The sequence below is a fragment of the Plectropomus leopardus genome, chromosome 11 (genome assembly GCF_008729295.1).
Source record: "Plectropomus leopardus isolate mb chromosome 11, YSFRI_Pleo_2.0, whole genome shotgun sequence".
Classification (NCBI taxonomy): Eukaryota; Metazoa; Chordata; class Actinopteri; order Perciformes; family Serranidae; genus Plectropomus; species Plectropomus leopardus.
This window is the reverse complement of record NC_056473.1, coordinates 25,079,330-25,151,418: the sequence shown is the minus strand read 5'-3', so window position 1 is coordinate 25,151,418 and position 72,089 is coordinate 25,079,330. Positions and strand designations below refer to the sequence as shown.

At 42.5% G+C, this 72,089-nt stretch overlaps 1 protein-coding gene across 1 annotated transcript; it reads right to left on the bottom strand.

The window, feature by feature from the left end:
* Nucleotides 1–31,993: 31,993 nt before the first annotated feature.
* LOC121950170 (zinc finger protein 469) lies at nucleotides 31,994–45,011 on the bottom strand. The gene has a single exon (XM_042496092.1). The coding sequence runs from the start codon at nucleotides 45,009–45,011 to the stop codon at nucleotides 33,108–33,110; it is 11,904 nt and encodes a 3,967-aa protein (XP_042352026.1). The 3' UTR covers nucleotides 31,994–33,107.
* Nucleotides 45,012–72,089: the final 27,078 nt, after the last annotated feature.

Here is a 72,089-nt window from a genome sequence, read left to right as displayed (position 1 = left end):
GTAGAGGCAATCTGTATAGCTGAATCCTATTTTTGGTTTAGCTAAGTTGTTTATGTACATTGCAGTTTCGATGATCATTACTGCATTTTTTTTGGGCTGTTAGCCAATTATAAATTAAAAGTGGCAAGTGTTGTTAGCTGTTTCATCCTAATAGCCCACCTGAATCTTCTGTTTCCTGCTTAATTATTCTACACAGGATGCAGAATAGTCTGTTTCAAAGGAAGTTAAGTTGTTTCCAAGCTGTTGCTGTGAACAATAAACTATGTTAACATATTGTGACAAGCTCTATTACTCTTTCTTCTTAAACAATGGCGCTACGGTGCCTGCCACATAGCAGCCAAGAGTGAAAAAGAGAGGAGATCTAATGAATTATGCAGAGAGAGCTTTCTCTCAGCCTGACAGTCTGAAACCAGCCTGGAGAAAATTGTAAGAGAAGTACGAGTCAGTGCAGCCATCACAAATCCCCCTCCCTTTCCCCCCAGGGACTGCCAAGGCCAAGGCCTGTCAGTCAAGCGCCCCATCCCTAAACTGTAATCTGGGGACAGTGCTGAGAAGCCTGCAGGTCTGATAAAGCGCTGAAAAGATGCCCCAGAAACCAATCCGTGGCACTCTGGGCTCCTGTCAGGGAGACAGGCGGGGGAGGAAAAGACACAGCAAATGTTCCTAAATTGCTAACAACAAGCCTCAGACTGGTTCCACGCACAACCCGAGCTGGAAAATCCATCTGACCCACTCGGCCTGTGGACACTTTATGAAGCAAGCTCAATCACAATCACCGTTCCTGACCCCCGTGAACACGTGCAGAGGAGTGAATTCACAATCATCTGACTGTCTGACCTCTGCCTTGTTAGTGCACGGAGCGAGAGAATTTCCTCTTTATTTTAATGAAGCATGGCTTTTCTCTCTGGCAGGCAGCTGAGTGTGGGGCAGCAGGAGCGTAGTGTGGTAATGAGAGGCCAGAAGGTTCAGGTGTCTTCAAACCGCAACACATAGAAGAGACTTAATACAGACGTGTTTTCACCAGCCCCAGAGGAAACAGAGAGCTGGATGAATATTCATGGAGCGGTGATGAATTGTGTTGCCTACAGCATCGTGCCACTTTGAGAGCCCTCATGCTGCTTCTTTTATCACAGGAGGTCCTTGCCACTGAACCTCACGGGCCACAACACTGCGCCCCAGCATCCAACTACCAATTATCATCTGAGATCATTAACTTGTTATGTTGACACAAACACTGCAATTTCAGATGCCCTTCTTTATTCAAATGACCCTATTCATGAGGAGTGGCTGACTGAGTTGATTGGATTTTTTCCCCGCATGCCTTGCAATCACTCAACAAGTGATGTTTGGACACAAAATTAATGAACAGCGTGCGGTGCTTTGAACTGTGCACGCGCTGTTTTTCGAGATGAATAAACAAGCTTCTTAATATCTTTCAGAGTATGCATCAGCACAAATTGATACAGTAATGGCCTGCTGTTGAATGTTTATGCTTGGTTCCATTCAGGCGGCATTCTCCTTGTAATGATGGTAAGTCAACAGACAGAGAGATAAAGGGATGGAGGGATGGAGCGGTGTGGCAGGGCGGAAGGCCTGGGGATTGAGCAGCGTCATGTTCAGCAGCCCCAGACGGGTGATTCATACCAGCCTCATCACTGGCAACAGACAGGACATCCAGGGCTTTATTACCTCCATCCATCACCATCACTTCATCAATCTGAGCTCCTGTGAGCCAGCTCTCCAACCAGTCCCCAAACACCCATCCCAACGTGCTGCCGGACAGAGATTTACACCCACGCACCAACACCGTCTCCCTCTCTTGCTTTACCACACGCACACACACACATAAAACAAGAGAGATGAGCTTCTATGTCAACTTCACACACACACACACACACACACACTCAAACTGGGGGAAGGACGTAGAAAGGGAGGGTGTGTAAAAGCCATTCAGCAACCAGACATGGTGTGAAGCTGTTCCCCTAAGGGCCTCTGGCTGACAGGCTATCCTGCATTCTGAAAGCCACTTACACTTCAGCCACATCATACCACCTGCTGCTGCTGACCAATGTGTCAGGGGGGCATATCATGATGGATACACTAAGTTGTGGGAGAAATCTTTAAAGCATTGCTATTGCCCACTTCATTAACACTGCAAACTCTAACATACATACATAACACAGGTCTTGTTTTTTCACCTGGACAGAAAAATCATTTTAATGCAAAATATAATAGTCATGAAATAAATTATATGTTATTATAAAAAAAAAATAGAATAGCATTTAGTTGAAGATATAAGGCAAAAACATCCAGCATATTATCCAAAATGTCATGAAAGCTTACACTATAGCATGTTGTCATAAAAAGTCATGGCATAGCGTGATATCCCAAAAATGATAAGAGGAGTAATGTTTTAGCATCTCTGCCAAAATATTATTAAAAACTCATACTGTAGTGTGTAATCTTTTCACGAAATTTCACGAAAAAGTTACGATAAAGCAAATCGTCCAAAATACTGAAAAAAGTCATAGTATAGAATGTTGTCCAAAACGGAATAAAGATGTCATAAAAACGCGATAGTATAGTATCTCATCCAAAACTGCATAAAAACATCATACTGTAGTATGTCGTCTTAAATTGCATAAAAACATCATTCTATGCTATGTCATCTGAAACGGAATAAAAAAGTCAAAGAATAGTCTGTGGTCCAAAACAGATAAAAATGTCATGACACAGAATGTCGTCGAAAATGGCTTAAAGAAGTAATAGTTTAGTATAAAACGTCATTAAAATGTCAGTATAACATGTCCTCCAAAACAACATGAAAAGTCATAGTATGCTGTAGTATGTTGTCCTAAATGACATAAAAAGGTCATAATATAGTGCATCATCCATATGGCCTAAAAAAAAGTCATAATACAGGATGTCATCGGAGATGACATAAAAACGTTGTTGACATTTTTTCCATACTATAGCATTGGTGTTTTCTGTTGTTTTGGACATGCTATATTATTGTGTTTTTGGCAGTTTTGCAACTCACTTTGCTATGAAGTGTCTGCACGATATTTTAAGTGATTTTCAGCTGTTTTTTGGACATTTCATATTATGACATTTTCTCAACTTTCGCCATACTATAGCATTGGTGTTTTTCTGTGTTTTTTTTAAGATATGCTATATCATGGTGTTTTGTGCAGTTTTCACAACTCTCTTTGCTATGATCTGTCTCTGCATGCTATTTTAACTGGTTTTCAACAATTTTTTGGACATGTCATATTTTGGCATTTTTTGCCATACTGTAGCACTGGTGTTTTCGGTGGTTTTCACACATGCTATATCATGGTGTTTTTGGCAGTTTTTGCAACTCTCTTTGCTATGATGTATCTCTGCATGCTTTTTTAACAGGTTTTCAACAATTTTTTGGACATGTCATATTTTGACATTTTTCGCCATGGTGTTTTCTGTGGTTTTCGGACATGCTATATCATGGTGTTTTGGGCCGTTTTTGCAGCTCTCTTTGCTATGACGTGTGTCTGGATGCTCTTTTAGGTGGTTTTAAGCTTTTTTTTTAATGTAATATTTTGACATTTTTCGCCATACTATTGCACTGGTGTTTTTTTCAATATGCTATATTATGGTGCTTTTGGCAGTTGGTACAACTATCTTTGCTATGATGTGTCTCTGCACCCTCTTTTAAGTGGTTTTTTGGACATGTCATATTTTGACAGTTGTCGCCATACTGTAGCATTTGTGTTTTTGGTGCTTTTTTGGACATGCTTAAATATGGTGTTTGACAGTTTTTGCAACTGTCTTTGCTGTCTTTGCCGACGTGCCTCCGCATGCTATTTTAATGTGTTTGCAGCTGTTTTTTAGACGTCATATTTAGAATTTTTTTGCAGTACTATAGCATTGGTGTTTTTGGTGGTTTTTCAAAATGCTATATTATGGTGTTTTTAACAGTTTTAGCAGATCTCCTTGCCATGATGTGTTTCTGCACACTATTTTAAGTGGTTTTCAGCTGTTTGTTGGACATATCATATTTTGATATTTTTAGCCTTACTATAGCATTGGTGTTTTCTGTATGTTTTTTCAACATGCTATACTATGATGTTTTTGGCCTTTGTTGCAACTCCCTTTGCTATGAAAGAACTCCGCAAAATCTATTGAGTGGTTTTCAGCTGTTTTTTGGACCTGTCATATTTTGACAATTTTGGTCATACTATAGCATTGGTGTTTTTTGTGATTTTTAGACATGCTATACTTTTGGTACTTTTGCAACATTCTTTGCTATGGCCTGTCTCGGCATGCAATTTTGACATTTTTAGACATACTATACTATACTTTTCGGTCACTTTTTCAACGTTCTTTATCATGGCGTTTTTGCCCATTGTTACATCATAGCTTGCTATGGCGTCTCGGCACAGTATTTAATGCTGTTTTCAGGTGTTTTTACCTGTTTTTCGCAAGTCCCATATTTTGACACTTTTACCCATACTATAGCCTTGCCTTCGTTCATTTTTTCAACATGCTAAAAAATGTTGTTTTGGGCTGTTTTTGCAGCATTCTTTGCTATGGCGTATATTAGCACGCTATTTTATGCTGTTTTGAGGTGTTTTCAGCTGTTTTTGGGACGAGTCATATTTTGACATTTTAGCCATAGTATAGCTTTGCCCTTTTGGTCATTTTTTCAACGCGTGATAAAATAGTGTTTTGGGCTGTTTTTGCAACATTCTTTGCTATGGCATATATTAGTACGCTATTTTATGCTGTTTTGAGGTGCTTTCAGGTGTTTTTGGGACGGGTCATATATTGACATTTTAGCTATAGTATAGCCTTGCCGTTTTGGTCATTTTTTCAACATGCGATAAAATGCTGTTTTAGACTGTTTTTGCAACATTCTTTGCTATGGTGTATATTAGCACGCTATTTTATGCTGTTTTGAGGTGTTTTCAGCTGTTTTTGGGACGGGTCATATTTTGACATTTTAGCCATAGTATAGCCTTGCCGTTTTGGTCATTTTTTTCAACATGCTAAAAAATGTTGTTTTGGGCTGTATTTGCAACATTCTTTGCTATGGCGTATATTAGCACGCTATTTTATGCTGTTTTGAGGTGTTTTCAGCTGTTTTTGGGACGGGTCATATTTTGACATTTTAGCCATAGTATAGCCTTGCCGTTTTGGTCATTTTTTTCAACATGCTAAAAAATGTTGTTTTGGGCTGTATTTGCAACATTCTTTGCTATGGCGTATATTAGCACGCTATTTTATGCTGTTTTGAGGTGTTTTCAGCTGTTTTTGGGACGGGTCATATTTTGACATTTTAGCCATAGTATAGCCTTGCCGTTTTGGTCATTTTTTTCAACATGCTAAAAAATGTTGTTTTGGGCTGTATTTGCAACATTCTTTGCTATGGCGTATATTAGCACGCTATTTTATGCTGTTTTGAGGTGTTTTCAGCTGTTTTTGGGACGGGTCATATTTTGACATTTTAGCCATAGTATAGCCTTGCCGTTTTGGTCATTTTTTTCAACATGCTAAAAAATGTTGTTTTGGGCTGTATTTGCAACATTCTTTGCTATGGCGTATATTAGCACGCTATTTTATGCTGTTTTGAGGTGTTTTCAGCTGTTTTTGGGACGGGTCATATTTTGACATTTTAGCCATAGTATAGCCTTGCCGTTTTGGTCATTTTTTTCAACATGCTAAAAAATGTTGTTTTGGGCTGTATTTGCAACATTCTTTGCTATGGCGTATATTAGCACGCTATTTTATGCTGTTTTGAGGTGTTTTCAGCTGTTTTTGGGACGGGTCATATTTTGACATTTTAGCCATAGTATAGCCTTGCCGTTTTGGTCATTTTTTTCAACATGCTAAAAAATGTTGTTTTGGGCTGTATTTGCAACATTCTTTGCTATGGCGTATATTAGCACGCTATTTTATGCTGTTTTGAGGTGTTTTCAGCTGTTTTTGGGACGGGTCATATTTTGACATTTTAGCCATAGTATAGCCTTGCCGTTTTGGTCATTTTTTTCAACATGCTAAAAAATGTTGTTTTGGGCTGTATTTGCAACATTCTTTGCTATGGCGTATATTAGCACGCTATTTTATGCTGTTTTGAGGTGTTTTCAGCTGTTTTTGGGACGGGTCATATTTTGACATTTTAGCCATAGTATAGCCTTGCCGTTTTGGTCATTTTTTTCAACATGCTAAAAAATGTTGTTTTGGGCTGTATTTGCAACATTCTTTGCTATGGCGTATATTAGCACGCTATTTTATGCTGTTTTGAGGTGTTTTCAGCTGTTTTTGGGACGGGTCATATTTTGACATTTTAGCCATAGTATAGCCTTGCCGTTTTGGTCATTTTTTTCAACATGCTAAAAAATGTTGTTTTGGGCTGTATTTGCAACATTCTTTGCTATGGCGTATATTAGCACGCTATTTTATGCTGTTTTGAGGTGTTTTCAGCTGTTTTTGGGACGGGTCATATTTTGACATTTTAGCCATAGTATAGCCTTGCCGTTTTGGTCATTTTTTTCAACATGCTAAAAAATGTTGTTTTGGGCTGTATTTGCAACATTCTTTGCTATGGCGTATATTAGCACGCTATTTTATGCTGTTTTGAGGTGTTTTCAGCTGTTTTTGGGACGGGTCATATTTTGACATTTTAGCCATAGTATAGCCTTGCCGTTTTGGTCATTTTTTCAACATGCTAAAAAACGTTGTTTTTGGCTGTTTTTGCAACATTCTTTGCTATGGCGTATATTAGCACGCTATTTTATGCTGTTTTGAGGTGTTTTCAGCTGTTTTTGGGACGGGTCATATTTTGACATTTTTTGCTATACTATAGCATTGGTGTTTTCGAAAACAACATTGGTATAGTATGGCGAAATGTGAAAAAATGTATGACATGTCCGACACCAGCTGAAAAGCACTAAGAAGAGCATGCAGAGTTGTCAAAGCAAAGGGAGGGTTGCAAAACTAGCCCCAAAAAACCCATAATATAGCATGTTAAAAAAGGATGTATGGGGATAGTCGAAAAATGTCTAGACTCGTCCCATACCCCAAAGCAGCATACAATAGCTAGTGAGACACTCCATAGCAAAGAATGTTGCAAAAGCGGCCACAAAAACAATGATATAGCATGTTGAAACCGAAAATGCAAGGATGTAGTATGGTTGCAAAAATACCATATTACAGCATGTTGAACAAAAAACAGAAGGACGCCAATATTATAGCATGGTGAAAAATCCGAAATATTAATTGTCCAAAAAACAGCTAAAAATCTCTTAAAATTGTGTACAGAGACACTTCATAGTTAGGAGAGTTGCAAAAACAGCCAATAACACCGTCATATAGCATGTTGAAAAAACGCTGAATACACCAATACTATTTAGTATGATAAAAAAATGGCAAAATATGACATGTCCAAAAAACAGCTGAAAACCACACAAGTGAGCATGCTGAGCCATGTCATAGCAAAGAGAGTTGCAAAAACGACCAAAAACACCACAGTATACAATGTTTAAAAAACAGTGTAAGCACCAATGCTATAGTACGGCGAAAAATGTCAAAATATGCATGTCCAAAAAGCATCTGAAAACCACTTGAGAGATTGTGCCGAGTTATGTTATAGCAAAGAGAGTTTCAAAACCAACCAAAAACTCCATAACATAGCATGTTGAAAAAAAATCACCGAAAACAGCAACACTATAGTATGGCGAAAAATGTCACAATATGACATGTTCAAAAAACAGCTGAAAACCACTCAAGTGAGCATGCCGATACATGTCATAGCAAAGAGAGTTGCAAAAACAACCAAAAACACCACAGTATACTATGTTAAAAAAAACACCAAAAACACCAACACTATAGTATGGCGAAAAATGTCAAAACATGATGTCCAAAAAACAGCAATGCTATGGTATGGCATTCTCAGCCGTTTTTTTCCCTGACATGCTAAATTATGGTGTTTTTTGGCCATTTGTGCAACGTTCCATGCTATGCCGTGTCTTGGCACGCTATTTTAGTCATGGTCATTGTTTATGACGTCGTCGAAAATGGCTGAAGAATGTCATACCATATAATGCCGTCCTGAATGGCATATAAAGTCATACTATAGTATGTCATCAGAAATGGCATAAACTTTCAAGATTTTTCTCTATGACTTGCTGGAATGCATCTCCAGTGATGTTCCTGGAGTCATCAGGGATTTTTGGTCATTCAACATCAGATCCCCTCACCAAGGTGACCCAGCTAGGGTTGATCATATCCAGGCTTGTATCCCTGCAGGAACAAGCCATGGATCTCCCCTATTGATCCAAATTGGCTAAGAAACCACTGTGTGGCTTTTTCGGTGGCTTTGGTGATGGAATGTATGGCTCTCCTCTTTTCTGCTCTAGTCACTCCCAGTATCGTCAGAACTCTGCAGAGTGAGTGATCTAAGAAACCCCGGCAGCCCACTCCAATGGCCTCACAGCAAGCTCGCCAGGCCTGGTTTTGGAGGAATTATGGAGTTCCTGGCACTTGCTCGGCATCCCCGCATTGGCCTCCTCAATATGTTCTTCCCAAGGCACCTTGAGTTCCCACATCATGACTCGTTTGATGGAGTCTGAGGAGATGAACATATTGGGGTGGTATGGGTTATGCACTGTGGGAACTTAAGCTGTTTGCTAAGATCCACTCTCAGCTGCCAGTCTGGGGCTGTGGTGAGCAGGCATGTCCTTGAACATAGCATTGGGGGATTCTCTCTAGCTTTGTGGAAGGAGATGGACATCTTCCCAGGATGGAATTTGCTGGACCACTTCTGCAGCTGCCTTAAGCACCTGATCGTGGCACCAGCGCTAGCAACCATCAGCCAGGGCCACTTGTAACAGTACCCGCAAGAGCCTTCTGTCTCATCTGAGACAGATGTTCTGCCACCTGATGTTCTCTGGCAGCATTTTCTGCCAGTATGGACTTTGATTCCAGCTGCTGCTATATTTGGGTCCCTGGAGTCTCTATACTGCATTGCCTCTCTTGTCTGTGTTACAACAAACTCTTCTGCAAGGCCCCTGAAAAGGAGATGTAAGGGTGTTGGTTGTTCCATACAGTGCAGCACTACTTAAGCTTCTTAGCAAACCAAGCCACTTTCGCAGTTAGCTGCTCATCTTCTCCAGGGATCCCAGGGTTGACAGTCAGATGTCATACGCCAGTAAGGGCCACCACACCCTAGGAAGAATGGCATGCTGGTACACCCAAGCCTTGAAATGGCCAGGTAGCCCAGATTTGTCAACTTTGGTTAGCCTGGTCTCGACAAGTCTTCTGGATGGCAGCTGTGTCTCTTAGGCTGTAGTTAAAGACTTTCCCAAGACTTCTGACTGGTTGTTCTGATAGTGTTGGGATGGTTTTCCCAGAGATGGTGAAGAGTAATTCATCCACTGGTCTTCCTTTCTTAATTACCAGGGATCTCAACTTTGATGGTTTGAAACTCATCCTTGGCCATATGATGAGCCCCTCAAACCCTTGTAATATTCACCTGCTGCCAGGGACTGATGTTGTGGTGACTGTCAGGTCATCCAAGAAGGCTCTGACTGGGGACAACCTCACACCAGTTTTATTCAGGGGACCTTGGCACCCGCCTCTGGTGATTTAACAACCATGTTCATGGCAAGGGTGAAAAGGATGACTGAGATGGTGCAGCCGGTTATAATTCCCTTCTCAAGCCTGTGCCAGTCCGATGTTGTACCAAGAAGTGAATCTCATCTGGAAGTTGTTGTAATAATCCAGGATGATGTTGAAGATCTTGCTGGGCACATGGTGTCTTCGAAGAGCCTCTTTGACCAGCTTGTGCGGTATCGAGCCGTAAGCATTTGCAAGGTCCAACCATAGTCCCAACCAAGTCATCCTTTCCCTCCTTTGCCTCTCTCAGAAGCTGTATGTTCTTGAGGAGAAACTGATAGCCGTCGGGACAAGATGCTGAAAAATATCTTGCCTTCTGTGCTGTGAGCAGTGAGATGGTTCTAAACTGCCCAGTGGTTCTAGAGTACTTCTTTTTGGGTATCTCTTTGGGGACACCCTCGGTGCATCTCCAGTGACTGGCCACTCTTCCTCTCCTCCAAATCACCTTTAGTTTCTTCCATAGCTGGTGAAGCAGCCTTGGGTAGCGATTGTCCACGCTGATCTTGCTGCTTTAACAACTTCTTGTATTGCTTTCCAGCTTGGTTCTTTCAGGTTGAACTCAGCTGATGGAGGAGCTGGGCTAATCAGGGCTTTGTTGTGGCTGAGCTCCTGCTCCTTTGCTGGATTACTGAAGGTGTAATGAAGGTTGGCACTGACTTCATCGAGTAGGCACTCAAGTTTGCCACTCCCTTTGTTACCCAGAAGTTTCTTGGTAAAACCAAAGGGGTTTGTAATGAATGATGCCTGCTTCCTGGCTCGTTCCTTTCTCCGCCATTCTGCTCTGCAGAAGACCATTAGCTTTTTCCTCAGGATGTCACGCAACTCAGAAAGTGGCTGTTGTTCAGGTAATTACAGGGTAGTTAACTCGATAAGTGTTAAAAAAGATACTCTTAGTGTTGATAATTTACTCTTCTGTTGTAACAAACTAATTCTATTTGAGTAAAATTCAAAAGCTCAATAACACTAAATTGAGTTAAACTTTTACACTGAAGGTCCAGTAACTCTAAAGAGTGTTGATTTTACACACGATTGTGTTGATAACTGACTCTTACAGTGAAAAGACGGCTCTGATAGAGTTAAATTCGAGGATCCATTAACACTGCAGTGTCTCTGATTCTTGACACTTTGTCAAAAATAAATCTCAGTGGTGTTTAATTTTACACCTAATTTACTCTTCTGTAGTGTCAAAGTACATCTGACCAAATTTATCTTCAGCACTGCTTTTTAAAATATACTATTGATTATAAACACAACTTGCCAGAAAACAATGCATTTAACAAATTTATTTTTTGCTCCAAACTACATGTCAGGACAAAATATAAAATCATCTCATGGAGATACTAAATCTTTAAAGCACTGACCTTAGGTCTGCATAAAATGACAATATGGAACATACAAGAAGGAATCTATAGTTCCATATTTCATTTGAACATCAAATGGTTTGAAGTAACACAGCTCATTTATGTGCACCTTAAGAAGTCTGTCTGGATGCAGCCTGACCTTAAAGGCATGGTAATGGTGATCACAACACATGGTTTCCTTCAGTTTTCCACAAAGCAATACACAGTCATCTTTCACAGCTATAGTCTTGATCTTACAGAATACAGGCATCTCAAATGCTACCTCAGTACAGATAACAAAGTCACACCAGTACTATGTACCATGATGTTTTATCCAAATGGCAGGAACACACTGCTTCCAGATTTGGGACTGCATTGTCAACCAATCACCTTCCCTGAGCTCAGTTAGTGTCACCATATTTCCTGGGCCTATGGTTAATCTTTCCATGCTAAAGGATTCCCTATGCAATGCCATACAGTTTTGATGCTTTCTCGCCAGCATCTCTGTAATATTTTTGAAGCATTTTAATTGTTTTTTTTTAAGAAATTATATTTGCTTTCATAACGCATGCACCAGATGTGAAGGATTGGACCAATTTTCCGAGTACTGTGAGGATAATGTATCATGAGGTGATGCTTTGATAAAAGATTGGTTGTAATGTAATGTCATTTTTCTAACTATATAATAAAACATTAACCTTATATAAAACAAGGAGAGATGCACTGTACCAGGTTGTAGCAGAGCTGCTATTTTCCACCTAGAGTCCCTAGGAAGGTTGGTGGAATAAATACATAAATATATTTATAAATTTATATAACATAAATTCATAAAATTTAACAAACATTATTATCCCCATATAAAACCTTACCTAATCAAGAAAAATCTTAAATTTGTGCAAAAGTACAGCTCTGTGGGAAGAGTATTCCACTGATTTATGGCTACAAAAGAAAACGATGATTGCAGGAAACAAGTGCTTGAAGAATTGATGATGATCAATGACTAAATGTTTGAGGTAAAATGTCATACCTTCTGACAGGACTGGGGAAAATACAATGTTTACAATCTGTAGAAGCAAAGGTAGAAGATGCCAATTCTTACATTGCACAGTAAGCACCATGACTGTATTGCCTTCAACCCAATCACATGTTCCATCAAACAACTTCACAATTGGAGGACGATTTCGCTGCTGATTGTAACTGTAGTCAAAAGAATGTATTATACTAGCCAGCTGTTCAGCATTTAAGAAGTTTTCCTCTAAAATGCATCCCCCTCTAAAATGTTGTGCATTATATCTACTGAAAAATTGTTGGCTGCATTGAAATACAGAAGAGAATTCAAAAGACAAATGCCTTTCACACCATATGCGTGAGGCAGCATAGGACTGGTCTGTGCACTTTGACAATGTTGGGCATGCATCTCAGTGGTTCTGAGTACAACTTCTGGATCATCTTCACAGAGCACAATTAAAAAAAAAAATCTGTCTAAAAGGAGACAGAAATGACAGCAATATTGAGCCCCAAATGACTCCACAAAGCCAATAAGACTATGCAAACCCAGATTATCCCCAGTGACCTCAACAACAGTGCCATAAACTACATGTGTAAACACTGGAATTTTGAGACCCCGGGGAGTTTGCGATTTCAGAGTTGCCATAAAACAGCTGGATCTGCATGGCATTTTCTTCTATAGAAAATAAGGTGACAGCTCTAAAGTCTGCATACACTGTAAAGCCGCATTTTCAGCCTGACTATGAATCTAAAAAAAAAAAAACTTCTTCCATGTGCAAGACAAAACTATTTACAGAAGACTGACTTAATCCAGCTGCCTTAAACTGTGCAACAGCAGTGGCACACTTATCAAAAGAGCTCCTTCTAGAGTTTCTTGCCATTTCAGACTTTGTTGCTCTATCCTCTCCTCTACATCAGCTGTCAAAGCCTCTCCAGCAGCGCTTAAATCAAAATCATTCTCAACCTGTTGGGGAATATACTCAGTGTGTTTGGTGTTCACATGCTTCCTTAAACCAGAAAATTACAAAACATAGAGCCACATCTGGCCTAGTACATTTAAGGTGGAGATTTTTTTCCAGGCAAGTCACCATGAACTAATCCTGTGTGCCCAACAAGCATATTTGAACTAATTAACTTGGCTTGACAAACAAAACATCTCATGTTGGATGTGAAGTTTTAACTAATGAAGCAACCTTGCCCTAGATTCAGCGATGCAAAGACTCTCTTTGACTTTGCCAACATCAGTGTTGTACACTGTGGTCTGAATGAACATGTATATGTTGTGCAGCATGGTATTGTCTGATGTTCCAAACACAAAATGTGCCTTAAACAGTTCATCAAAAGCACTGAGGGAAGAGCATGACCTTCAAGGTAAAGCAGTCTTGTCCAGGATGATGATAAACTGGTGGACTGCATTCTTCCTTTTGCCGACAGCCAGAAGTTGGGTTGAGTGCTGGTAGTGATGGTATCGAGATGCTCTTGGATGCTTGTTCCAGTCTGTGAAGACAAACATATATGGAGAGACAATTAGAACAACATGGCAGTAAAATTATAACCTTTGCCACTGGAATGCATAAAAGACAAGGATTTGACTGTTATTTTTTAAGTCTGTGTCTTTAAGTCCGTTAGTGAGGTCGCAGTGGCCCTTGACCTTTGGCCTAAACACAAAACAGTCAACCGGGTACTAAGAGGTAATAAAAGGTGACGTGAAACACTGCAGACCAACGACTGTTTAGAGAGATGTCACTGCGTCATCAATGCGTGGCACGCACGGACTACCCTGAACAGCACAAACAGCTAAGCTTATAGCAGCTGCAGTTTTGTATCTTTTTTTTTTCTTTTCCAAAATGGCAACCAGAGAGATCACACTGTGGTCTCTCTAGAAGGTGCAAACATTCCTCACCTTGCTGGCTGACAAGTGTATCCAGCGAGTGTGAGTCTGTGTGTATGCATGGTTTGAATTGGGGGGAGCTAAGGAGAGCTCGGCTCCCCTGAGATATTCAAGGGGAGCTGAATGGTTAACTTTTGTGTTACAGAATATATATTTTCTGCACATGCTGGTTCCTGAAATAATAAAAAAATATAATAGTAATATGTCATTGTGTGTTTATTCGCTCATAACATTCGATTTCCAAACACCTGTCTCCACTATTTAACTTCCGTGTTTATTCCTGCTGCGGCCATCTGTGTTTGAAGCGGCGCTGCGCTCAACTTCCAACATTTACGTAGTCACCTGAACTCCTCATCATCCGACAGAAGTGAGAGAGAGTGAGCAAACGTTACTGGCAGGTATTAGTAAAATCTTTTTGGCAGTAACCCTGTCATTGCGTGCTGCTGCACACTTGGGGGGAAAATGGGGCTCCCCAGAAGTAGGAGTGTCCCATGGCATCACTATGACGACCAGCTACACTGAAGCAGCACCATCTTTTAATGGAAAAAGATCCCCAGAAAACTACCCGATACCCAAGGTGAGTAAAAAAAGGTGGTGTTAAAAAAATGGATCAGATTGACACATGTACAACCCAAAAACATTATGCTTCTTGCCACAGCTGCTGCTGGCACAGAAACATAAACTTTTAAATCATAAATTAGAAAAAAAAATACTAACCTTCCACAAGATGCTTTTTGGCTTGGGACGCTGAAACCTTTCCTGGTCTCTTCTGGCCCTGAGCAGAGGGTGGAATCAGGTGAAACAGCAGTAAACCGATGACAGGTCACTGTGCCAAACCGTAACACAATTTTGATGCTACAACACCAGAATTATGTAGACAAAATTTAATGCACCTGCAATATCAGCAACACTTCACAAAATACAGAAAAGATGGCAGTTAAATGCTGATTTAGTGCGACATCTGATGGCACATTGCAGTCAGTGTTGTATTTATCACCTTCATGGACAACTGCTGTGCTGCTATTTAAGCTATATTTACATGTAAAATGATTCTCAAAAAGTTAGAAGCTCATTTATTTTGGTGTCAGTTGCTATGGTCAGCTAAATGCTTGATTTGATGATAAATGTTTGTTAACAAGGAGCTTACCAAAGTCACTGTCCACTTCGGTGCCATCCTCAGGAGGATCAGCTGCCAGCAGGAGATCTTCAAGCTCACTGATTGAGGGAAGCGTTTTGCATTGCTGGATTATTTTTTTTCTTGAATGTGGTAGGACACCTCTCCAGAGGCTCTCCTGATATATCCTCTCCAAACATCAGAGCGAAATCCTGTTCAACCTGGGGTGAGGGTATTGGGTTCAACAGCCAACCAAAGTGAAAATGAAAATCATGAAAATAACATTTTAAAAATAATTTGCACTGATAACAGGGAAAATGGCACATTTTGCTTCCAAAAGAATTAAATTGTCCAGTGTCCTGTAAGATGCCAGTGGTGCCACTGCTCAATAAAAGTTACACGGAACTAGAGCTGAGCGATTAATCAGATTTTAATTTCGATTGCGATTTTGGCTTTTGGCTTTGGCTTTGTTTTGTTTTGTTTTCAAAACAAGATAATCGAGATAAAAAGATTATGTGCAGCATAATGAGTCAAACAATGCTACTCCCATTTCATCTTTTATTCTGTAAATAAAATACAAGCTTTCCTCGTGCTCTGCCCGTCCCACCAAAGTCCAAACAGAAGTTTCAGCACAGGTTGAAAACAGAGAGCCACAGCAAACTGCCTCTCTGGTTGTTTTGAGACTTCGCGGTCTCATTTTATTTCCAGACAGTGTGTGCAACAAGAGAGAGAGCAATTCAAGTTCAAGAACGTTTCACCAGAGAGATGGCTTCTTTGCACAAACTGGGACTCTCGTCTGACAGTCGGTCCTTCGCCTGATTCTACACAATATAGGTGAGTGCCACTAACATTCAAGGCTGGAGAAGAATTATGTGCAACAAAGGGAATAAATTATCGTGACTTAACATATATTTTTCCCTTGACATTACAATGTTACCTCCAATGATGATCGTCTTTGCTTAGCAGTGCATCCCTGAATGGTTTCATTCCTCCAGGCCAAGTATCCAGTGCCACACTCGCTGAAGGGTTAAAGGATACCAAAAACAGACAATGAATGACTTTTGAAGAAAAAAACAAAAGGCAGAAGGCAAAGCTCTCGATTTACTGGTCCATCTACAACCCAACCCTCACCTATGGTCATGAGCTCTTGGTACTGACCGAAAGGATGAGATCACAGATACAAGCGGCTGAAATGTGTTTCCTCCGCAGGGTGGCTGGGCTCAGCCGTAGAGACAGAGTGAGGAGCTCGGAGTAGAGTCGCTGCTCCTTTGCATCGAAAGGGGCCAGTTGAGGGGGCTCGAGCATCTGATCACCCACAGGAGGTGATAAAGGCACATCTGACCGGTAGAAGGCGCAGACCAAGAACGCGCTGGAGGGATTATGTATCTCGGCTGGCCTTGGAACAACTTGGGGTCCCTCCGGAGGAGCTGGAAAGCGTTGCTGTGGAGAGGGACGTCTGGAGTGCTCTGCTCCGCCTGTTACCCCCGCGACCTGACCACAGATAAGCGGACGACAATGGATGGATTTTTCCATCACATCACCTGGAACTAAAACAATTAACAAATTACCCATTCTCCTAAATTATGTCAGCTGTCAGTATGTTCACCACTTTCCTTCTAATTTCATCCACCAAAGACTTGGTTTGATTGTATTCATTTATTATACGTTCTCCACGAGGCTTCTTGCTAAGAATGGATTCCACCAACTTAAAAGACAAAAGCATTTCAAAACACTGTAAGGAATATAATCACTGCAATTCTGAATGACTTTTTTTCCTCATTAAAAAAAAAAATTATTAAAAAAAACAAGGCAGATTAAAGAACAGATTTCAAAGTCTTAAAAGAAAGCATTGGTGTCTGCATCAAACTCTTACTTGCTTAGCTTCTGTGTCCAGCCTCTGCTGTTTTCTGGAAGGGCTTTCTTCTGAAATGAGGACTGTATCCTGTGAGTCTGAGGAATCATGGGATGATGTTTGGTACTGCTCAGGAGAGGCCGCCACAGAGACAAACTCTGACCATGATTAGAGAAGCAGTAGGAAGAAAAACACTTATTAATACTAATAAAAGTAAACTTATAAAAAAACAACTTTTCCATTTAATAATACAGATTACAATTTTAATTGAGACAAACCTGTAGCATATTTAATGATCAGTACCCCAGTTAAGGGATCCCTAACTATATCCTATAAACATTTTCAAACCAACTCAGTGCCTCAACTGTCAACAACTGTAACACGCTCTCTTACAGCTGGGACACCGAACTTGTCAAAGGTTTGGAAACAGGTACAAAAGCTTTTGTTAACATTAAAGGTCAATAAACATTTAATGACTCCATATTTGTCTGCCAGTCTTTTTTTTTTTAAATCTGGAAAAAATACTTTAAAGGGGCTCAAGTAACAATTAAATGTAATATAAAACATTTTTACAGTATATAACTGAAGTTTAAGCAAGTTGTGTCCGTAAACTGAAGGTTACTGTTTAAAGGGTAACATAGAGGATGTGTTGATGTAAAATAATGATAATAATAATAAATGCTAAAGACTTGAACTTGTGCCAAAAATTCCCATGTATTCCTGTGTATGAAATTTCAATAGACAAATTGCTTTTGGAATTTAAAGCTCCTCATGCACGGAAAGTTATTTCCACAATGTGAATTTCTTACCTGCATTCAAAAATTCAGTCAGACTTGGCTCAGCTATTCTCACAAATTTTTGGGCATTGCCAAGTTTTGCATTAAGCAGCATACTTTCTGCAGAGATTACAGCACATTCAAGGAACACGGTAAGTTTTTTTTGTCATTTTTCTTCAGCATAGTTGAAAAGATATTTAAAGTTGATCCTAAATCCTGCTAAATACTTCTATGAATATATACATATGTATAATATTTAAAACACAAATCCTTTGCCTACTTTGATTTTTTTCACAAATAGTTTTTTTTTATTTTATCCTGTGTGTGTGTGTGTCTGTGTCCATGTTTTGTCAATTTGAAATCTCTGTCAAGTGTTTATTTGCCATATTTTCACATCAATGAAATATATTCATGTGACTACTTATACAAACATGTGGACTTTAATTATTCTTATGTTTCTGCTGTATTTTAGCCCTGCAGAGTTTCATAAGCTGGGGCAGTATAGGAGTAGACTATGTTTAGTAAACATATAGTTTAGTCTAACATTACTTGATTTACTTTAATTTTGTTTATGCTCTTGTAAAAGTGGAAAACAATACAAATTTATTCACGAAACAAAATGTGATTATTTTCTGTGACATATGGTAATTCAGTGAAAAACAGACTTTAACACGTACTGTAATCTTGATTGGGGACAAAGTTTAGACAAACACAAACCGACTGGTAACCATGGTAACTCGCTCACACCTGCCTGCGTGCTAATAGCATAACTTCGGTATAAAGGTATAAAGGACATTATACTGTTAAACTATGTTGATTATTTGATAATAATAAACGAGGTCCGCATGTCGGTGCTTCATCGCCTCTCTCCGTTTCTCTGCACCTGCTTGTGCGTCGCGAGTCTGAAGTTACATCAAGAGTGTCTGCCTGCAGGCCTCCACTGTGAAGACAGTCCCGGAGTCACCTCCACTGTCAGAACAGGAAATAACACATAAAGTACAAAGTAAATGCATGGGGGAAAAATCAATATAAAATCGTATAGACACTTAGGGTGGAAGCAATGTTTTCTTTGATTAATCTTTGTTTAATTAGTCAACAATGTAACCATTGTAAAACCATTATTCCTCAAGTGTAGATATTGATTTTACATTTTGTTTTTGCCTTTTCTGTTTGCATAGAACCTAACCTGGTTAGATTCAATAATTTTTAAAGTGAGTTATCTTATTTACATGCGCTATTGATTTATTCGGTCAAGTTGGGACATAAACTCCAAGCGAAAACAACAACATTGACAATAATTGAACAATAATTGAACAATCTCTCTCTCACACACTACCCATTCATAATTTCTCTTTGATGAATAGGCTATAGACAACATTTTACTGCAATCAGCTTAATTTAATATGAATTCACAACGGTGGGTATTTTATTTGACACAAGAAGCCGATGTGTCTGTTATACAATGTGATACACCTTGATCAAGCACTCGGTGCTCTGTATACTAGCAGGGTTGCGATCTTGTGATCAGGGCTCGATTGCTCTTATCTGTTGTCGTTGCTATGGCGCCACTAAAAGTTGTGTCAACAGTCTTGTCTCCGTGTATTATGATTGTCCATGGATGTTATAGAGGACATTCACGCTACAATCGGGAGTTGGACAGCACTACAACATTCATTGTACAAAAAGACACATCGGCTTCTTGTATAAAAAAAACCAAACACATTTGTCAATTCATATCAAATTAAACTGATTGTCGTAAAATGCGGTCGTATAGCCTGAAGGGGAATTATGAATGGGTAGATGCCGATAGGCCATATGGACGGAGTTTGTGTCCTATTTTGAACGCATAAATCAATAGCGTATGTAAATAAGATATTTATACTTTATGTTGCTACACTGGCATAGATACCAACGTTACGTTTTTCGCAAACAGAATAGGCAAAATCCAAATGTAAAATGAATATCTGCACTTGAGGAATAATGGTTTTTATGTTACATTTAATGAAAACATCGCCTCCACCGGAAGTGTCTACGCGATTTTATTTTGAATTTTTCCCGTGCTTTGATTTTGTACTCTTAGTGTTATTTCCTGTTCTATTCTCACTTAACATCTGCAACAGCAGCGATTGTATACAAATAAAAAAAAACATTTAAAACATAGTTGGCAAAAATATTGAGAAGCCGTTAATATATTTGAGCGGGCAGCCCAAATAAAGCACAACAGTGTTTAACGCCGCCATTAATCTAAACAAAACAGATTTACAACCAAGCATATTTAATACAGTGAATCATCTTTACGATTTAATTTGTTTTGCGACTGTAGTGTATTATGAGTTTTTAAATGTATAATACATTAAGTTAGCATGCAGTGCTAGCTCTTTTAGTGTAGGACTGCACACGAACGCAGATGTAACACAAGCTGGCTAACGCTAAGCTAGTTAACCCAACTCCCCCAACATGCAGAAGCTGCTATTTTACTGGTATATCAAAACGTTACGGGAAACAAACGACAACAACTACTGCTCCATGCTGTATTAGCAATGTTAGCGCTATCTATTTCATGCTATCAGTTACAGGGTGTTCGTACATGTAAGCTAGCTTTCAGCTCGGTCACATTTGTTTATGTGGGATTCGGAATTTGAAGATGCAAAAACAGCTGTGGGGTGTTTTGGTGAACAATATAAAGGTATATTTAAATGCTGCATCAGTTTAAATGCCAAATACCTTGTTTAATATATGATTAAGAGACATTTACCGCAGTCTGTGGACACGAAGAAATTGGCGCGGTGGACGCGGAAAACTCAGGTCGAAACATTGACGTGTTTTCAGGAAGTAGGTTTAACGCAAGGCTGAGGTGGGCGGAGCTTTTCGGAGTCCTTTTTTTAACGCCAGTCATTTTCACCAACACTGGGAGGCATCTTACTCCAGCTGCTGCTGCAGTGACTTTAAAAGAGTCAATACACTGCAGATTTAACACTAGGGAATTTACTGTGTACACTTTGGGTTGAGAAATATGTACTCCATAAGGCCATGTTCAGGTTTTGAAGGGGGTGTAAAGGACGAAAAGAAAAACCAATCACTTTTAAACATGGTGTCATATTGATTTATGGCTGCTGTTATGGCTCCTCTACCTATTCTGTGCATCCAGATCTTTGTCATAGTACATGATATGACACAGAGGGTGTCATTAGAGAGTATGAATACAGCCAACTTGAGGGAGATAAATCAATGTTCTGTTCAGAGAAACATTTCACTCTCTGCCTTGTAACATTATTGATTTATTCACCACATAGTGCTCTTGTAGGTTTAATTCATTGGAAAAATTTTGAATACACTCAGTTTTTGGTTTTCTTTACTTTGGTTTTAGTTTTTTTCATAAAGACCCAGTTCTAAGAACAACAAAAAAAAAACATTGATTGTGAGAGAAGCACAGTTTCTTAGAGATGTTTACTTGCTTGACCACATGATGTAAGTGATGACAGGACAGAGAGATGGAAGTGAGGGGTTTATCAGAGGGAGAGAGGGGAAGACACTTTTAATGTAAGTGTCCATCAGTGTGGGGATGTTTGGGTAATGGTGGTTTCCGTGGCGACAAAGCGAACAGCAAATACACTAAGAGAGAGACATTTTGTGCTTTTTCGGGGCACAAGTTGGGAATCTGGTTCAACAAATACCTCCTTGAGTGCTTTATTGAGATGTTTTCACCGTGTTTTGTTCACAGCCTGTTTGCATGTTTGTGTGTCTGTGTGTGGGTTTCTATGCATCAGGATGTAGGACTTAACATTCACACCCTCATACGCAGATATAAATAGGCGAGCCAGAGTACAGGGGAAACTGAATAATAATTTGTTTCACTGGCAGCTATTCAAACTTACAGTCTGTCACACTGGCGTTAAGCAGAGCAAGCAGAATGCAGAATTTGATAGCAAATATTTGGTGTGCGCTGCAATAAATTCAATCTGCAAGTTTTCTCTGACTACACAGATGAGATTCATTGTAGGGCAGATTTGAGATCATTGTACAAATTAGATCATTTCACCTATTCTGCCTTGTCTTTGTGCTCACTGGCTGTTCTGATTTGCGTGACAAATAAGTGAGTAAGTAAATGTGTAGGTGTTAAGCCTTTCTGCTTATCTATGTCTTAGGCTTCTACTGTGTATATATATATATATATATATATATATATGTGTGTGTGCGTGTGTGTGTGTGTGTGGGTGTGTGTGTGCGCGCGTGTGTGGCAGCGTTATCTCTTCCTCATTCAAGTCATGTCACAGGCCAGACACCATTGTCAGGAGAGGCTTTCATCCGCTGACTTCAGATGTGCCCGTCATCCAGTCCAATTATACAGAGAGAAATAGGTATTGTTACACTCTGGGGATTGATTCAAGACAAAATAGAAAAGTGAGGATAAGACTACACAGTCATCTATGGCGACGCGCCACTTGCTCGAAGTCACACACACACTCTTGCCTCCACATACAGATGTGAAATCACATGGACGAGCAACTTCAATATCTCCCTGATAACAAATCCTTACAAGGTAACGCACCCCCACTAAAGTGTGCAGCAGGTAGGTTACAGTAATTTGAAATGGTGAGGGATGGAGTGCTACACCTCCACCTCAGCCTCACTGGCAGGCTGATAGACTGGCTTTTTATGGAGATAACTCTGGCCTGATGGAGCAGCTGAGCAATACCGGGCCTAAGATGACTCCAACCTGCTGCTGAGAGCAGTTCAGAGCCACTCAAGCATCAGTCAGCATCGCTGACATGAACAGTCTCGTTTCACCACTTCTGCATTTTCCTCCCTGCTCTTTTGGCTCTTCTCACTTTCTTACAACACCAGAAAAAAAACGTCAAAAACCACCACTTACCTCCAAGCGCTCATGGGGAACAGCTCCAATTTATTTAATACCACCCTGCCAATGCACTCAGATCATGTTTTGCTCCCATGTGAGTCATTGTTAGGCATTCAGAAACTGTCAAGAGCAGCTACTGTACTTAGAGATATTGTGTGAGCACAACAAAAGTTTGCAGGTGCTCTTTCAGGCCTTGTTTTAAATGTGCAGCATCATGCGGACAGCTGATGATTAAGAAGGGGAAACAAAAGTTCAGCCTTTTCTAAGAGGCTCCATTTACTCCCATCCGTCATTTCATTAAGTTTGTCAGGTGTATCCTTGTTTATACACAAGAGTTGTGACAGCTCAAGATGGCAGACGTCTCAGTTTAGACAATCCCCTTATGTGTAGTCAACCCTTGCGTCTCAGCCGAGCCTCCAGTGTCCTTGCTCCTGATACTGATTCACTGATGTGGAACGCTGTTGGCTGAGATGCTCGAGGGCATGGGGAGAAGGGATTTGCTCCTCGGCTAAGTATTTTCTGTGTGCCGATTCCTACTGGGCCACGAGAGGAGATTTAAACTCTTATTCACTTATATATATATATACTTTCAAATGGACACACACACACACACACTCCTGTTTTCCTGCAATCAATCTCCCAAATCCACCCAGGTTGTTGTGAAAATGATAAATTCATCCATTTAATATCCATAATTAATAATTTATTACACACAGCGCACCACAATTTTAGATTAGGTAGTATTTTATCAGGGTAATAGTTGCACCCCTGAAGGTCATTCTGAATGTTTTTCATTATTGCTCCCTGAGTTTACATCCAATGTGCCACAACTTAGGGATAATAATGTGACTGAATGACACTATTGGGTAAAGTGAGAGAAAAAAAACTCTAATTAAGTAATCTGTTTGGAGTGGACATATGGTTTTAGACACCCACAGCAGCCTCAAATCTGCCCCACAATTGATGAAAATCCAAATTTCAGGAGAATAAATGTATTTTTTAAAAGGTCTGAGAGAAAATATCCTCACACAAGAGAGAAAAAAAACTGTGGACTATTTTACCAGATAGATAAGAAAGACATAGTTTTCAATTCAATAGCTATATATTACAGATTGTTTTTTTTCTCCACAGTATTTCTAAACTTGAAGTTTTTCTAAATGTGTGAGGTTTATATTCTCATATGCATTGACAGCCCCCCCAACCTGCACTCAATAATCAATTAAAAACTCTCACAAACACAACATTCTGACAAACGAACACAAAATTAGCACACACTATTGTTGCTACCACAGTTTAAGCAACAACAGTTTTATTTTTGGCGAGCTGCTGCAGAGCCATTAGTCAAAGAGTCAAACAGCTTCCTGCTGACGGCCAATGAAAAGTGAACAGAGAAGGCTTTCCCTGATGCAGAAAACTCTCTGCTTTTCTCTTTTTGTAGTGAATAAATGTAAGTGAACCAAGTTATCTCGCTGTCATCCCCCTCCTCTCTCCCTCCCTACGCCTGTCTTTCTCCTCTCTGTGTGTCTCTGAAATACACACATACTCTCTCGCACAAAGGAGGGAAAGTGTCACTATGGAAACAAGGAGGCGAGATTCTAAAAGCTACCTCTTGAGACGAGAGTTAAGACAACAAAAAGGAGTCCACAGTGTGAGTGGCAGAAAAAGCAACAATATACACAGCATCTATACTTCTCCCACTTGTTCTGCCGCTGTGAATGTCATCATCAAGCCGCCTTGTCTGCCCTTTACCTCGCTGCTTTGTGCCTTTACCACAGTGTGCACATGTGTGTCTGTGTGCAGATATGTATGTGCATTTTAATACACTCTGCTGCATTTGTGTGTAAGGACAGAGGCTGCTGTGACTTAAAATGCATGTGGCTCTCGTTGGACAACTGTGTGTGTGTGTGTGTGTGTGTGTGTGTGTGTGTGTGTGTGTATGTGGGTCTGGGTGTAATATGCACCACACATTTCTTTAATAGGGCTAATCCATTTTAATCCCACCTGCCACTGTTACCTTACAATGATGAATGTAAGCCTAAATGAGTTGAGACGCAGAGAAATGCCCGTGGGACACAGAGGAGGAGGCTGGGAGGTAGATGTAAGTCTCTATATGTTTGTGTTTGTCGGTGTGCGCACTGATGTGCTCATGTGCGTGAACGCGTGCATGTGCATTTATTAAGGTTTCTGCAGCAGCTGAAACAGGTTTTCCCTCTTCTGCTCTGTTCAAGGCTATTTTCTGTGGGTCTACAGGGTCACTGCTGTCCTTAGTGATGTCTCCTTCAGCTGTAATCAGCACCATGGACAGCAACACCGATCTCCACCACCGCAGGCACCACAGCAAGCATCCATCTCAATACACTCAAAGAGGCTCTCTCTGCTTAGCTCCTCTCCTTTTCCATTCCCGCGGATCTAAAAGAATTGGATAGGTGAACGCAGGCTGCCCATTAGGGCTTTGGTCTTGATGTACTTCTCCAATCCTTGATCTTTAACAGGGATGGAAAGGAGATGCAGGGAGAAAAAGGAAAGAGGGGGAGCTAATTGTGAAAGACTTGCAGGCAACCACATCTATTAATAAAACCTCTAATGGAAAACTCCTAGTGGATAAGTTTCTTCTGGCATGACAGATTCACATGCTTGATTATCAGGGGTAAAATACAGTGGAAGTCCAAGCTGTTCATAAAATAGTTAAGTCCTTGTTTAGCACTTGTTACTGTGCATAGAGCCACAGTTTTAGTGCCAATGTCTCTCACATGTGGTGGCTTTGAAAAATAGTAGCAATACATAGAAGCAAATGAAAAAGAGAAAAGGAGAAAAAACAGGAGCAGGGGAGGGAGAGATAGGAGGAGTATACTACTGTACAGAGTGAGTGAGTGGCTAAGTTAGGGTGAGAGAGAGAGAGGGAGAGCGAGACAGAGAGAGAGAGAGGGTGCAGATAGCGGGAGGGGAAAACCTCCTCTCTGAAAGGGATGATGTCAGTCTCTGCAGCTGAGCCCCGGTCCCCGACTCGATAGGGTGAAGACTCTCTCCTCTGGAAACAAGGCTGGCAGGCACAACCACCATCTACAAAGAGGGAGAGGCAGGGGTGTGAGACAAACAGAGGGGAGGAAGCAAGGGAGAGTCTGGGTGAATGAAATCCTGCAGGTACGTATGCCACGTTATCCATCTCTTAGTTCATTCATTAGTGCCTTTTGTCGTGTGCTGCTTGCCATTACGCTTGAAATTGCTGCCAGCATCTCATTTGTTCTAAGTAATTATTATGTTTTTAGAATGTGTCACAGCAACCCTTCGGGTGTGTGTGCGTGCATGTGTGTGTGTGTGTGTGTGTGTGTGTGTGTGTGTGTGTGTGTGTGTGCTGAGTGGTGTATACTTCTATATTCCAGCATGTCTGTGTGAATTTGTGTGGGTGTGTATATTTAAGCGGGGGTGTGGAAAGAGAGTGTAAATGAGGGGGCACACACACACACACACACACACACACACACACACACACACACACACACACACACACAGGAGCATTAGTGGAAAGTTTTTAATGAAGAGGAAACTGCTGTATCGAGTCCTCTGGGGAGGAAAACAGCTTCAATTATTCAAATCCAAATCAGATTCGGGGTCCCCGGAGCAGAGGGCATGACAAAGATTTGAGATTAGGGATTTGGTGCGAAGATAACCTATCAACATAAAAAAGGAGCTTTTTTTTTTTTTTTTTTTTTAAGTCTGTGGCGTCATTGTTCTAGAGCTCTTCCTCTGTCTGCATAAGGGATTTAAAGCAATGCCTTCTGGGATACTGGTGGTCAGACAGGTGACATAGCTGCAGTGAGTCATCCTGTTAACATCTGCACTTCACACCTCTGTTTTCCATTCTAGATTACGGGTTCGCTTATTTACAAGCTCTAATGTCAGTGTAGTAATTCATGTTCTTCATCGCACAAGTTCAGCCAGCCTATAGGATATGTTCTGTTATACAAGCAAAATTGATTTTCTGTCGCTCACATTAGTTATGAATGTCACAGGCGGTCAGACAACAACGTACGCAGGGTCACATTCAATAGGCAACAACAGGAGATGACATTGACAAAGGATAAAATGTGTCTTTGCATTGGAGAATCCTGAACAGCCAGGACTTGTGTGTGCGTGTGTGTGTGTGTGTGTGTGTGTGTGTGTGTATCCTTTTCCCCCCTCCATCTAATGAACTCACAGGCCATCAGACAAAAAAGAGCAGGTCACAGACACATTTCACCAGCAGCCATCCATTTACAGACTCAGGCTGTTGGCATGCCACTCAATTAGTCACAGTGTGGATTACACTCCACGAGATGCTCAGGGAGAGAATCACACTGGAAATCCAATTTTGTGCCACATCAAATGTCAAGGTAGATCCCTCAGATTCTCTGTGATAGCCACAGAAGCAGCGGGTGGAGAAGCTGAGGGAGCACACTGTGGGGGTGGAGGTGGAGGAGGGGAGAGGATGAATGTTAGTAGAAAGTAATAAGCAGTGGTAAAGGAGGCGGTGAGGGGGACAGAAAGAGTCTAAGAGGCATCCCTACTGGCCAGCGGGTCCTGCTTTATATGTAAAGGGTCATTCTTGCTCTTTGTTGGTCTCTGCGCCATATGGGGAACTCTCAAATGCTTGAATGCAGTTTGGGCAATTTCAAAATGTCATGCTAGGAATTTGCCATCAAGTTAAGGCTTTTTACCTGCTGATTTGCTCTGGTGTCTGATTTCACGCCAGCAGCGAAAGAGGTATAAATAGAATTTACTTTGAGTACCTCGTACATGATTTGAAATATATACCCTGCAACCAATCCCGGGATTGTGTGGCAAACTTTCCTCAAAATCAGCTGGGTGTCATCTGTGAGGCCAGCCGCTCTGAAGACACCTGCTGTTAGGTGCAGTGTTCCAGTCACTGCAGAAACACACACCAACAGGCCTCTATTTGTTTGCATAACCCCTGCAGAGCAACCCCATTTATTCCTGTAAACCTGGAACATCAAACAGGTACTTTTAGCTATTGTGTACAGCCTGTTCCCTCTCTGTGGTGCCGAGTGGAATGACAAATGGTTGAGTAGATAAAGGCTCCGTTGGCAGTAAGGGACCACAACTTCCTGCTGAGAGGCCATTAATTAGGAAACCCAAAGGGTGCTTGACTTTACTTTAATGTTTCTTCTTCCATATTATCTCCTCCTCACTATGATTTATTTTTATCTTCTGGTTTACTTAGTGATTCAGTTTGATGTTACTACTGCCCCGGCTCCTTTGACTCTTATTTCAGGTGCCAGTCTTGTGGGAGTGTGGTTTACCTATGTCATTTTCTAGCTGCCAGCGCTCCCATTTGAGGATTTTTATGGTTGTCAGGCAAAATTGGTTTGATGTCTTGATTTCAAAGATTCCTTTGTCCTCTTTGTTCACACCAGGGGAACGTGTTTATATTGAATTATTCATACACATTCTCACTGTCGAACACAAATGATTTCAGATATCATCCCAACGGAAATTCATCACGATCTCCCCCCGTGTGTGCGAAGGGATGCTCAGTCATTCCTTCCCCTTCATGCGACAAATTCATCCCCATCCATCTATCTTTTTATCTCTCTCTGCGATGGCTGGAACCTCACATTCCCAGCAGAGGTGACCTCAGTGGCCCCTCAGCCTGTGTGTCATTAACGCTGACCGGTAGCCCATCTCTATCTGCCCCTGATCTCCCGACCTCCCTGAGAGGCAGCCAACAGCACGCTCCACAGCAAGGGGGGGAGGGAGCACAGGGCGAGAGTGAGGGGAGATAGAAAAGGAGTGAAAACAACAGAGGAGGGTGGGTGGAAAGGTGATAGGGCAACAGGGAGGGATGGGAGAAGAAAAATGGAGAGTAGGGGGGAAATGGGGTGAGGTGAACAACTGGGGAAGGAGGAGAAAAAAAGCAGCAATGACTGAGATAAAAGGTGAGAGAAGCAAATGGGGAGAGGCAGAAGCAAAAATGGGAACAGGGGGTGAGTCGCTGAGTAGGAAATTGATGGAGAAGACAGAAAAAAAAGCAAGAGAGGGAAGAACAGGAGAATGAGGGTGGCAGCGGAGGAAAATAGACGGAGGCAAGAAAGTCGGAGATCAGATGAGACGGAGGGGGGAGACTGGAGTGAGAGAGAAGAGATGCTATTTCAAGACCATACTTACTGATAATGTCAATCTACTTCAAAGTGCAAAGCGTTCCTGTCATGCTCCTGTATGACTGTGCCTCTAGAGAATTTCCTCATAGATCAGATGATAAAAGGATGCCTGACAGTGGGGTGCGTGGGGCTCCTGCTCGCACTGTGTGACACATTCTGGGCTAAACTGTGACAAAACATACTGAGATCTCTGCTTTAAATTTGTCTCAATCAACACGCAGCTGCTGACCAGGAGGAGATTCACAGCTGCGGCAGGATCACGCACACCAAAGAGGATCAGGTACAAATCAATCACATTTAACGAGGAAGCATCAGTCATCATTTTTTGTAATAAACTACAGCTGCAACATGAAATCAGCACAATCAAGGAGGAAAAAAAGATCTGCACAAAAAAGATGGCAACATTTAACTGGCAAAATGTAAAATACATAAAAACACCCAAAAGTGTCACTTTTATTTTGCTTCTCTTATGATTGTTCTGTTTGACATGTTAATCACAAGTATTTCATTTACATCTCTTGATGGCTCAAATGTCCCCGAAGTCATCAATCATTCAGCTTTCAGGCATCACAATCATCAATGAATCCCTGACTGGCCAAGATTCCTGCAGTGTAACGAATTTAATCTGAGCTTGGTGCATGAACCATGCATTCTCTGTCTAATTAGATATTTAATTAAGATTTAATTTTGCAATATTGATATAGATATTCTGATAACATTGTGTAGTCTGGACTGGACTCTGGATCAACTACATAGAGCACGTATTTTAATTAAGAGATCAAGCTATTCTTTTTGATCTTTTGATTAAATTGTGTTTAAACTAAAGCACATTGTAATTCGCAGTAAGTGCTCTTTTGATGTTGATACTACTGCCAATGGATCAATGGCACCCATTTACAGTGCACAGCGCGTGCGCGCACACACACACACACACACACACACACACACACACACACACACACACACACACACACACACACACAACCACAACAACAGATGGTCATCCATCTTCCCACTCTGACTCTTTTCATTTGGTTTATGCAGTGTGAATCTACAAATGTGAGGGGATTCTTTTCATTCAACGTTTTGCATGAAAAGAAGGCATTCCACCAAAATTACAAAACATCTTATCATTTCAGTGAACCACTTTGATATTTCCCTGTTGACTCTCAACAATAACAGCAGTAGATATTTAACCGCATGGCAGCTGCCAGCAACACAGTGTGTTTCAGTGAGTATCAGTGAGGTATTTTCAAGAGATGCACCAAAGCTCAGTGAATTATTTGCAATTCATACAATGCCGATCAAAGTTTTCAGCGCCTAATTTAACACCTCTAGAAGACAAACGGTTTAAAAATGTGAACATTTTGAGCATCTAACGCTTAATTTCCTGCATTCTGGTGCATTTTAATGCACCAATTTATAGTTTAAATGTCCATTTTGTCAAAATAAAAGTCCTATCCTAAGTTTATATTTTTACTGGGGAAGACAAATACCCATGTTGTAAATATTGGAGCAAACGTGTTCCCTGACTTCCCCCTTAAGTCTACGCCTATGAATGTGTTAGCATATGCAGGATAGATATTCAAGGAATAATGTCTCAACTCTGCTAACGTTAACTGCAAGTGTTTGCAAGTGTTTACTGACAGTGTATGCCAGTCAAAACTGAGTACAACTGCTCCAGTTTTTATCAATGTACAGCTGTGCTTTTGGCAGACTCTCAGTCATTTGGGTACTATTTAGTCAAGCAAAGGATGTTTATGTCATAAATATTGTTCAGTAGATCATGGAACAATATTTCAGGCCTAATCTAAAATGTTAAAACAGATACCCAAATAGAGTATCAATTAAAGAATGCATCTTAGCGTTTTACCCGATTTATGCAAAATATTATAAATGCTCTGAACACAAAGTTGATTTCTGCAAACAAATTATAATGGATATAAAGTTACAGGTTTGGCAAAATGCCTTCATGACACTTCCTTGTCTGCTTCAAGGAAACTGAAGGTGAATTTACATCTTTAACATGCTGTTCATGGCTGTTAATGTGCTGTAACAAAGGTCAAGATGTAACTCATCAGCCAGAATACCTTCATGAATTTGAATTCTATCCTGCTGGAGAAACTTTGATACACTGAAGAGAGCAGAGTAGAGAAGCAGACAGGGATTCAGGTCTGTAAATCGCTGACAGTTATGCTATCTTCTGTTGTCATCAGTGAGTCCAAAAATATGGTCTCTGTAGCTGCTGCCAAACAAGCATTCCCACTAAATTAATTAGAGAAGTTATTTCAACACTGTGGTTGTGTTTTCACCACACTTCCTCTGAATGTCTGCCATGGTCTCTCGAGATGATGTCAGAGTCAACACATGGATAATGTTTACAGAAATCACAGATATGTTCACAACACCTTTTAAACTTGGATGAAAGCTGGGTAGATTATGACCTTGTGATATTACAGACGCACTAGATATATGACATCCTAATGCTTTTTAAAGCCTTAGAGCAACTTAAGATGCATTAGCATGTTTTAATGTATGCAGAATGCATTGCAGATATGTGATTTGGAGAGAAGATTTCCATGAATAAGAATATGTTAACAAACAACAAAGAGACTGATGTGTTTAAGGTTGCTGAGTAATGTCTGCTGGTGTTTGGTGTTCATTGTCTTTTAGCTCTTATCTCAGCAGTTGACTTTTGAGATAAAGTGTAACCTTCACTTTTATTAGCAATAGCCAAATGCTTGAGCTTCAGTTATTAACAAGTTCCTAACCTCTTCTTTCTTCCCTCTACTTTCACCTTCTTTTCCAATCTATCATCCTCTTTTCTTTTCTCACAACCCTTTTCTACAGGTTTTATCCAAATTCAGTGGATGGCGTGAGAACCTTGCTCCTCCCTGTGTGTATGCCACTGTGTACTATGGCTTTTTATTCCTATGTGATGATGAAAAAAATGTTCGTGTAGGAATAGAAGCCATTTTACACGTGGTGAGAGAGCGACGCGACAGATGCACGACAGAAGCGAGAGCTCCTCGCTGCTTGTCCGCCCAAGCCAGCGGAAACTAGCATACGGCTGGATAAATGTGACTGTCTTCTGTTGAATGTTTCCCCGTAGTAAAGATACATTTACGCTCGTCTCTCAGATGATAAGTGAGCTCACTGAAGTGCTGATCTGAAGACAAAAAAATGAAGTGAGACTTTGTTGTGTGTGCACCTGTTTTTGCCTCCAGGCACAAGCAGCTTCCACCACTTGCAGTGTTTGATGCATGTGGTGACAGCTGCAGTCCGCGGGGATGGAAGTTGGAACATTTGCAAAACATGTCATGAACAAAGGAAGAAAAGAGCAAGGAGAGACCAATACAGATCTTTAATAACCAACTATAAAAGAGGCACTTAGTGAACCACTTTACAACTTGCAAGAGGCACTGCATTTCCCTTTCTTCTCACTCTTTTGCACATTATTAAAATAAAACTTTGACATGAAGCATTACACCAAAACAACAATCTACCTACAATATTATACAATATAAGATACATACAGTATAAACAAGATAAAGCACCTTTGTTGTAGTAGTAAATACTATTCATAATTAAACAGTTGGAGTTACAGACACAGATGATTGAGTTTGTGATTTGTGTGTGGTATTATCAGTGCATGGGAAGAACTCCGAATACAGGTCTTGGGACTGTGATGTCCTTGTATGCACCTGAGTTTATACAATGGAAGCTTTCCTAATTTTGTGTTCTATCAGTCTACATATGAAGTACTTGGATGGTTTACACAGTATCTTTAATAAACTACAGAGAACCAGTAAAAACAGCCGGATGAATGTGCTGTTAACTGCTACAGATCTCATGTTCCCTTCCGAGGACATTGGCATTCACATTACAATAAAACACGATGTAGCACCAGGTAATGTTTATACAAAAGGCTAATATGATGAATGTCAATGCAGTACAGTAAAGTTAAAAAATAATACAATGTGAATATGTTGGAAGCATGTACGAAAGGTGCACAGAAAATAGTCCAGGTCAGTTATGATGTTGTTTGGTCCTTTTGCAGAAAGACTTAAAGTGATACGATCAAATGCAAAATGAACATGCATTTCTTAAAGGAAAATATTCTACTGTATTTTCAAGTATTCTTTTTTTCTTTCCTTTAGGTAAATGAAATATAATCTCTGAAACAGATAATATCCAACAAAAGGAAAAGGGCAGAAAAAAAGTTTCCCAACTAGCATATTCATTTTGACCCAAAATTCATATCTGCCATTCGTCCTCACATTTGTGTAATAAAAACACATGTACAAAGAAGACATAAAGTGACTACGTAAGTATTTAAAGATAGCATTTCACAGAAAAGAGCTGTGCAATCTCATTCACCATAATTAATTGTCTTAAACATTTTTTTTTATAACTGTGAAATTTACAGTCTCTTATTCACAGATCCCACACGCCCCACTCAGTTAATAGATTCTGATGTGTCCTTCCTTAAAGGAATCTTAAAGCTAGTGAGTTTTTGGCCAAACAGCTGGCTTAGGAGGTGGTTCTGGGACTCTGCTGTCCTGTAGGAATGGCTCTCCATTGACCGAACCCCCATCTTTGGCCTAGATTTATTCAAAGAATTGTTCATGGGAACTGAGGACACTTTAGAGATCGGGGGATGCAGCGGCCGCCCCAAAGGTCCCTTTTTGGCTTTGTAATCCCCGTTAAGAGGAGTCACAATCTCAGCTTTCTTCTGTGTGCAGTTATCCAGCAAGCTTCTTTTCGGCTGCAAGTTGGAAGTCTTGCACTTTGAAATTATTTTGTTGCTAACGACGTCGTCCCGCACCGAGGCCAGCACAGGGTAGTCGTTGGGTCCGTCTGACTTCCTTTGCAGAGAGGGGTTTGCACACTTACTGGGGCGGAATTTCTTTTTGGCCCGAGAGTCAACACCAAAGTTCTCTTGTGTGGCTGGAGAGGAAACCCTTTGCAGGCTGTGAGGGGATTTCATGTCTTTCCTCTTCTTCTGTGGTCTCACGGATTCTTTGTCCTCATTGGAGGCTGAAGCGTTGAGGGAAACCTTGGAGTGGAGGACTGGCGTGGACTCTGTAGCCTTCGTGCAGCTCGTTGCAGTGCTGTTTTTAGTGTTATCGGTTGCTTTGGTCGGGGTGACTTTTTCTTTCATGTGACTGCTACCTTCCTGCTCAGCACCTTGAGATCCAGTCAACTGTTTGCTGTCGTTATTGGAAGCTTTGGATGTGTGATGCCACTGCTCATCATCTCTCTGTTGATCCATAACTTCAGCAGCTACATCATGCTTTGACTCAGGTGTCTTTGAGATGATTGAATTTTCTCTTAAACTGACAAACGAGCCATCACTTGATGGAAGTGAATCAGTTTCTTTTTCAGCTGTGTCCCCTTCAGCAGAGCCTTCCTCGGCCTTAACAGTTTCCTCCCCCGCACTACTACTCTGTTTAGGCACTGACCATGAGGCGGTCTCCGCTCTAATGCAGACTGACTCATTCTCCTCTTTCACGTCATGCGACTCAGTAATTGATTTTCCATTACCCTCTTTATCAAGAGGAGGTGAGGTGGTTGGGTCAATTTCCTCTTTCTTGGGTGAAGCAGACTCTGAAGAGTCCATATGAATACATTTTTCCAGCTCTACGAGGAGTTCAGAGTAGTCCTCAGCAATGTCCTCAGTCTTCACATTTGTATCGTTTGTGTCACTGTGGTATTCATTTGCAATGGTCTGTGTGGAGTCGTCCGCTGTGGACACAGAGGGTTTTGAGGACTCCAAGTTCTGATTTAAGTGCAGCGAACTTACACTGGCGATGCCGCTGTCAGAGCTATTTTCTTGCAGACTGTCAGAGAGTATTCTCCTCTTCTTACTGGCAGGCGATTCACATTCATTTTCTTTGGACGCAGATGCTTTGACAGGCCTGAGAACACCTCGGAATTTGAAAATTTTGTTCCCCCCTGACAGGTGCTTTTCCATGTGACGATCAAACTGCTCCTTCTTAGAGAAGGTGTAGTTGCAGGTGCTGCAGATGAAGGATTTTTTAATCACGTGCATGACATCAGCACAGAGCTCACAGGTGTAGAGGGTGGTGTGTTTTGAATCCAGCTCGTCTACCTCCTCGTGTGCTCTCTTTAGATGGCCTTTAAGCTCCTGGGCCTCCTGATAAGAAACGGGGCATTTGTGACACAGGAAAATCTTCTCCAGATTGTGAACCACTAAGTGTCTCTGCAGTTTAAACGGTTTGGGGAATTGTTTCCCACAATGGTGGCAGTCTCTTGAGGGGTCTTTGCAGTTGGGATGCATCTCCACACTTTTAGGTGTCTCTGTTTTGTGGAGGACCTCAAGCGGGGTTAATGTGCTCTGCTTCCCACCTGCTCCGCTGTTGCTTTTAGTTTTGTGAACTTTTGGCTCAGCCCCCTCGGAGGTTTTCCCCTCTCCTGCAGTGCTTTCTGCAGCAACAGCTTTTTCTTGTTCTTTAGTGGCTTTGCTGGATTCTCTGTTGGCTTTACTCGGGCGGTGCTGCATGATTGAGGTGATAAAGTTCTTAACGGCCGTCTCCTGCATGAAGCAGCCTGGAATGCCTAACATGGAGCCTTGAGTCTGACCCCTCCGGGCAAACTGAGTGGCATGCTCTCGTAAATGTTCGTTGTACATCCACACATCAGATATCTCTTTCAGGCACATTCCACAGGTCCAGATACCTGTCTTATTCTTGGCATGTTTCTCCCTCAGATGGTCTCTCAGTTGCTCCCTGGAGCTGAACTTGCGCTGGACACACATGTAGCAGGTCGGAGGTGGCGAGGGGTTGTGGGAGAGTTTGTGAAAGTTCAGCTCGCCCAGGGTGAGGAACCAAGTGAAGCACACTTTGCACTTGTACTGCTTATCTTTGACCTTTATTCCACCAACTTGCCGTTTCCTGCCTCGACGCTCCGTCACTTTCTTGGACTTTTCGTCGTCTTTACTCTCTACGTCGACAGCTGCAACAGGAGGAGCCACTGAGATATCTTTTTTAGAGTCAAAGAACTGAATCTCAGGAAGTTGAAATGTGGTGTTGATGTTTTGGATGTCAATGCTATGGAAGGTTTGGGCATTCTTTGTGGCATTTGGCTCCACAGTGAAGGGGGTGGGGGGCAGGGGCACAGGGGGTGGGAGGACAGGGCAGGGTGCAGTTGGCTCTGCTGCTTTATAGGTGCTGGGGTCAGAGGTCACCACCGAGTCTGCATCGAAGCCACTCCATTCAATTGATGCTTTATCAACAGTGCTCTCAAGTGGATTTGAGGGGCTGTTTCCAGCCTCTTTAGCATTCTCATGAACATCCTGCTGATCACTTTGTTTAACATCTGGCAACTCCTTGACATTACTCTTTAACGTGCTGTTGTGGCACATATTCAACATGATGGCATCGTCGATAGATATCGTCTCATATTCACAGCGGTTAGTCTGATTGTCCATGAACATCTGCTCTGCTTGGTTTTGCGTATGCTGATGTTTACTTTGTGTGAAGGTCTCTGAAGGAGGGCAGTCCTGAGTCACATTTGAATCAGGCGATAGCTTCTGTCTTTTGTTTCTTTTGCTGTACACCCTCGGGCACTTTTTCCTTTTTGCCTCCTCATCTCGGGGGAACAACTGTGAGAATGTGGTGTCGTCGTCAAGCAAGGCCTTCAGATCGGGGCTTATGTCGGGAGAACTGAGGGGGGAACAATTCAAACAGGAGAGAGGATGCGCCTCATCGGAGGGGCCACCGTTTTTCTCACATTTTATCTCGACGGCTGCCACTTTTCTGAGAATCTCTTGGGCGAGGCTCTGTTCTGATCCTCTCTGTTCACACATCTCCTCCGCAGCTAGCAGACTCTTTCTGGGTTCATCATATTCTGTGATTTTATCCTTGTCTAGAGATAGAGAACCTTTATTATCTGCACATACTTCCCCATTTGCCATCTCTGTCATGCTTGCACATTTAATTTCTTCCGTGTCAGTGATTTGATTTAGCTCCACCGTTTCATTAAGTACATTTGTATCTTTTGTTGGAGATCGGGGAGTATTGTCAGAGCCGGAGTTTGAAGTAATAGGGTGAGGGAATTTCTCTGCTCCAGTAACAGTTCTGTCAGTGATTTTCACCTGGTCTGCCAGAGATTTGCAGAGCTCTTGTGGTCCACTGCTTTTGAATTCAGGACTTATAGCTTTAAGTATGTCAGTTTTTATTATATTCAGGAGCTCATCAGAGAAAGGGTCGAGCTTTGTGTTTGCCTCACTATTTTTGTTCTTTCTAGCTTTGTTGTTCTTCTTTGCTTTTGTTGGCAGCAGAGGGTTGTGATGGCCTATTTCACCCACTGCCACTACATTTGTCTCAGTTGGCATTTCCTCCAGGACTGACTCAGTCTCTGCTGCTTTAGATATGAGAGTGCTACTTGTCTCAGGCAGCCCGTCTATTTTTGTTGGGTAACAAGTCTGTGAATCATTTTTATGTTCTTTCTCTGTGGTTTGTGATGCTTCATAAATGAGCACAGTCCCCTGATGGCTCGACGTTGTGCTCTGCGGGCCGATTTGTTTCTCACTTCTGACCAAATGTTTCATGGCCTTATGTCTCTTTAACCCAGGCACGGTCCTGAAACACATGAGGCAGATTTCACACAGCTCCTTGCCCTGTTGAGTGTTGTTCTGTGTCTTTTTCTGTGTTGTTTCTTTCTGTACTTGGTGCGTTGTTGAACCCTGGCCAGTCTCTATTGTTGGTTGCTTCTCTGATGGGTCTGGTGGAAGAGGCATTTGTTCATTTTCACAGATGACGAGTGGCTTAGGAGTGGGCGGACCATCTGAAATATCTTTTCTGATAAGTGTGCTGTCCTCGGCAGAGTCCTGGTGAGAATCTAGATTCTCTGATTCATCCTTTCTCAGCAGGTCAGCGTGAATATGTGAATTCGCAACAGGGCCAGCTGGATCATGGTAAACCTCCAAGTCTGTCTTTACATCACCAGTTGAGGAATCTTTGCTTTTGATTTCAGATGGGAGACCTAATGAAAAACATGTGAATTTTAAACTCTGCTGGAGAACTAGTGGCTCATCTGATAAATTTAGTTTAGCTGCAGGCTCTGAGTCCAGTGATACCACTGTGTCTGTGTCAGCTTTGTTAAAAATCAGTGCAGGGTTAACGCTCAGGTCACATGGTCCACCGTCATCTCTGGGACTCTGCTTGATGTCTGGATTGTCTTCAGGTTTACTGGCAGGTGAAATTGGTATGTAGTCATATTGATTCAGTTGTGGAGGCTCGTCTGACATGCTGTTGTAGTTGAGAGGGCTGAGCTTGAAATCATATATTGGATCTCTCTTTTCAAGGCCATCTGATGTTTCTGCTGGTTCTGCTGTGCTGGTCACTGGAAGCGGGGAGGAAATGGTGGTTTCAGAGCCGGGGATTTTGCACTCTATGATCCCCAAGTCCAGTGGAGGTGGGCTTATCAAAGAATACTCCATCTCGGCTGTTGCGCTAAGTTGTTTGTCATTGTTTAAAGCCTCGTTGACATTGCTGTTTTCTTCCTTGTTTATGGGAAACTGAATATTCTGAATTGAGCCTTGGTTAACAGGCATATCACCACATTTGCTTTGTGAATCTGCTTCTATGCTCCATTTCTTCATGGGTGTTTGAGGAGAGGCTGACAAAAGAGGGCTGGTTGGTGGGGCAGCATGCAGAAATAAACTTTCTTCTCCCTCTTCTCTGAATGGAGAGTTTTGGTGACTTGCCATGAAATCAATAGGAAGGTGCTCTTTGATGTCCTGAACATTTAAAATCTCATCTTGTTTCTGAAAGGCGAGACCTGTTTCAGGTTTTATTGAGTCATTAAATGGAGCAACTTTGCAGGAATCGCTGTCAATGATGCCATCAGACTGTGAAAGAATCAACAGATTACTCTGTCCCTCTGTGGACTGGGTGTCTTGGAAGGGTGAGCAGTAAGTCTCTGTATTTGTTTCCACCAGTATTGGACTGCAGGGCTTGTCTGTGGTGACTATCTCCACTGACAGATCAGTTGTTGGACTGTAAATCTTAGCAGGGCTGCAGTTTTTAGATGGAGATAGTTCAATCAAATGATCCTGTATTGCTGTTTTAACAGTTATTTCCTCGTTAACACAGTCTGAGCTGTCCAATTTTAATTCATCAGCATGTGATGAACCAGCATTTACAGCATTATCATGGTTATCAATGAATTGTTCCTCAGCTGCTGTTTTAATCGGAATTTTCTCGCCAATGTCTAGACTGGCTGCAGGCAGAGCTGGTGATAAAGGATGGCTGACAGATTGACCAGTGATTCCCTTCACTGCCTCCGCTTCCTCATACCCGCCTGTGGTCGAATGCTCTGGACCGTCACTGCTGTTTTTAAATAACTGATTCACGTCGTCTGCTGCATTACTGTTCCCACCGGACTCTTCAACCACACGTGGGTCATGTGTCGCCACACTTGAGCAGCAAGTGGAGTCGATCAAATTGCTATTCTCGGTGATATCCTCCTCTGAAGTGGCTTTAGTCTCTAAAGTCTTGCTATCATTGTTTTCTGTGGGCTCACTTGCCTGTGATGAAATTGGCTGGTTTCCATCAACTGTGGGGTCACTGCTGTTAGAGAGAGATGACTGTGACTCATTCAGAATGAATTCAATATCGTCCTTCCGCTCATTGATATTTGGAGGTGATAATATATTCTCCTTCCCAGTAATTGCTTCCTTTTCGCTGTGATCTTCTCTCTCAACTGCATCAGATGCCTGACATTCAATTTCTTGATGTTGTTGACTCGTGAGAGAGGTGACATTCGGCTCCTTGTGTCCTGATATAATGGGTTCTTTTTTGAATATAGAGTCGGAAATCACCTCCAGGCTTTTCATGAGATTTTCTGTGTATCTCTTTTGTTCTAAAATCTCTTCCTTTGTTTCTGCAGCAGTCTCTTTTTCAGGTTTTCTCTCCACTGATTTCTGGTCACGGCTGAGCTTTGCGTGCTCAATATGTGAGGCTGTGGTGATCAAACTGGGTGCATCATGCTCTTTTTCAGTGAAATGTTCAAGAGCCCCTGGTTCATTGTGAATTGGAGTGTGTGGGCTGGGGTGTCCACCCATTAGCTCAAACTGGAACGGACTGGACCATGGTTCAGTGAAAGGCTCTGAGGGCAAATTGGTCACTGGTACATGTATGGTTTGCACGGGGCACCTCATATCTAGACTAGAGCCTTCGCTCTCTGACTCATCACTCAAACGTAAAGGTGAAAACTTGCTCATTTTCAGCTGCTTGGGGTCATCTTGGGCTAACAAGGGTGGGCTTTCCAACTTAGTCGTTTGCAGCTGGTTCTCAAGCTCATTCACTATTCTCTTTATCTCCAGCTCATCCTCTGACGCGCAGCTGTTGAGATTCGCACTGTAGTCGATTATTTTTTCTGGCAGAGACAAAGGGATGTGATTGTAATCTGGTTTCTTTTCTGATTTCTCAGAGCTGCCTTTGTACTGAGATATCTCATCTGGTAGCACAGGGCTAACTATGAGGTTCCAGTCTCTTTGTTCCAGAAAGGGAGAGAAGGACGACACAAACTCCTCCTTTTTATCACCTGTGCTCTCTATTGAATGGAAACCGTCTTTCTGAATCGGCATATCCGAATAGAGTCCACTGTCGAATCCTGTGAGGTCCCCGAACATTGATGAGGTGTCAAACGAAAGTGGGGATTTCAAGAGCCCCTGTTCCTGTTCCAGGGGGTAGGGCATGAGGTGGAGCGTATCTTTTTGTATCAACGGGCCTTGGCTTTCAGTCGGAGATAGGCACACCTCATCCATCAAAGAGGTGCAAAGAGATGCAGGCTTGTGAGCGTCTAGGTCATTGACTAAAGTAATGGCCTCTTTCACCATGCAGACACTGTCACTCTGTTTTTCAAATGTGCTACTGTCTGATAGCGCCGGCTGTGTGGCTTGGGGCCCCTCGCTTCTTTTGCCCTTTGTGTTGTCAATATTGAAATCAGTTTCTTTGTTGATGGAGGGGGAGTGTGAATCAAACTGTAGTGGCTTGCTATCTGTGCTGCTACACAGTGCTGGTTCCTCTTTGGGGCTCAGTTTGTCTGTTCTCTGTAGGGTGTTTCTCTCTGAACTGACTGCTTCTTTTCTGGGAGACACCAGCTTCTCTCTTGATTTTGTGTGAGAGCTTCTGCCTTTTTCAGAGTTTTTGATTGTGTCGTTTGCTTTTTGTGAGGATGATACCGGATCAGCGACTTCTGCATTTGCACGATTCTTCTTTGGATCCTCTGTGCTGTCTTTGTTATCCGACAGAATGGCTTTGTCAGTGTTATAATTCTTGACAGATTTGGTGAATGTCAGTGCTAGTGTGCTGGACTCTTTACTTAACTTCTGCGGGGAGGACCTTTCATTGGTTTTCTGCTCTGGAGACTCTTTCTTTTTGATGTCTGTCTTCTTCTCACAGTCGGAGTCAGTGCGGTCAGTGCTTTTGGGGCTGTTGATACTATCGCTTGAAACACTCACAGATGTGCTGAGTTCACTGCTTGTGGATGACCTGCTACCCCTCCTCCTGAGTCTCTGGTGAGAGCCGTGTTTCTCAGGCGAGAGAGAAACCTCCTCGCTTTTTTTCACCTCAAAGCACTCCTTCGACTCGTGCCGCCATGCCGCCTGGTCCCTCTCACTCCTCGCTCGCCATTTACACTCTTTGGTGTATGTATATTTACAGCGACTGCTTTGATTCAGCCGGCCTTGGCTTGCTATCTTAACGGGCTCACATTCATCATCCGAGTCGGAGACGTAGTCGTATTCTCCGAATGCAGGGTTCTGTACGGTGGGAGTCAGTCTCTCCATCACTAAGGAAAACTGGAGGTTTTTAGTACCTTTAACATGGAGCTTATGGAGCTTATTTTTCTGTTGAACTATTTTGTGAATAAGTTCTTTGCTCCAGGTTCCCCCTCCAGTGCTTTTCCTCTTGCTCTCTTTCACTGCAGTTCGTGAGGTCGGAGACGTGGAGGCCTGTGAGGGCGTTGACCCTCGAAGTGCAGAGCTGTCCTGAAAGCTTTTAACGCCACAACGCTCAGAAAACTTGCTGGATAAGAGAAACCTTTGTGTACTGGTGTTTTCATCCTCACTCTTGCACAGTTTTCTCGCCTCTTTCGCTTTGTTGTCTTGTTCCCTCGTCTTCTCCCTCGAGGCAATTCTTGAATTTTTATGAGAGCCTTCTTTTTTTATGTTAATTTTCTCATCTTGTTCCAAATTCAGAGATATTTTCTCAAGTTTGCTCTCCGTGTACTGTTTATCTGTCTTAGGATTCTCAACATCAGAGTCATAAAAATACTTTCCCTGTGTGAAAGACCTGTCATCCTCGGCTGCTTGTTTATTTTTGCTCTCAAAGACCAGGGATTCTTTAGTTTTCAGGCATTGTTTGTTTGATGTTGCTTTGACAGTGGTGAGGTCATCATCAGCGAATGCATCAATAAAGCTACTGTCTATCTCTGCATTGTCTGATTGATATCCCAGTCCATTCAACGCCTCTGTGATGAGGCTGTCTAATTTGGCATCCTCCATTTCCAGCTCAGGGAGAGGGACGGGAAGGTTACCAGGACCAGAAAACAAGTTGAGTTTCATCGGATCATCCTTGTTGTCTCCTTTTGTTTCACTGTCAGACATCAGCTCTCCATTTTTATTAAGGCCCAACAGAGACAGGTGAAGGTCAGACGGGCACCTTGACATTGAAACATTCGGCACAGATGACGCTGCTTTTGCTGGTTCTGTGTGAAACTTTCTGCCGTCCTCCATCTTTGATATGTCTTTGAGGTCATTTTGGGCAAACGTATGCTGAGCACAGTATTGCTTATGGCCTAGAAAGGAAGCCAGGTTGTTGAAATTCTGATCGCACTGCTTGCACGTCAGAAGCACATCTAACTGGTCGAGATTTGCTGCTGCTAATGAGTTTGCTAACAGCTGATGTGCGGAGTAAGGCGGTGGTGGCTGGTGATGCTCCACCCCAAAACTGTCCATGTAACCTTTGTTTCCATCCATAGCAGCCTTTGGATGTGTGCTGTTTTGCAGGTAGCTCATCATGTCGTCTTTGGCTCTTTCTGGTGCGTAAGGATGGTTTCGGGGTGCATCCGAATGAAACTGGTGAGGGTGAGAGCTCAAGTGATCTGAAGGTAACTGTGTTTTGGCTTGGGCCTGGTGATAAAATGGATGAGGGGGCGCCGACTTTGACATTTGACTGTCCTCTGAACTGATGTTAACAGGACTGGTGGATGCTGGGGAGAGGGAGGAGCAGGTGCTACTGGATGCAGGATTATGAACTGGTGAGGGCAAAGGAGATTCATAAGGTGACACCATCATAAGTCCAATAGGTGGGACCTGTAATGGAGGATAGCTGTAGTTTCTTGATGCTGCTGCTGGGAGAGACTGGTTAAGTCCGAAATATACCGCCTTATTTTTGGATTCACATACTTGTTGTGCGTGACTCATCTCTACTTTAAAAGTTGAGACTGTGTTGCTGCTGTGTTTTACAGTCTCCTGCCTTTGGTTTGAAAATCCATCACTGGTTCTGCTGTTCTGAAATGAGCTGGGGTTTTTCAGGGAGCCATGTTTATGTGATTTACTATCATCCTGCCAGTCAGAGGGCGAAACCATGTAAGCCAATTTTTGACTGCTTATTTGCCTAGATAACTCAATTCTGTTTTGGTTCGGCATTGCAGGGGTTGGCCGTATCTGCTGCCAGGGCATTCTGCTATTTTTAGATGAATTTGGCCTCTGGTCAAGTGCTGGCTGGTTCTGAAACTGAAACTTGTCATTCATATCTGAGTACTGAATAGTGTTTTGATCAGCTGATGAATATGTCTTATTAGGCCCCTCCCATGAGTGCGGTAACCTATTTAGAACCTTATTATTGATGTTTTTATCAAAAGGCACAGAGCCTGTGTGTATGTTACTGACTGGAGGGTTATTAAATGTTTTGCTGGGAAAGTGCATTTGGGAGCCTGGACCTGAAATATTTCTCGCATGGTGCACACTTCCTTGAATGAGTGTTCTTTGGTTGGCAGCTGTGTCTTTGGGGTGACAGTTCCTCTTACTCCCCGAGGTGATGGCTGCATCCCTACTGTCTGTCTGTGCAATAGTGTCTGTGCTCTCAGGCAGGGCGGTCTTCCCCTGCTCTGACTGCTGTGAGCTGGAGCCAGAGCTGTCACTACTGGCTGAGTCTTCACTCAGATTCCTAGGACACTGTATGGAGGATGTTACCCCTTGAATAAACTGGGGGGGTTGAGAATAGGAGTTTCTATCCTCCGGCTGTTGTTCATTACTGAACTGAGTGCTGTTCTGAGCAACGTTTTGCCCTTCTCCAGGCGTAAAGGAAAAAGAATTGTGGGTCACATGAACAGAACCGAGCGAGGAGTCTGTAAAGTCTTGGGATTGGGGGTTCTGTTCACAGGGAAAAGAGTCAGAGGTTGATTCTTCCAGAAAATGATATCCATATTGAAATGGAGCGGGCACAAAGGCACTTGCCTTATTTGCTTCTGTTAGGGCAGTGGATTTTTGTGATGACACCCCGTAGTTAGCACCATTAAAAGTCCGTTCAGGAGACTGCCATACGTTAGAGCCACTCAGCTGAAAGTCAGCCAGGATCAGCTGGCTGCCGGGCTGTGCGTTGTTGTTCTCCATGGAGGCAGGCTGCTGCTGCTGTGACAGGGGTGGATGTGGGTGGGATGACGTTCCGCTTGAGGAGCCCAGTGCCTGTGAGGTATAGCTTGGGGAGGTAAGGTTAGAGGAGGCCTCCTGGAAGCAGCGGCTGTAGTTGAGCTCTTCTTGCTGTAGTTCAGCCTCTCTCTCTGGTATACTGGGAACGTGGAATCTGTAGCTGCCCGAGACTGGGCCACGACTGGTCTCCAACTTCTTGGGTGGCGTAACCTTCTGCTGTGGGTATGCAATACCTATTGTGGGGTTGGAGCGTGGATTTGTAATGCTAAGTCTGTACAGCTGCTGCGGGTTGCCACGCTCTGTCTTTCCTGACCGCTTCCCCTTCTCTCGGCTGCGGCCCTTTCCGCTCGGGGACTGGGGGCTGCCTTTGCCACTCAACCAAGTCCTGTCAGTGGCAAACTTTGATCGGTTCTGCAGTGACCTGAAGTCAATTTTCCCAGTCTGCTGTGGCCGTATGACAGCCTCACGCTGCTGAGGACAGTCCCTTCCCTTCTCTAGTTTTTCAGCTTTGGCCCCTCTGCTGCCGGCTCTGGCCTCAGTGCCTGTGCTTGAAAAGTGCTCTGAAGACTCCTTTGTGGTTTTGTCACTCTGCTGTTCCAGCGCTGTCCCTTCATCCTGCAGTTTGGACTCAGCGGCCAGCTCTTTGACAGCATGCAATCGCTGAGTCTCTCCTGCCATGGTGCACAATGGCGTGCTGTGAAGGCCTGGTCCTCAGAAGTGCTATCTGGGAGGCAGGGACATTGTCTTCTGGGTGGTATGAATCAGTAAACGTCCAGTGGCAGGGACTGCAGGGACAGGGCTGCTTGCTGCAGGCTCATCTCTTCACTTTCATTGTGAACCGCTGATCTGGCACCAGAGCAAAGCAGGCCTGGAAGGAAAAGAGAACAGAGAGGATCAGATGTCAAGCTTTTACAGTTTAATTAAGAGATAATAATAGAAGTAATTTCATTATGTGCTTCTGTGCAAACATGCAAGCAAAGCATTTAACACCATTCATAAAAGAATAATGTTTTTTTTTAAGTAAGCACACACACACACACACACACACACACACACACACACACACACACACACACACACACAAAGACATTCATTTTTCAGTCCATGTATGAGATTCAATGCAGTACTAATATTAATACTTTCCGCCAGCAGAGGGCACTGTTGCAGCATTTCACCATGGTGCTGTCACTGCACAAAGAGCCAGTGTAATCAATGGGGAATTTCAAAATACTGCCAAACTCATACTCCAACTCTTGGAGGTACTACTAACACTTAGATTCTTTATTCCTGACAACAAATGAGACATTTCAAACAAGTAAATAAAGTTTCATTGGAGTGTTTGATTCCCGCTTCACAACAGTGAACTGACAAGTACCACAGTCAAAATCCTCTACATAAACAACCACACAAAGAAACCAGTAAGGTCTTGAAAGGATGAAGCTCTGTACAGTACTGAGGATGAGAAAAATATAGTACATGGATCCAAAAAGCACTGCCAGTAAATGAATCACAGACTCCTTAAGCGAAGGGACACAATGCCACAGTGTTCTATTGCTACAGAGGGCTGCAGGTTTAGATCATGGAGGAATATCAGGGATTAGTCAGTCAGCCATTAGACAGTGAGAACTGCAGGCACACTGACGTTTGTTGCCTTTCCTCAGGCATCCCAGACACGGCTTCTCAGGTGCCAGTTTACTTTGGCCCTCCACTGCTTTTGCTTCGTTTGAGGTCAGACCAGATGAAACTTGGAAGTTAGCACCGAAATGTAATTTCTAGGCCTGGTTACCAAACTTCCATCCCACCTTCTTGTCTGTTTCCTCTGGCTGTTACTGAAGCCAGTGTTGGGGGTGGCCTAGAGGTTGGAAAGACGAGTATTTAGGCAGAGAATTTAGGTTTGAGCCTCCATCCACACTGCTGAAGTGTCCTTCAGCAAGACGCATTCCTGACAGTTTTAGGCGTGCTCTTATTTCTCGAAGGAGTGAGTAAAAACAGTTACAGTCCAGTATTGCTGTATTAATGTAGCAGATGGAGCACTGTATTGGGCCTTTGCATCAGGTGGTGACTAACCACAGCAGATTGTCACACACACCTACAGCAGGATACATTGCTTCCCTGCACCATACATTTTTGATAAGTTAGGGGAAAGCAGCCACATTTACACTCATGGTGCAAAAAATTGATTATTCTGACACCCAAAATTTGTGTACAAACTAAATTATACATACATTCAATTAGGGATGTGCGGTAATATCTGCCAATATCTAATACTGGCTTTAAAATGAAATATCGGGCAATATTATAATATCTGCTGATAACACAAACCATTTTTTTGTACTGACAAAGTGAACATGAACAAATCATTGACCCTAAGTTGAAGTTTTCTTCTTATTTTGCACAGTGAATGAATATTACATACGCTGAAAAGCATTGTACTTCACATCTCCATCTACTGGTGGGCCATCACGATACGAGTATGCATAATGAGATTTTAATTCCACAACAAAAGAGACTTCATGATTACTAAAGTTAGGTGAGTAAAAAAAGTGGATAAATCAATATCAGTATCGCTTATCAGCCAAATCAGCATCCCAAAATTTTAATGCTTTGATATCAAGCAGAGGAAGCAGCTATGTTTGAGTCTATCTTCTCTCTGCAAACATGCAGTAAATATATCTACCCAAAAATAATCCTCATAAATCTCAATGGAGATATTGTTGTTGGGCCCTCTCAGGGTCTTTTTAAGATCAGCAACAGATGTTTCCATCTTGAATGCCTGAGTGCCCCTCTGCCAGTTGAGGGGTTTACCCTTTATCAGCTAGCCTATGGCAATGCATTCAGTGTATTGTACAACCACATTTTCCCCTTTTTATTCTGTTAGTAAATTACATTGGCTTGGAAGCAAAGTAGTTGCAGAAAATATTCTCTTTGTTTGCAAAAAGACTTCCAGATTATCGCCACAAGTAGAGTGTGAGGCCCCAAAGCCAAACAATGCATGCACTGTGTTAACGAAACATCCACATTTAGGTAGGTGTAGTAAATATGAACTGTAGCACCTGTGCTAACTGACAATGTCCTCTCTAAAACATGCAGTGATAATTCTCGACAGTTAGCTCTGTAGTGAAAGCTACAGGGAGAAAAAAGTTCTACTTTTTTGTTTTTTCTGCAACACACCTAGATTCCTTTCGTGGAGATCCTATCTGATCATCTCGGCACTGAGGTTGTGATAAGATTGCTTGACCTAACATTAGTGCTGATTATCAGGAACACGATGACAGACTGCACACAAATGAATTCTTTGTGAGCTCTGGTAAAATGACCAAACCTCCTACTATCATGATGAAACATGGTCCTGTTCAAAATTAAAAGGCACATAATTTTTTGAGGACATGTTATTTTGCTCTCATAACAGTATAAGTGGAAAAAAGGCATGGTGTTGACTGCTTGACAGTGTAAATGAGAGCCCAAAGCCCCAGCGGAGTGGACTGAAGGGGCTTTAGGCTCTCATTGCTGCATTGCTGCATTGCTTGCTGCAGACATGTGGTCCCAAGGGCAGTTTTATTCAGTGAAATCAGATAAGATGGCCCATAGCATTGCTCTTTGAGTGCCATGTTTACATCCACAGAAGAGTAGCCAATGTGTGCAGATAGCAGCTGACAAATGGAGTAGTGAGATATGACTCTCACTATCACCCAGAGGGATCACTCTCTGCCATGTGTTTCCTTGTCTCATCCTCTGGTCAACCTCCCAGAGGTATTTAGCAGGTTGGGAGGGAGGCTTGAGGCTGAGACCTGGCTGAGTTTAGGCCTGGTTGTGAAAAATCACATCCCCTCTACAGCTCCACAAATTCTGAAAGCCGGAGTGTCTGCAGTTATCTCTGCCACCAGTGGGGAAACTGGTGTGAATGCCCCTGCCAGCATCTCCACCAGAAAAAAGCTTGGTCCAGTTCCGCAGAGTCAACAGTCCTGATCATACATCATCGCCCTGATTGTATTTGCTCAGACCGGCCGATGGGGTTTGGGGCTGAAGATGAATACCTCCAGCAACAGAAAGAGCAGTATGAGGATCACAGGGGCCTTACAGAAGTAGCACCAAAGCCTGAGCTGTCAATTTACAAAGAGTAAGGGGTTATTTATATCCTAACAAATGCCTTGTCCACTTCCCCTACAGCTCTGAGCGGCTCAATAACTCTTCCCCTGCACCAATGTCCTCCACACAGGCCAGAATTACTTCACACAGACTTTACGCATATCAATCCACCAATTTGGTGGCGTCTTTGCTTCGGCTTATGCAGTTTTATCTTGAGAAGTATAAATTGCTCTTGGACTGGGTATAAAGACAGTGTGGTGGTGACAGAATTGCAAGCTGGGCACAAGTTGATATCAAATCCTGTGTGACTGGTCTAAAATTTGTTCCATAAAAGTGAGTTTTAGTGGAGTTTTACAAGTCAATTAAGGCTGTGTGTATGTGTGTGTGTGTGTGTGTGTGTGTGTGTGTGTGTGTGTGTGTGTGTATTCTTTAGGCCTCCTGTCAAATCACCAAGTTTCTCAAGCAGTGGCGCCCCATATGGCTTCACCACAACACCACCCTCATGCTTGAGACTGCTGAGTGTTGAGGAACTGGTGCGTTTGTGGTATAGGTGCACGTGTGTTTTTGTGAACAAACCCAGAAAAGTTTTTTTTTTTCATTACTAACACATTTCTTCCAGAGATGAGGGGAGGGGGTAAAAGGTGCCTGAATGAAAACTCAATTTCCTGAAAGTCTTTTTCCTGTAATTTTGGTGCAGGATGTATGTAGTGTTGGCTTGAGTTAAAATATGCTAGTAGCACGTCGAAAATCTCTGTCGACTCATCACATCAGTGCGCTTAGCTTGTAATTGCTTTAGCAATTTCCATTTTCAAACAGGCCAGAGCTCCATATCGCTCAAAGTCAGTTAACTTAAGAGACTCAGCGTCTCTCTCTTCTGAGCTATTTAACATCTCTGATGATGTGTGTTCTGTAACAGGAGAGCACCCAAAGGTGGCTATGAGAAATGGCAAAAGCAGACCAAAGCAATCAAGATAGGAGATCTTTCAGCGATGTAACATTTGCGTCAGATACCACACAAAGCAGTTAGATCCTGAAGACTCTCCAGAGACACAAAGCATTATTAGAGCCAAGAGAACGGCCGCAGCAGGCCGAGCAATTCAAATCTACAAACAATGGCTCCCTTTATAATAATGTAAATCAATAACTGGCATTAGCAGGAATTTCCCAACTTGTTCAGCTTTTCCAGATGCTTGCTCACTGAAATATCACCACGCAGTCGTCCCAAAGACCACTGTGAGAGAGAGGAGACAGATGATGATGAGGGGTGATGAGATCAGAGGTGGTGGAGAGGAGACAAGAGTAGCAGGGAAGGCCATTAAAGAGTGGAGAAATCATACGGAGGGATGAGTGTCAGGAAGTGAAGGGGTGGTAATCTGCGTAGCCCAGTTGGCTGTGTAATCAGAGGGATGCAGAGGGGGAGGATCAGGTGGCAGAATAAAAGCTGTCTGACTGCTCTCCTCACACCTCTCCCAGCATGACTGGTCCAGCGAAGGGAACGCGCAGCAAGAACGGCTGGCCCAGGCCCATGGTGGGGCACGCCGCCAAAAGCTCGGTCAGCGTGCCTGCCTACTCTTCTGTATTTTTGGAAACATCCATTATGCAAGCAATTTGCCTTTAAGATCTCTGCGCCTATGTCCATTCAAAGGTAGAGTAGGAGGAGAGATATGTCAGCGATGTAAGGGGAGCCCAGCGCACTTTCACAACTGTACCACACAATTATTTATACAGAAGCTGTGGATGTGGATGTGAGAACAGCAGTGGTCTGTCAGTAGTTTACAAACTTTATCAACTTATGATTTACAGATAATTAATGAGTCATCTGTCCTCCTCCACGCTGGTGTCGTTTTGTCAGAGGCCTTTGGAACATTTAAAAGATGCCGGAGAAACCGTCTGAGCACTTCAAATGAAACAGTGAGTGCAGTACTGAAGGAGGCTTGTTATACTCCCCACCTCCACCACCCCTCACCCCACCCTTAACCCAAATGCGGTTAGCTGCGCAGTGGGGAGGATGGAAGGAGTGTATGTGTGTGGTGTGAGTGTGTGTCTCAGTGTCTCAGTATGTGTCTGTGTGCATGCATGTGTGTGTGTGTCTGAGAGGGTTTTGGTGTGTAATTCCAGAGGCTCCCCTTACCCCCTCCTAAGTTTTTCCTCTTTCTCAGACGAGTTTTTTTCTTTTATTTATTTTTTCTCGAACCACTGGATTCTGGACTCGGTCTGTTTCCATATTGCTAACCACAGCATTCCACAAACATGATGGAATCTTTGTTTTAGAGCGTTTAAAGGTTATTTTTTCCTCTTTTTGACACAATTTCCCTTATTTCTGCATGTTAATGGAATATTACGTGTGCGGCTGTGCTGAAAACACGTTAAGTGTGTGATAGGCTTTAAAACATGACTGAGTAGAACAGGATATTAGCGAAAGGGCAAGCTAGACAAAATTTCCTGACTCCCACTTATAACCATGATAACCTTACCCTTAATGGACAAAATCCTTCTTTGGGGTTTTATTCCTCCTGCATTCCTTTTTTCAGCGTATCAATATTTGCTTGTACCTTCTTCTGCCTGGGCCAAAGTATTTGGTTGCCTCTCAAAGTCAACAAAGTCTTATTAAATGTAAGAGAAACTTTTCAATGGAATGGAACATGGAGTCATTAAGGACAGCCCTCTGTAACCTCAAACTTGATTATCGTACTTATGTCTGAGGCTACACTAATTTTGATGAGTGAATACTTAACCCAGAGATGCAAAGAAGATCCCAACGTGAAAAGCTAACCTATAATGGCTACAATTATTTAGAAATCTTGAAGGTAAATGACAATCAATGTTTTCTTTACTGAGCCACACACCTTAAAAAACATCCTGAACTCTCACAGATTAAACATCGGTTAAAAGATAACTGGCGAGAGTGCCATTTTAAGGTGGTCCCTAAGTGAAAAATATTGAATCTGGATGTGGTGTGTGGACCCCCCACACACATAAACAAGAGGTGACGGATGAAATACGGCAGCCTTGACTTTTCAAACAGTTTCTACCACGCACTACAAGGAAATCATAAATCTAAGTTTTAATTGTGCTTCAAAAATAGTAAAGATCACTGAACCGACAAAAAACAACAATCAAAACCGTAGAAAAATTAAATTTCAAGCTCTCACCATTCAAAACTTGCCATTAAACTCTGCCAAGAAAACCTCTTTTAATCTTTTATTTACTGTATTTATAGGCTGACAAGAATCCAAATCCAAAACACATCCTCTTAAAAACACAGTCTGTGCAAAGTTCACTTTTATCTACAGATATGACAAATGTTAATGTTTCTTCAGTCTTTCAGTTCTGTTTGAACATAAACATACATGTGTGCAAACCCCCTCAGGCAGATGCAAGCAGCTCATTCACAGAGCCACAACAGCATCGAGCTTTATATACAATACAATTGTTTGATTCATCTGATTTTATTTTTTTGAAGTATCGCAGTTTTGCAGTCATTCAGGAGGCTTTACTTTACAGGCTCCATTTGATCAGTTTAGGAATGTATAACAGAGGAGGTCATTTTTTTAATGTAAGAACTGCATGTTTTGCTCCATTAACATTCACATGCTCTTCACTACACGGAAGCCAGAGGCAGTGAAAGCAAAGTTCGGGCCCACTACCACATAGGTGAAAGTCCAGAGAGGAGACTGGGCCTGCAGAGGCAGACTTACAAGCTGAGCGGCCTCAGGGGACTTAACCTTTTCTCACTGACCCGACACTCTCCCTCCCATGAATCAATGAACAAACGCACCTAAGACAAACATGCACGGGCAAGCTGGGCTGCAGATAACTGTGTCCTTGTGTCACTACTGTAACCCCACATGTTTTGACAGAAGCATCTCCGTCCTCATACGTAATGCACAAATGGCAAAAAACTTATTCAGCAATTACACATGTTCCTATTTCTGCAGCATAACTAAGGGTGCATTGTCACAAAAGCTCAGTGATGATTTTAAAAGGAGGCATGAAAAGGCTGGTGCTTCACAGTAATGTTTTGAACAGGCAGGAAACTCTATATTCTGCTGCTGCAAAAAAAAAAAAAATGAAATGCAAACCTACCAGCATCTGGAATTTTAAGCATTTCATGTGTTAAATAGATAAGTTACAAGTACAGCACAGACCATATAAAGTTTAATCTTGTTAAAATAAACGTGACAGCTTGGCTGAATTTGTTTCTCATGTACACAGCTGTGACTCTGCATGCTTTAGGGCTGATGAGCCTCTGTATCACCTGGTGATGTATGTTTTTTTGTATGACAAGTGGACATGTGGAAGGCTCTTTGCCTTTTGAGTGAAATTTGGGAAGAATTATTTTGAAGTGTGACTCTGGCAGGTCAAGAGTGGCTGAAATCCATCATCAAATATCAGGACAGAGTTTGTTTTGTCTACAAAAGACCTTCAGGCATCACTCATAACCTTTCACCTCCAGGTAAGACCTTTGCTTGTAAGACTTAGAGGGTGGTTTCTTTGAGTGTATCTCCAGAAGAGGCGACAGATAGTCAAGTTCCAACACGTGACTGTGAAAGGGGTTTTCCTTAAAACCTTAGGGAAAGTAGGCTCCGTAAATGCACCGCCTATGAATGCCAAATGAAACAAGCTAATTCTCAAGAAATACATTTTCACTGCGAGACTTCAGAGAGGTCGGATATACAAAAGCACTACTTGTGAGTGAACCTTTCGTCTAAGTTCATGTTTGCAATTAAGAGAGAAGGAGAGCGTCTCAGGTTTTACACGAATGAGTGCGTGTGAGTACATTCACACATCCAATTTTGTATAATTGCATATATGTGCATCTCTGTGAGTGTGGTTGTGCAGCATTTAAACATGCTTTCATGTATAATTTCAGCATACATTGTGTGACTGACATTCAGTTTTGTAGTGGGTTTTTGTAGAGTAGTAGGTATAATGTTACTGTTGTAAGCCTCAGTAGATAAATCAAAGTGCAGTCAAATTTAACGCTGTCTCGCTGGGCTGGCATACAGACATTTAAATCAAACGGAGAGCACACCCGTGACAGGAAGTGATTAATTTCCTATAGACTTGGCACCAAGTAATATGTGATGTATGCTGAGTGAAGCAGCTCAAAAATAAACCAGAAGGGTGGGGCAAAGAAAAAAACAGCCTGAAAACCATCATCAGTCGCACCTTCTTAAGTTCCTCTGCTTCAAACCACAGTGCCAGATGCATCGTCCAGCCTCTTTACTTCTCTCCTCCATTCTTTCATTCTCTTTCTCTCTCCAACCCACACGAATGAAAGCAAATCTCTTCAGTTTGGCATTAGGTCACAGGAACTGAGGGGCGGGCCGGAGTTGGCGCTGGGAGGAAATAAAAACATTTGTCGAAGATTTCGGATGAACCTCAGTGGAGCAGGCACATGATTGACAGCCATGGAGTAATTCTAGAAGCTACACGGCTAACTTAAAGAATAAGACCACGAGCTGAGGTTATTTAGAGTTAAGTGTTTGGGTGAGTCGTTTCTTTCTTCAGCGCTGTTCCAGTATGGATGGTAAGAGAAGGGCGGAAAGGGTAGCAAAGAAAAAAAAAACATTGAGTAATATTTTTCTCTCCCTGTTTTATTCTTCAGTCCAATTTGCACCAATGCCAAAATCAGTAGTCCCCTGGCCAATGGCAAAGAGGGAATTCCAGGCAGAGTGTGCGTGAGTCAGTACCAGCATTTTCCAAATTCACCCTGCCTGCCTGCCTGCCTTTAAATAGTCCAAGGAAATGTCCAAATGACCTAATTACGACTCAGGCTTTCCTAAGTAGCCTGTGTCAACGCGTGACATGGAATTCAAAAATACACATAGTGACAAAACAGCAGCAGGACTTTGGTGGCAGTGAAGCGTGCTTTTCATCTGTTTGGGTTTTATTAGTGGGACAGGGAGCTGGATTCTGTCTGTGTCTATGTTCCTCTCTGTTGTGTCTCGCTTCTCAAAGCTTTCCCTGGCCTGGGCAGACCTTCAAAGGCTCACTGGAGCTAAACGATTCGCCAGAAACGGAGATCTGACCAGATCATTTCATCACACTTTAATCTATGTCACAATAACCACAAACTCTGTTTTAGTAATACATTTAACATTACTAAAGTACAATCAAAATACACACAGATCTTCCCACTCTGGGCACTGATGGCCACTCACATACAAAAGCTGCCCTGCCCGAACAAACACCATTAAATAGTTGTTTCTATTTTGGGGCCTCGACACTTTGGTCCACTTTAGCGGCTTAGTAGCGCCTAAAGTAGTGCTTGGAAACAATAACAATGAATCCTGTTCAAACAAAAGCTTCATTCATACCAAGTGAGGTTCAGCTGAGCTGTCATTTAGTGACATTTCAGCAGGATTCTAACTTTATCCTTTTACTGTGTTTGTTTATTTAGCACCGCGGGAGACGAGGTGGTATGCATCCTGCTCAAAACCACTTTATGGTAATGGTTTGGAAATAGCCGAGACAATTAAAGCAAAATGAAGGGGGAAGTGATGGACTCGTTGGAGTGCCTCATATTCCTGCTCAGTGTTTAAAGTCTGTGTTTTGTCGATGGGGCAAATTTGTGAGTGAGACCTTCTTTATTTGCAGCTGCAAAAACTATATATAAATACCAAGCGGGGGGGGGGGCAGATCTGAAGTTAGATAACAGAGTTCAGCAATTCACCTACAACAATTAGATCAACTGGGAAATCCAAAAGTCCCAAAAAAGGAGGAAGGGGAGAAAGAAGGAAGAGGAAAGGAAGTCAAGCAGAGAGGACGCAGAGTCCAGCTCCCGGGGCTTTGAGTGCTGACTGCCAATCTACTTTAGATCCAGGATGGGATCATACAGCAGCTTTCTGGCAAAAGACAGATACAGTTCAACAGGTTCCTCCATAACATACCATGAAGAAATGAACCTGCTGTACACCTGTAGCTTGATCTTCTGTCTCTTATTTCAGTAAAGTAACCGCATTATCGTTTTCATCATTCCTTGCTCTGCAGTAATAGAAGATTTCATGGATAAAAATTGGCAAGCCGTGTCAAATTTTGGCACAGACCTCTGCAGCGCTCTGGTAAACATCTTTTCCTATCTGATCCGTGACTACAGTAGCAGAAGCCCTCTTTTTCCCTTGCACTCCATCCCCTCTTTGCATCATTCCAAACTTTTGTTCCCCCTCTCTCCGTCCTATCTTTTCCTCTCATCTCTCACCTCTCCCTGCTGAGTGGTCCCACGTGGGTGTGGCCTGTGTCTTGCTGTGGCTGCAGCAGGAGGACTACCTGATGTGTCGCTGTGCAGAACGGGACCAAGGGGTCTGCCGTTGAAAAGGGGCTCTGTGCTGCATCTGCAGATCGCCTTACACAACCACTTCCTGCTTCCGACCCACTCCTCACAGGCAACCCTGTGTGCCAAGGCCGAAAAAAGCGCAAACAGAGGGGTTCAGTCCACCCAGGGGCTGAGCACAGGACGCTATTCATCCTCTCCCCTATGCTCCTCCCTGCTTCTCCGCTACAGCCTCAGGATGACTTTATTTTAAAAAATTCACAAATATTCCCCCTTCTGAGGCATTGAGATCAACTGGACGCTCATTCCGTCTTTTTAGTGGTGCTCGACAGACGAGCTGTGTGAGTGCTGCCCCCAGACCGTGGAGGTGAAACGTGCTGGCGTTAGGTATTTGTGCGATGTCTGTCTGTCTGGCACAGCCACACCTCTCACATGTGTCCTGTTACGTAAGAGGGGCAGGAGAGGAGCAAGGGTCATAGATAAAAGGACAAGTTCCAGCTAAGAGAAAGAGTTATGGATCTGCTTCATGGGTAAATGAGTCCTACAGTTTCCTGTGAAAAAGCCGAAATTCTGCATGGGGATCATTACACACTGTAAAACCTCATGTTAATTTTTACTTCTTTTTTTTTTAAATCTAGGAAAAAATGTAAAAAGAAAATGTAAGTAAATATAACTATTAGTCTTAATTTACAGTTATATTTTATCTAATTGTTAAGTTTACTTAAGATTTACTTAATTGTTTTGCAACTTAAATATGACAAGTTCAAGCCAATCAATCTTTTTATGTTTGAGCAACTTCAGTAAGTAAGTATACTGTGCTATATACAGTATCTGTATTCTGCTGGTTGCAAAGCAGTCAGTCATATTTGTATTTTCTTACACACCTTGACAAAACAGAGCTCGCATATCTCCTGACTTCATCATTGGAAAAAATCATCTTTGTGATGATGAAGCTTAGACTAACTTGGTTTACAGAAGTTGCTAACACTTAGAAAGAGCAAGGTGATTTTACTTGTCATTTTTAAGTTGCAACAACTTCACAAAATCAAGTGAATACAGCTAAATTTTAAGCAAAGTTAACAATTAGATAAAGAATAAATTTAAGATTTTTTTAAACTTCAGATTTAACAGTGCTTTTACAGGCGCAGAAGAGAATGGGTGCAGAGTAAAAAAAAAAAAAAAAACTCTGAGGGGGAGGGGAAAAGGTAGGTTTGGGGGTCGGAGTAGTGTTGCTATTCCTGGAATGCTCACTTTGTCCCATCTAGACATGGCAACAGCGGGGAGGACAGTAGTGGACTCCCACTGAGTCGGACTATTTAAACAGGGACCCAATGAGGGCCAAGGGGGCAGGGGTATTTAAGATTCTTGGGGAAATGGCAAAGTGGGTAAATAACTCTTAAGACAAACAAACCAGGAACATTAATGATGAGTCTGTCGCTGGACTGGATGTTTTTCCCCTGTATACTGTGAGGGGAGGGGAAACAGCCGGAGCCACAGTCTGTTTTCACTACTGTCCTTGTCGTTTCTACCTTCGGTCATAGGACACTGCCTTGTTTTTCTACTTGAAACACATTAAAACAGCACCCGATACGTCCATTCCTACCAGGGGGATAGAAAAACATTTAGCCTGCCGGCTCCCTGGGCTTCCCCCTCGGATGTCAGCCTCAGATGAGGGTGAGAAGAATGACGCTCTGTACGGCCACTGCAAGAAGCCATTCATACAACCACAGAGAGTGTGCAGCACGGACCCATGGTGGCTGGAACAGAACCAGTACTGATCCAGTCCCTGCTGTCCCAACACCACACAACACCTGTATTGATCGAATCCACGCTGGACAGGACAGCATCACAGAGACAACATGTCCACTGATTCAGCAGGATCACCGCTGGGTCCGACCAACGTAGACAACAAAGCCACTGATTCAACCAGGAGGACAGACTGCTGCAGGACCCTGCTCAATTGGCTCAGTCAACACCTGATGAGAAGGTACATCAAGATGCTCAACTCTCTCCAAGACTGAATCACTACAGCCTGTCAGAAACTTTGCTATTACTGATTGAGCTCTATTAAGGCATTGCAGAGTATCTAACGGAACCGAGTTGTGTTTACAGGACTAATCTCCGGTTGATCAACAAACTCAGTCAACCCGTACTACGGTAAATTCTTTTCCACTAGCTCCCCATTGCCTTTGCCGTGTTGAACAGGAGGCCTTATTATAGGTCAGTGGCAGAGTGGAGGCTGAGGAACAAACCAAAACCCCTGGCAGAGCTCACGTTGTTCCCCTCAGACCTGCTCAGGCTCACTGGAGACCAGCGCTGGAGGCCAGGATAGAGAAAGTGGCTTCTGTGCTTCATCCATGCCCAACCTCTCTGGCTTTGCATGTCTGTGTGTGAGGCGGACGGCTGGGCCAAGCCAAAGAGCGACCCAAAGAGAATGCTGTGTACTTTGGAGTTTTTTTTCTTATGGAAAATACACCAGTTCAGGAGCACTTAATAGAGTATTTACGTAAAATTGACAAAGATAACACAACTCATTCCCTCTTGTGATTTGCTAACTTTTTGGAGAGCATACATGATGAATGAGTGTGATTTATTCCAAGTCCATCAGAGGATGCTACACCAAAACATACTGAAAGCGCTTCTGACACAAGAGTGGCTTAGCGCAGCAGCCTAAGGCACAAGATTAAGAAATCCTCCTGACACCAGTGAGAGTTTACACACATTTTGGCTAACCTTAAACACACTCCTAGAAAATATTCTATGAGCGCATTATTCATAAAAAAAAAAGAATTATCAGGACTGTAATTGCAGTTTCATGAGCACGTCTGAAGTCACAGCTGTCCCCTTATCAAACTGGTCTTTCCTACACTTCATCTCTCTGAGTCATCGTGGGAGCCGCCTGATAAGGCCTGACTTGGGCACATCATTTGGATCCTCTTCATGGTGAGGGAAAACAGTATTTGCAAGCTGGAGTAATCCTCTCCTCCATCACATGAATCATACTTTCCCTCTACTTCCTATTTTTACAGCTGCTGCGCATCTAGATCTGCTCAAACGCTTTGCTCCTCGGTGACTGAGAAAGACAAGAAACCCAGAGTGTTCAGGACTCAGGTTCTCACAGTCACTCTGCTTCCTCACACTCTCTGCATAAACAACCGCCAACGATCCCCTCTTGACCTTCAAGTGCACGCAAGCATGCATGCCCACAAATGTATGTGTGCGTGTGAGCATTACGCTCCATGCACATGCATTTCAGAAAAGTCCAATCTGAGAATGAGTAATGAGTTACAGGCTCTGTTTTTCCACTTTGACGTAGCCAGTTGAGTTTGAACCACAGGAGGCAAACTACAAGAACGTGATGCCATATCAGACTGTCACAAAATCAACACTTGGAAAGCATTAAACAAACACTTAACTGCTGTGTTGATAATGGCCATCGCTTGAGTCAGAGACAGGATGCAATATATGAGTCACTGAAGACTAAAAGTTCATAAGGGATGACCAGAAATAATCACTTCTGAAATCAGAGATTACAATAAATCAGGGACTAAGATACACAAAAGTTAAAGACGTGCTTAGTTCATATTTTGATAGGCTGTTTTCACTGTTTTTATTTTTCTCTGTATACTGTTAAAATGATGTGTCAAATTTCTGACAGTTTGCAAACTCACAATCAATAACCCAAATGAAATGACTACAGTGAGCACACTGTAGAGTTTGCCAGCTTTCTTTGCTTTCAGAGCTGTGCGCATCAGTCACATGAAAACATTTCCATTTGCACAAGCCGAGGTAAGGATAGCACACTGTAATTTATGTGTCAACCTCTGTGTGCACGAAATGTGCTAGTGTAGCATCCATGAGTGGCTCTGATGAATAAACCATTTGGCCAGGCTGTTGGGATCGGAAGCCCTGTCACAGACCATTAGAAGACTGAGACAGAGGGGACAAGCTTGGGTCTGTAACCTCGCGCCTTTGACCTCTCAGATCAGCATTGTGTTCCTAATGCTGCCTTCATGCAGCTCTGATAGAAAAACTGCCAGTCTGGGCTGCAGTCTGCTTTTTGCCCTTTTGCCCTCAGTTCAATTTGTCATGCCAGCATCGCGTGCCCAACCATTTGTGTTGGCACAGCTTGCATCTCTGGGGCAGCAGGAAAGCCATTAATCTCGGGCTAGTGGGTCTTTAGGGGCTATGTGAAGACCACTGGTCACCGAAACACACCCTGATCTTGGTCAAAGATGCAGTCAGAAATAAGAGCCATCATTTAAAAATGAAGTCTAAATATTTGAATCCGTAGACACGCACACAAATAAATAAGAACTGTTCATATGTGAAATGTGATTACTTTACGTCTTTGATCCTGATTTCCTGCTCTGTTTCCACTCACTGAGGACTGACTATGTCTGATGTATTTTAAATGTGCATTGGATAAGCCTGCTTTTGCATGCAAGCATCGCACGTCGCAGACGTAACATAAATGTAGGGTTGTTATATCATGTCCAGTTCATCTGCTACTAAATAAATTTAAAGAAAAAAAATATTTTTTTAAATACAAAAAAGACACATTTAAAGTTCATGCACTAAAAACTATGTGGAGGAGTACATATCCAAACACTTCCAGGGAAAGAATAACAAATGAACATATTCCCATCTGATTGGTGTTTTTTCTCCAGAGAGTAGATTCCCTGCATCCCTTATCCATCTCCCTATCATGTGCTCAGAGGAGTGGACCGCCATTAAAATGAAATACAAGGTCGTAAGTTTTGAGGGAATTTGAAATGTTAAAAGCATTGACCAGTTTTAGAGAGCAAAAACACAAATCTCTGTTGTGGTGTTTTGAAGGGTCTGTCAAATAAAATAGAAGACCTAACCAAGGACCTATTTTCTGACACTGGGAACACCTTTCTTTGTATGGCAAGATTGGCGACCACCATTCCCTCAAAGCAGCAGCGAGAGCCAGCGGAGAACGCACGGGGACAGGAGTGAGTGTGTGTAATCATGACTACAGAGTCAAACAGTCAACACTTCACCAGGTCTTCTGCAGTTGGCTTCAATCTAGGAGGAATTTATGAATGGTGTTAGGTTGGTCAAGTACTTAGCTAGATCTGTGCTGTTTTGTTTCTCTCAGACTTCTACTGCTTGAATGACCTCAGTGATGTAATCACTCCACAGACGCCCAGCTGATGTTCCGTTGTTAAAAAAAGAAAAAAGTAATGGTGGTAGGGGGGTTAGCGCCCCTCTTTTAAGTGGGAAAAATGACATCAGAGTAGTAAAAAGGCAACCCTGATAAGGTATGTGACTTCAGTATATTTGTTAGATCTTGCTGTGGACTTTAAGAGTCCATATGCTGTTTATCAGCTATGTTGGGTAATTGCATCGCTGTGATTGTGTGTGCTCTTTATGTCGTCTGGGTGAATATTTGAACAATATGTAACTGCTGGCAATCGTAGTCTCAGTGTATGTCTATAAAAAGACAGGAAACTGAGGTTGCGGTAGGGATGAGGGGATGTCTCCACTAGTCCTTGCTTTAAGGGATAGTTTGTATCTTTTGAAGAGGGTTGTATTAGGTAATTATCTTTAGTCAGTGTCTTATATAGAGCACATATCAGTCAGCACGTCCCCAGTTTGGAGAAGCTGGCTGGAGTGCAGCAAAGAAAAATAGTGCAGGGGGTCAGCAACAAAACATATTTTAGCCACTTAAAAAAAACAGTTTAAATGTACACTATATTTAGAATACTTTCACTGCTTTACCTTGCCATCTGACAGCAATTTCCAACATTAAAATGGCACAGTTATTTTGTTCTCTTCACAGCCAGACTCCACTGAGAAAAGCAGTAATTTGGGCTCGCTGAACGCAAAAGCTGCTGGTTTACTGCTGCTTCGATTAGTTAAATTGTTGTGTTATTGTGTGACTTTGGCATGTAAAGGGGTTATTTCGGATTCAACAAAGTCACAAAATAACACTAACTAACTAACTGATCAAAGTAGCAGTAGACCAGCAGCTCCTGTGTCCAGCAGGCCAAAATGACTGTTTTTCTCAATGGAGTCTGGTGGCTTTGACAAGAGCATAAATGGAGAAATAAAGCTGTTAATGGCTTCTCTGTTTGCGTGATGGCAAGGTAGACTGATGGAAATACTGTTAATATAGTGTTCACTTAAACTGGTATTGACTTTTATTTAAGGGTCTGTGCTGGCAGTCTGGCCACTTCTGCAAAATGGTGCTAAAGTACTAACTAAAAGTAATACGCTGACTATGGATAAGTAGCCCATTGAACCCCACTTTAAAAGAATCAAAAGTATAGCTGAGAGTCGGGTCATTACAGTAGGTCAGAGGAAGAGTGCCGTGAGGTACAGCAGCCTCACCATGTGAAGAGCACAATGAAGCCACCTGGTCTTAACTGTGCCAGATTTGTTCCAAATTGTTCAGAAAGACAAAACCATGGGTGTGTACAGTCTGGAGAAGTCTCCTACCCCTGGGCAAATGGATGTTAGTGAATAAGGCCAAAGATTGTTTTAGTTTCCAAGGGAGGATCTCAACATCACAGAGACAGTGTCTAGCATTGTTAGAACCAGCTCCCCTCTTTTGTACGACTCTTCTCATGAGACTTTGGCGCAAATCACCAAATCCCCACTGAAAACAAACCAGCACTCACCTGTTCCATTTATTTTCCTTTAAGTTAGGGGAAAAACAGCAACAGAAACAGAGATGAGGATGACACATCAGGCTGGGTGGCTGACTGAACTAGGTACAGTAGCAAGTTGTGAGTCAGATGCTGAGACTGGAAAGGAGGGAAGCATTTGAAGAATGGGTGACTATGTGATGTGTGTGTGTGATTCACTGCTTGTGAGGTGAACCTCTCGGAGAAGGGCCATGCCACCGGGCCCTGTAAATGGTCGTCTGTTATTCCACATTTCCAAGCACTAGGTGCTTTTATTGCTGCACCAACACTCACAAAAGCCTTGGGGCCAAATAGGTGTGTAATGGCACTGCATTGAGCCCGGCTGGCTGACTGGCGTGGTGAGAGGGAACAGTTGACAACATAGCAGTCTGATCCACTCAGCAGTCTCTAAGGCTTCATGAACTCATTCTCACTCTCTCGAAGATTCATCTGTACCACATCTTTCCCACCACTCTTCCTTCTCTGCCTTTTTTTGTTGCTCTCATTTCGTTTCTTCCCTCCCACTTGTGCTCCATTTTCCATTTTAATCCCTCCCTCTTTTCTCGTCCCTTTTCTCTTTTCTTTTTGTTTGGTACTTTGCAGCACTTTGACTCCCTCTCTTTGGAGACAGACTCTTTAACAAGCCTGCCCCAGTGGGCAGTAGACAGAGAGGGGAGGTTATTTTTAGATTGCACACAGATTAAAAGTGGAACTTTTTTTTCATCCTTGTAAAGACTCCTCTTCCCTCTCTTTCAGTCTGTAATGGAGTTTAGCATCTCTGTGGGGGATCTCGTGTTACCTCCCCCACACGTACTCTTGTCTTCCCCTCAGCCAGACTCATCTAACCCCCACCACCACCACCACCACCAACACACTCATCCTCTCCAAACACTGACATCATTCGACAGACCAAACTCCTTCCTCTGCCTGTGGGGGCTGTTCAGTTCTGTCTGTACAGCATGAAATGGGTGAGTCTCAGCTCCCGTCACAAATCAAGGAATGGATGAAAAAAACAAGCTGTCAGAAAACACACATCTGCTGCAGGAAAACAAGCCTGATATATCATTACATGTTCCGTGCAGTCGTCCTCACATGACCTTTTCCTCACTATCACATTAGACTGGCACACACACACACACACACACACACACACACACACACACACACACTATTAAAAAGGGTGTTAAAAGAATAAATCACATAACTGCGTTACTTATAATTAGGCCAGTGTTTTATCCAGGAGTCTGGGAGGTGACGGGTGAGCTTACTTCAGCGTTTTCCTGTCTTGGACCAAAACCAAAGACTGACTTTTTCCTCCCGTCTCTCTTTAACACACATACACACACTTCCTCCATCATTTGGATCACCTCATCTCTGGCCTGAACCAGTGAAGTGCGAAGGGGAGACATGCCCCTCTGGGTTTTACTAGTCCTACTCTCACTGACCCACGCTGGGGTCTAGAGTAGGATACAGCTCCTGTTACTTCCCTTGAATATGCTCCCGTTCCTTTGAAAATATTCTGTTTTTAGCATTGCAGCTTTTCCCTCGCCCTTAATTTGAAGCTCTTAAGGAGCGGGCGATATTGCGTGGTAGACGGCCTGGCAGGAACCAAGCAGGAAATCTTTCATTAAAACTCACTCAAGGTCCATCATGACTTGAAGCAGTGTGTTAGATATTGAATAATAAGTGACACAGAGCAGCTCTGTTGGAAAGGTTTATAATGCCTCCATCACAGCCTGGCCACTGAGCCCTGGGAAACCAAGCAGTCTAGATAAATCATAGATTAAGGAATAAAAATTTAAAGCTTCTGATTGACAGCTGTGTTTGAAGTCGTCTGCAGGCCTGTGCGTGCTTGATCAAAGATTTTTTTTGTCCGTGATACTGTCACAATGGAGCCGGAACAAAGAGCAAAAGAGTGTGTTGTAAAAGACGAGTGAAAAATGAGGAGAGAAAGTGATAAAGACAAACCAAAGGAGAAAATGAAGTCTAATCACAGAGCGCTCTGGTGAGTTACAGCACATCAAACCACTTTAAATTGCTCCGTCTCAAGCGCGCTTTATTGATGCTTTGGGAGCTGCAGTCAGAAAACAAGGAACACATTTTGGGCTAATTGTCGATCACACGTAAAAATATCTATGTGGGATGTTACTTTATCCAAAACATATGGCATGAGTGAGAGAAGCTGCTCTCCAACTGAAATAGATGTATCCAACTGTTTTACCAAAACACTGCCACCCCCGCTTATTCTTATCCTTCCCTTCATCTCTCTTGCTAGGAAAATCATGGAAAACAAAATGTCAGCAATAATTGTGAACTTCTTCCGTGAAATAGAATAGCCGAGGCCAAGCATGTTATTTCATAAGCAGAATGCACGAGTGCCTCTGGGAATATGAAGGGCCCTATGGCAGGTCTGGCTCCTGCCCAGTCATTTCTGTAGTTAGAGGGAAACCTGATAGTAATACCTCTGCCTCCCCCCCCTTTACTGAGTCTGTCATTCTAGCCAAAAGACGGTGCTTGGACCACAGTGGCAGTCAGCATCACACAGAGCCATGAGGATTTAAAAGGCCCAGACTAAGGTGGCTTTCCCTGCAGCAGCATCAGAGACTCAGGGTCTGTGTTTATGTCTGGACACAAGAGAAAAGAAGTGGCAAAGGGGAAAAGAAGACAGAAAAGGAGTTGTTCCGAAGCAGGGCGGAGATAACATCAGTGCTCTCTGCTGATAGCCAGACAGTCCGGGAGATTCCCTAGCCCCTCTCCCAGGTGTACGCCTGTGTCTTCAAGACAACTAAGCTCCTTAGATGTGTTTAAGCTTCTCAAATAAAAGTACCTGAGAGAAAGAGGCATTTGTGGTCCAGGCGATGATCTGCCTATTAGGCTTTCTATTGTTAGAAGAAATCTGAAAGCCTAAGGTTTCCTTTTTCAGACCTGCAGCAGGAAAAGCCTTTCTGCTCCAGGGCTACAGAGCGTTTATGTTGTTAGCATACCTGGAGCTGTGCCTCCCGTAGAAAATTTTCTCATTTAGCCCAGGGAAGTATTCCTTCAGTAGTCCTGGCTGCCAAATGCAATGACTGGTAAGGCTGAAGACTAAATATATGGATATAATTCTATCCAAAAGATAGTTCTTAAAAGGACCAGTGTGCAACAGAAATGTATTAGCAGAAATGGAATGTAATATTCATAACTACATTTTCATTTGTTTATAATCACCCTTAACACTTACTGTGTTTTCGTTTCACTGGAATGAGTCATTTACATCTAGACACAGCTGGTCCGCATAGTTCACCATGTTGTTTCTATAGTAGCCCAGAATGGACAAACCAAAAACTGGCTCTTGCTCTATTCACAATTTTCTTGTTTTCACATCGCATGCTCAGACTCCAGCTCTCTGTGACATCACCATAAATAGATGGCAGCATCCAAATCCCAGATATTTTAGCCTCACTTCAGCATAGCGGGGGTAAGTGGGGGCACATCATTCATCTTTATATACAGTACATTTTTATATACAATACAGTTTATATATGTGTAATAGGATTTAAATATGCAGGTTTCCTGTTTATTTCATGCCCGTAAAAATGTTCACAAAAAACCACCAGACTTTATATAGTTACTTTGCACAACTATAGCACGATGACTGTTTTGGAGGAATCCGAGCCATACGTAGCTTTCCAGAGTCAACGTCCTTATGATAATGCTGTCTGCATGAGATGACTTAATATTGTGTTAACATGTAGCAGGACGGCCTTCCCAGGGCTACGTAAACACCACACAACCCAAAGCTGCACAAACCCACTGCAGCTCACACTGACGAGGCCATTGTTAGCCCACTGCGAGTGGATCACTCCCATAATCTGTGAATACATCCGCCTCCACGGTACACTCTCTGTATCTGTTGTATTTACTTTTAACACCACTGCGGCTCACAGGGAGAAGCTGTGTTAGTTTAGCCCAGCTGCACAAGCCCACTCACCAGATCTGACTAAAGATGGAAGCTTTTGAACGTCATCCTTTGAAAAAAAAAAAAAAAAAAACTGAAGAAAAAAGATGTCTTACAACTTGCTGAGCAATGTTGGAATATGATATGATGTTCACCACTTCTTCATCAAAAAGTAAATTTGCTATTCTGGTCCGAGGATAACCTTGAGGGCTAATATAGATTAGAAACACACTTATCTCCAGAATCAGTGGTCATTTTCGGCCTCAGTGCTCGTCTAAGAGCAGATAGCATCTCTCAGACTGTCAATCTGATGTCTGACATCAGACAGAGAGTGAAACAGATTGGCAGATGAAGCCATACTCCTTTGAGTACCCTGCTGCTTTAACCTCTCCCATCTGCGTCAGCAGTCACACATGGTTCACATAACAAATCCCTTTCTTCTCCTTGGCAGTTTGGGCTACATGCAAACACGGAAATGAGATATACACTACTGTGCTGAGGCTGAATCTTGAGGGGTGGGCACCAACTTTCTGCTGCAGAGATATAACCAACAGATAGCCATGAGAAACCTCAAGGGGCCGTTTAAACAAAAACACATGGGAGGTGTGTGTATACATGGCTGAACACACACACACACACAAACAAACACAAACACAAACAACTATAAATTCTCTCACACATACGTAGATACACATCTCCATCAGCTGTGTTGATGGAAATTACCATCTGTCCAGACTAAAGTCCAGAAAGTAAACTGGGTCAGGCAGAGTAAAATGCGCTATATGAAACACGATTGCTACCGCCGTCACAGGAAGCCAAACTTTGCCTCTAGGACTGTTTTATGTTTAAATGAGACTTTATTTCTTGGATACAGAGATTTCCTGTTTTTGCAATCAGTGAAATAATCATTTACGGCCTGGCAAAAATGACCGTCTGGTGACGAAGATCAGTAAATTTTACATGAACAACCTGATTTAGTGTTTCCCTGTTTGATCCATTCAGATTTACAACTTCCTAAAAGCAAAAGGAGAGTCTGGGATACAAACAGTAAAACTGAATAAAATAAAAGTATCAAGCAAAGTAAAGGTCCATTTCACCCAGCCTGACACTCCCCTCAAATGACAATGTTTAACTTTAATTTAAACTGAAGTTTGTCATTACTCCACCCCTTCACTTCACCCATCTGTACCTCCCATTTCTACAGCTCTGCCACCTGTTTTAGCCCTATAAAAAGTCAGTGTATTACCCTTGAAAAGTGAGTGTTTCGCACTCAAAAAGCTTATGTGAACAAACGGCATCTTTCCCCCGAATGTGTGACAGCATATATTCAGACCCGCCACTCTTTCTGTTTCCTGCGACTTTGCGTCATAAATTCATCTCGATCTGCTCTTGTGTTAAGGTAAATGTACGAAAGTGAGGGGAAAGCTGACATTCAGCTTTTTAAAGCGATGCAGGCCGTCCCTGCTGTAGATCAAGATAGAGAGACCGCAAAAATTTCTATGGAGCTTCTGGCACTAATTGAAGAAATATGAAGCAATCCATCTGTTATTTTTGCCAAAAATAAAAGAAATCCAATCCGGTTTGACAAAATTTGCTTCCAAAATTTAGAATTAATTATGTGAGCTTCCATTCCCACGCAGTGTTGGCCTACATGTAAGTCTCTGCTTGTGAGTGTGTATGCTTGTATGCATTAGTTTAAGTGTGTGGGTGGCAGTTGCGGGAGTTCTTTTGCGCGCACGTGCACAGACATACACACACACACACACACACACACACACACACACACACACACACACACACACACACACACTCCCCCTTCCCTACAACAGACTCTGTGAATGTTTGGCCGTGCCAGCTGTCTGAGCTTGAGGCTGGGTGTGGGGTGTATACAATTGTCTGACAGACTGCATGGTGTGTATACACATAGTCATAAACAGAATCTGGAGCGGAAGCACTGATCACCTAGATGTGCTTGACCTTCTGACTGTTATGCTTCACAGTGTTCTCTTGGCCCATACAGCTGGACAAAACCATGGGTGCTGCACTGGACCACAGCCAAAGGAAGTGTTTGTGACCATCTGTGAGTGCATATCTGAGTCAGGACACGCCTGCCAGAGAATTTTCCTGATTTCATCTTTGTTGTTTATGTTCTTACATGGAAGTGAATATCAATTATGCAAAAGTTTGCGTGTCTGCGCATGCAATTGTGCAAACATGTCTGGGTCCAAATCTTTGATGTTGACCACAGTGGCGATGCACTTTAGCGAACTTTAAGCTTGGAGAGCGAGACCCACATTTTTGTGTCAAAAACATCTGCATTTATAAATAACTACTCTCAAAACACAAGAGCAGAATTATATGTGTTATGCCAAAAGTGGGAAAACTCAGTCTGCACTGCCAACTTGTTTGGAGAGGAACTCCCTAAATACCCTTGGAATAAAACGCCAACAGCTATGGCCAAACACCTGAGAGAACAAAACGGCTCACCTGGATTTTCAAGGCCGTCATACCACACAGGTGAGGCAAGCAACACTTTTAAAAACATTCAGGACCCTGTTTTCATAGGATGACAGTTTTACCTTCAAACCTGAGGGATCTACACCTTTGAAACACATGTGGCCGAGACGCTTTCGAAAAACAAGCAACTGAAACGTAAAGGATTGTTAAGGCGTGGACCTTTCGCACGGGGGGGTCACTAGGAGGCCATAGAAAAAGAGAGAGAGACTGTCTGATGACTATATAATCCAAAAGCTGCTTTCCCTTTCTCTGTGTCTGTATGTGCGTGAGTATGTGTACATGACTGAATGGAAATCCGCTCATCGTCTGCGAGCACTTCACGTCATTCCAGCTTTCAACTCCTGAAGGGCCGTGAAGCCACTGTGAACTCCCTGAGCAAACACACTGGAGCATGGAGAGGGAACAGTGAGGGATGAAGATCTAGCAAACATGCCCGTTTGAACCGGAAATATTCAGCGGGGTTAGAGCTTATGGCTGTTTGAACCAGGGACACTAGAGAGGGCCTGGTAAATATATGTGTGTTTGAAGGCCAAACAGTGTTGAAGGCAGAGCTCCCATGGGGAATCTAACAGTAGAGCCTGATAGTCAGCTGCTGCTGATTCTCCACTATGCTGACAGTTTAAATAAGAAGGCACAATAAGCTCAGTCATCGAGGAAAGGATCCGCTCATCTCCACGAAGAAAAGGTGCCATTCCTGACTCCCCTATAGCTGGAAGACAATGGATTCTTTCGCTGCAGAATACACATACTGTATATACCCACACACTGAGAGACAGGGAGAGAAAGAGGTTCATTATCCCATTCTTTAATGGCATGAGGTGCCAGGTTCATTGACTGACAGAGCTAATTAGAGAGGCAAGGAAGTTTAGGCAGCATGTGACTCCTCTGACCCATAAAAAACCTGTCATGTCTCTTGGTTCAATTGAGGGCATCATCTTTTCATTTCATCTAACTATGGTATCAAGTTCCACTCAGTTATACCGTAAACAGCCATAGTGCACGCTTCAAATAAAACCTAGTATTGTTTCTTTGTATGAGTGTCAGATTATTCCAAATAATAGTGAAACTGAGATAACTTCAGTAAACCCGGTGGGCGAGGTGAGATAAAACAAAACCCCAATTTTTTTTCCATCTTTCTGGCTTTTGTGAGAAGTGGTGCCTCCTCTCTGAACCTTTTCAAAATGACATGTCTGTCAACACTTAAAATGAATGTGGTCATCTGTCCATGACACAGATTGCTGTGCCACGGATGACAGTCATCAGTAGTCCTAGACAGAAGCTTTGAAGTGAGACCACAGCGCGCTCCTTTCCCACCCAGTTCTCATGGCTTTTCCCTTTAAATAGAGCATGACATCAGACTCTGTGCAGGTCTACCGGCCCGAGCCCAAAACAAATGTGTCCAAACAATGCCACATCTGGAGCAAAACGCAGGAGTGAGAGGGGAAGAGCAGGAATGTAGCGGAAAAGGGGTTGAAAAAGGGAAAGCGGTCCTAAAGCTGTTTAGCTCTAGGACCCTGGCCAAGGCGTCTGGGGATGTGCCTGAGCTATAATTTACTGGTGATTTCCCTTGCTTCCCTCCCCTCAAAGACCCGATGTCACTACTGCAGACCCAAGCATCAGACAGAATAAATACAGTAATGTCTATTTAAATCTCAGTACATTAAAAAGTCCATTATAATCCACCAATACAGACTACTGTTAAACAGCTACAGACAACGGCCAACTGCTGCATGACTCGTGAGGTGGTAACCCAACTTTAACAATATAATTTCTAAGTTCCAGAAAGTTCAGAGAGAAAAACAATTTCTTGTTTGATCTGGATCATTCTCCTAAATCTTCTGTGCAGATGCAGGAGGAGGTCTTCAGAAAGTCTTCTCGGGCAGCCTGTTCTTGTTGTCACTGTCAGAAGCAATCAGAGCTGCTGGGTCTGCATTCACGCAGCAGAAGGAGCAGAGGAGCAGGCAAATATTCAGGCCAATTTTCTGCCTGTTGGATAAAGTGTCTAATAAACACGTGGCGGCTGATCCAACAGTTTGTCAGAAGACACATATTATACCGCCCGCAATCTGACAGAGATACGTGGATTTATAGTCAAGAATGCATACAATTTACGCAACGATACACAAACATGCATACGTACACACACCCACACACACACAGTAATACACATATATATATCAGTCTGCGAGTCTGCGAGGGGATGTGTGTGGGAGCTCAGGGGGCTCTTTAGATTGAAGGTGTGACCTGACAAACAGAGACGTACGGTAGGATGGAAACTATGCTTAATGTGTCCTGTTTGAAGAGGAGGACACAGATAGGGAGGAATAGGAGGAGTGGAAGGAGGTGGGGAAAGAGCTCAAATGATGGAACCAGAGGGACTCTCCTCTCCCACAAGTCATGTGTTTTACATCTGCATTGCATTGAGCCTGCTAATCCTAAGAAACCTCAGCCTCCGAATCCTATCTGCAGGCTCAGTTCAAGGTGTCTGCCAAGTAGGTGGTCAATAAGAGCTAGAGAGGGCACCAGAGAGGATGGTGGACAAAGTAACTGCTAATTTTGACGCACTTGTTTTATTCTAAAGGGCCTTCAAAGGCATGTCAGATGAGACAATTTTTGCTGCTCAGGAAGCTGCCTCGCTGAAAAATCTGAGGATGAGTAAGAGATAGAGACATGCCTGCATAAGCAGCTCAAGCAGTTCAACATTCAGCATCCTGATATTACACAAGGACCATGCAGCAAACCTGATGCATGAAAAATGCAGGAAAAGGAGTATAAAAGTAAAAATAAATGATTAATGCACATTTTGTCACTGAAAGCTAATTTCACTTTGGAGAGATGGCTATGGGAGACAGAATTCAATGAATAGCCCAGTCGCCAGAAGAAAATGTTGGCATTGTGCAAAACACAAACACATTATTCGCATGTTTCATACATAACAAATCAACATTTATAAAGGGGCGTAATTTATAAGATGAATTTGGCTGAGGGGATGGTGGATGGTGCTTCACAGAAGCGAGACACCTGCCAAGCTGCAGAGCACTGTTCGAGGCCAACAAACAACAAAACCAGTTTTGATTCAGCCAGGTTTTTTAGGCACCACACATCAATGATTGTTAGCAACCTGTCACAGTGTTTCCAGCTGCTTTTTTGTTTTCCATGTTGCTGCATTTCCAACTTGGATAGATATTACCAGTAATTAATTGTAATAAATAGTGCATTCACAGCCAATATATCCAATATCTAAAGCTTAAATAACGAAAAACATGTTATCTGACTATTTAAAC

What these genes read in the sequence shown, in the direction of transcription:
- LOC121950170 (XM_042496092.1), bottom strand. Translation starts at nt 45,011, where the DNA reads ATGGCAGGAGAGACTCAGCGATTGCATGCTGTCAAAGAGCTGGCCGCT.